The 72,089-nt window shown below is 43.7% G+C and overlaps 1 protein-coding gene across 1 annotated transcript; it reads right to left on the reverse strand.

Moving 5' to 3' along the window:
- Positions 1 to 23,111: 23,111 nt before the first annotated feature.
- LOC141191477 (basic phospholipase A2 PLA-B-like) lies at positions 23,112 to 48,157 on the reverse strand. Its single transcript, XM_073661378.1, has 4 exons — positions 48,021 to 48,157; positions 47,708 to 47,852; positions 26,034 to 26,134; positions 23,112 to 23,365 (listed from the first exon to the last, which is right to left on the reverse strand). Exons 1-4 carry the CDS (start codon positions 48,118 to 48,120, stop codon positions 23,181 to 23,183), a joined length of 531 nt encoding a protein of 176 aa, XP_073517479.1. The 5' UTR covers positions 48,121 to 48,157; the 3' UTR covers positions 23,112 to 23,180.
- Positions 48,158 to 72,089: the final 23,932 nt, after the last annotated feature.

The following is a 72,089-nucleotide window of genomic DNA, read 5'->3' on the forward strand; positions in this document are numbered from 1 at the left end:
TAACTCAGAATCAGTAATGTAATATATGTATACAGTGACTGCACCAGCAGAATAGTGAGTGCAGCTTTGGATTATAATACAGAATGTAACTCAGGATCAGTAATATAATGTATGTACACAGTGACTGCACCAGCAGAATAGTGAGTGCAGCTCTGGAGTATAATACAGGATGTAATTCAGGATCAGTAATGTAATGTATGTACACAGTGACTGCACCAGCAGAATAGTGAGTGCAGCTGTGGAGTATAATACAGGATGTAACTCAGGATCAGTAATGTAATGTATGTACACAGTGACTGCACCAGCAGAATAGTGAGTGCAGCTCTGGAGTATAATGCAGGATGTAACTCAGGATCAGTAATGTAATGTATGTACACAGTGACAGCACCAGCAGAATAGTGAGTGCAGCTCTGGAGGATAATACAGGATGTAACTCAGGATCAGTAATGTAATGTATGTACACAGTGACTGCACCAGCAGAATAGTGAGTGCAGCTCTGGAGTATAATGCAGGATGTAACTCAGGATCAGTAATGTAATGTATGTACACAGTGACAGCACCAGCAGAATAGTGAGTGCAGCTCTGGAGGATAATACCGGATGTAACTCAGGATCAATAATGTAATGTATGTACACAGTGACTGCACCAGCAGAATAGTGAGTGCAGCTCTGTAGTATAATACAGGATGAAACTCAGAATCAGTAATGTAATGTATGTATACAGTGACTGCACCAGCAGAATAGTGAGTGCAGCTCTGGAGTATAATACAGAATGTAACTCAGGATCAGTAATGTAATGTATGTACATTGTGACTGCACCAGCAGAATAGTGAGTGCAGCTCTGGAGTATAATACAGGATGTAACTCAGGATCAGTAATGTAATGTATGTACACAGTGACTGCACCAGCAGAATAGTGAGTGCAGCTCTGGAGTATAATACAGGATGAAACTCAGAATCAGTAATGTAATGTATGTATACAGTGACTGCACCAGCAGAATAGTGAGTGCAGCTCTGGAGTATAATACAGAATGTAACTCAGGATCGGTAATGTAATGTATGTACACAGTGACTGCACCAGCAGAATAGTGAGTGCAGCTCTGGAGTATAATACAGGATGTAACTCAGAATCAGTAATGTAATGTATGTACACAGTGACTGCACCAGCAGAATAGTGAGTGCAGCTCTGGAGTATAATACAGAATGTAACTCAGGATCAGTAATATAATGTATGCACACAGTGACTGCACCAGCAGAATAGTGAGTGCAGCTCTGGAGTATAATACAGGATGTAATTCAGGATCAGTAATGTAATGTATGTACACAGTGACTGCACCAGCAGAATAGTGAGTGCAGCTCTGGGGTATAATACAGAATGTAACTCAGGATCGGTAATGTAATGTATGTACACAGTGACTGCACCAGCAGAATAGTGAGTGCAGCTCTGGAGTATAATACAGGATGTAACTCATAATCAGTAATGTAATGTATGTATACAGTGACTGCACCAGCAGAATAGTGAGTGCAGCTCTGGAGTATAATACAGGATGTAACTCAGGATCAGTACAGGATCATTAATGTAATGTATGTACACAGTGACTGCACCAGCAGAATAGTGAGTGCAGCTCTGGAGTATAATACAGGATGTAATTCAGGATCAGTAATGTAATGTATGTACATTGTGACTGCACCAGCAGAATAGTGAGTGCAGCTCTGGAGTATAATACAGGATGTAACTCAGGATCAGTAATGTAATATATGTACACAGTGACTGCACCAGCAGAATAGTGAGTGCAGCTCTGGAGTATAATACAGGATGTAACTCAGGATCAGTACAGGATCAGTAATGTAATGTATGTACACAGTGACTGCACCAGCAGAATAGTGAGTGCAGCTCTGGACTATAATACAGGATGTAATTCAGGATCAGTAATGTAATGTATGTACACAGTGACTGCACCAGCAGAATAGTGAGTGCAGCTCTGGAGTATAATACAGGATGTAACTCATAATCAGTAATGTAATGTATGTATACAGTGACTGCACCAGCAGAATAGTGAGTGCAGCTCTGGAGTATAATACAGGATGTAACTCAGGATCAGTAATGTAATGTATGTACACAGTGACTGCACCAGCAGAATAGTGAGTGCAGCTCTGGAGTATAATACAGGATGTAACTCAGAATCAGTAATGTAATGTATGTATACAGTGACTGCACCAGCAGAATAGTGAGTGCAGCTCTGGAGTATAATACAGAATGTAACTCAGGATCGGTAATGTAATGTATGTACACAGTGACTGCACCAGCAGAATAGTGAGTGCAGCTCTGGAGTATAATACAGGATGTAACTCAGGATCAGTAATGTAATATATGTACACAGTGACTGCACCAGCAGAATAGTGAGTGCAGCTCTGGAGTATAATACAGGATGTAACTCAGAATCAGTAATGTAATGTATGTATACAGTAACTGCACCAGCAGAATAGTGAGTGCAGATCTGGAGTATAATACAGAATGTAACTCAGGATCAGTAATGTACTGTATGTACACAGTGACTGCACCAGCAGAATAGTGAGTGCAGCTCTGGAGTATAATACAGGATGTAACTCAGAATCAGTAATGTAATGTATGTATACAGTAACTGCACCAGCAGAATAGTGAGTGCAGCTCTGGAGTATAATACAGAATGTAACTCAGGATCAGTAATATAATGTATGTACACAGTGACTACACCAGCAGAATAGTGAGTGCAGCTCTGGAGTATAATGCAGGATGTAATTCAGGATCAGTAATGTAATGTATGTACATTGTGACTGCACCAGCAGAATAGTGAGTGCAGCTGTGGAGTATAATACAGGATGTAACTCAGGATCAGTAATGTAATGTATGTACACAGTGACTGCACCAGCAGAATAGTGAGTGCAGCTCTGGAGTATAATACAGGATGTAACTCAGGATCAGTAATGTAATGTATGTACACAGTGACTGCACCAGCTGAATAGTGAGTGCAGCTCTGGAGTATAATTCAGGATGTAACTCAGAATCAGTACAGGACCAGTAAGGTAATGTATGTACACAGTGACTGCACCAGCAGAATAGTGAGTGCAGCGCTGGAGTATAATACAGGATGTAACTCAGAATCAGTAATGTAATGTATGTACACAGTGACTGCACCAGCAGAATAGTGAGTGCAGCTCTGGAGTATAATACAGGTTGTAACTCAGGATCAGTAATGTAATATATGTACACAGTGACTGCACCAGCAGAATAATGAGTGCAGCTCTGGAGTATAATACAGGATGTAACTCACGATCAGTAATGTAATGTATATACACAGTGACTGCACCAGCAGGATAGTGAGTGCAGCTCTGGAGTATAATACAGGATGTAACTCAGAATCAGTAATGTAATGTATGTACACAGTGACTGCACCAGCAGAATAGTGAGTGCAGCTCTGGAGTATAATACAGGATGTAACTCAGGATCATTAATGTAATGTATGTACACAGTGACTGCACCAGCAGAATAGTGAGTGCAGCTCTGGAGTATAATACAGGATGTAACTCAGGATCAGTAATGTAATGTATGTACAGAGTGAATTCACCAGCAGAATAGTGAGTGCAGCTCTGGAGTATAATACAGGATGTAACTCAGAATCAGTAATGTAATGTATGTACACAGTGACTGCACCTGCAGAATAGTGAGTGCAGCTCTGGAGTATAATACAGGATGTAACTCAGAATCAGTAATGTAATGTATGTATACAGTGACTGCACCAGCAGAATAGTGAGTGCAGCTCTGGAGTATAATACAGGATGTAACTCAGGATCAGTAATGTAATGTATGTACACAGTGACTGCACCAACAGAATAGTGAGTGCAGCTCTGGAGTATAATACAGGATGTAACTCAGGATCAGTACAGGATCATTAATGTAATGTATGTACACAGTGACTGCACCAGCAGAATAGTGAGTGCAGCTCTGGAGTATAATACAGGGTGTAACTCAGAATCAGTAATGTAATGTATTTTTACAGTGACTGCACCAGCAGAATAGTGAGTGCAGCTCTGGAGTATAATACAGGATGTAACTGAGGATCAGTAATGTAATGTATGTACACAGTGACTGCACCAGCAGAATAGTGAGTGCAGCTCTGGAGTATAATACAGGATGTAACTCAGAATCAGTAATGTAATGTATGTATACAGTAACTGCACCAGCAGAATAGTGAGTGCAGATCTGGAGTATAATACAGAATGTAACTCAGGATCAGTAATGTACTGTATGTACACAGTGACTGCACCAGCAGAATAGTGAGTGCAGCTCTGGAGTATAATACAGGATGTAACTCAGGATCAGTAATGTAATGTATGTACACAGTGACTGCACCAGCAGAATAGTGAGTGCAGCTCTGGAGTATAATACAGGATGTAACTCAGAATCAGTAATGTAATGTATGTATACAGTAACTGCACCAGCAGAATAGTGAGTGCAGCTCTGGAGTATAATACAGAATGTAACTCAGGATCAGTAATATAATGTATGTACACAGTGACTACACCAGCAGAATAGTGAGTGCAGCTCTGGAGTATAATGCAGGATGTAATTCAGGATCAGTAATGTAATGTATGTACATTGTGACTGCACCAGCAGAATAGTGAGTGCAGCTGTGGAGTATAATACAGGATGTAACTCAGGATCAGTAATGTAATGTATGTACACAGTGACTGCACCAGCAGAATAGTGAGTGCAGCTCTGGAGTATAATACAGGATGTAACTCAGGATCAGTAATGTAATGTATGTACACAGTGACTGCACCAGCTGAATAGTGAGTGCAGCTCTGGAGTATAATACAGGATGTAACTCAGAATCAGTACAGGATCAGTAATGTAATATATGTACACAGTGACTGCACCAGCAGAATAATGAGTGCAGCTCTGGAGTATAATACAGGATGTAACTCACGATCAGTAATGTAATGTATATACACAGTGACTGCACCAGCAGGATAGTGAGTGCAGCTCTGGAGTATAATACAGGATGTAACTCAGAATCAGTAATGTAATGTATGTACACAGTGACTGCACCAGCAGAATAGTGAGTGCAGCTCTGGAGTATAATACAGGATGTAACTCAGGATCAGTACAGGATCAGTAATGTAATGTATGTACACAGTGACTGCACCAGCAGAATAGTGAGTGCAGCTCTGGAGTATAATACAGGAGGTATCTCAGGATCAGTAATGTAATGTATGTACACAGTGACTGCACCAGCAGAATAGTGAGTGCAGCGCTGGAGTATAATACAGGAGGTAACTCACGATCAGTAATGTAATGTATGTACACAGTGACTGCACCAGCAGAATAGTGAGTGCAGCTCTGGAGTATAATGCAGGATGTAACTCAGGATCAGTAATGTACTGTATATACACAGTGACTACACCAGCAGAATAGTGAGTGCAGCTCTGGAGTATAATACAGGATGTAACTCACGATCAGTAATGTAATGTATGTACACAGTGACTGCACCAGCAGAATAGTGAGTGCAGCTCTGGAGTATAATACAGGATGTAACTCAGGATCAGTAATATAATATATGTACACAGTGACTGCACCAGCAGAATAGTGAGTGCAGCTCTGGAGTATAATACAGGATGTAACTCAGGATCAGTACAGGATCAGTAATGTAATGTATGTACACAGTTACTGCACCAGCAGAATAGTGAGTGCAGATCTGGAGTATAATACAGGTTGTAACTCAGGATCAGTAATGTAATGTATGTACACAGTAACTGCACCAGCAGAATAGTGAGTGCAGCTCTGGAGTATAATACAGGATGTAACTCAGGATCAGTAATGTAATGTATGTACACAGTGACTGCACCAGCTGAATAGTGAGTGCAGCTCTGGAGTATAATACAGGGTGTAACTCAGAATCAGTAATGTAATGTATTTATACAGTGACTGCACCAGCAGAATAGTGAGTGCAGCTCTGGAGTATAATACAGATTGTAACTCAGGATCAGTAATGTAATGTATGTACACAGTGACTGCACCAGCAGAATAGTGAGTGCAGCTCTGGAGTATAATACAGGATGTAACTCAGGATCAGTAATGTAATGTATGTACACAGTGACTGCACCAGCAGAATAGTGAGTGCAGCTCTGGAGTATAATACAGGATGTAACTCAGGATCAGTAATGTAATGTATGTACATTGTGACTACACCAGCAGATTAGTGAGTGCAGCTCTGGAGTATAATACAGGATGTAACTCAGAATCAGTAATGTAATGTATGTATACAGTGACTGCACCAGCAGAATAGTGAGTGCAGCTCTGGAGTATAATACAGGATGTAACTCAGGATCAGTACAGGATCATTAATGTAATGTATGTACACAGTGACTGCACCAGCAGAATAGTGATTGCAGCTCTGGAGTATAATACAGGGTGTAACTCAGAATCAGTAATGTAATGTATTTATACAGTGACTGCACCAGCAGAATAGTGAGTGCAGCTCTGGAGTATAATACAGGTTGTAACTCAGGATCAGTAATGTAATGTATGTACACAGTGACTGCACCAGCAGAATAGTGAGTGCAGCTCTGGAGTATAATACAGGAGGTAACTCAGGATCAGTAATGTAATGTATGTACACAGTGACTGCACCAGCAGAATAGTGAGTGCAGCTCTGGAGTATAATACAGGATGTAACTCACGATCAGTAATGTAATGTATGTACATTGTGACTGCACCAGCAGAATAGTGAGTGCAGCTCTGGAATATAATACAGGATGTAACTCAGGATCAGTAATGTAATGTATGTACACAGTGACTGCACAAGCAGAATAGTGAGTGCAGCTCTGAAGTATAATACAGAATGTAACTCAGGATCTGTAATGTAATGTATGTACACAGTGACTGCACCAGCAGAATAGTGAGTGCAGCTCTGGAGTATAATACAGGATGTAACTCAGAATCAGTAATGTAATATATGTATACAGTGACTGCACCAGCAGAATAGTGAGTGCAGCTTTGGATTATAATACAGAATGTAACTCAGGATCAGTAATATAATGTATGTACACAGTGACTGCACCAGCAGAATAGTGAGTGCAGCTCTGGAGTATAATACAGGATGTAATTCAGGATCAGTAATGTAATGTATGTACACAGTGACTGCACCAGCAGAATAGTGAGTGCAGCTGTGGAGTATAATACAGGATGTAACTCAGGATCAGTAATGTAATGTATGTACACAGTGACTGCACCAGCAGAATAGTGAGTGCAGCTCTGGAGTATAATGCAGGATGTAACTCAGGATCAGTAATGTAATGTATGTACACAGTGACAGCACCAGCAGAATAGTGAGTGCAGCTCTGGAGGATAATACAGGATGTAACTCAGGATCAGTAATGTAATGTATGTACACAGTGACTGCACCAGCAGAATAGTGAGTGCAGCTCTGGAGTATAATGCAGGATGTAACTCAGGATCAGTAATGTAATGTATGTACACAGTGACAGCACCAGCAGAATAGTGAGTGCAGCTCTGGAGGATAATACCGGATGTAACTCAGGATCAATAATGTAATGTATGTACACAGTGACTGCACCAGCAGAATAGTGAGTGCAGCTCTGTAGTATAATACAGGATGAAACTCAGAATCAGTAATGTAATGTATGTATACAGTGACTGCACCAGCAGAATAGTGAGTGCAGCTCTGGAGTATAATACAGAATGTAACTCAGGATCAGTAATGTAATGTATGTACATTGTGACTGCACCAGCAGAATAGTGAGTGCAGCTCTGGAGTATAATACAGGATGTAACTCAGGATCAGTAATGTAATGTATGTACACAGTGACTGCACCAGCAGAATAGTGAGTGCAGCTCTGGAGTATAATACAGGATGAAACTCAGAATCAGTAATGTAATGTATGTATACAGTGACTGCACCAGCAGAATAGTGAGTGCAGCTCTGGAGTATAATACAGGATGTAACTCAGAATCAGTAATGTAATGTATATACACAGTGACTGCACCAGCAGAATAGTGAGTGCAGCTCTGGAGTATAATACAGGATGTAACTCAGAATCAGTAATGTAATGTATGTACACAGTGACTGCACCAGCAGAATAGTGAGTGCAGCTCTGGAGTATAATACAGAATGTAACTCAGGATCGGTAATGTAATGTATGTACACAGTGACTGCACCAGCAGAATAGTGAGTGCAGCTCTGGAGTATAATACAGGATGTAACTCAGAATCAGTAATGTAATGTATGTACACAGTGACTGCACCAGCAGAATAGTGAGTGCAGCTCTGGAGTATAATACAGAATGTAAATCAGGATCAGTAATATAATGTATGTACACAGTGACTGCACCAGCAGAATAGTGATTGCAGCTCTGGAGTATAATACAGGGTGTAACTCAGAATCAGTAATGTAATGTATTTATACAGTGACTGCACCAGCAGAATAGTGAGTGCAGCTCTGGAGTATAATACAGGTTGTAACTCAGGATCAGTAATGTAATGTATGTACACAGTGACTGCACCAGCAGAATAGTGAGTGCAGCTCTGGAGTATAATACAGGAGGTAACTCAGGATCAGTAATGTAATGTATGTACACAGTGACTGCACCAGCAGAATAGTGAGTGCAGCTCTGGAGTATAATACAGGATGTAACTCACGATCAGTAATGTAATGTATGTACATTGTGACTGCACCAGCAGAATAGTGAGTGCAGCTCTGGAGTATAATACAGGATGTAACTCAGGATCAGTAATGTAATGTATGTACACAGTGACTGCACAAGCAGAATAGTGAGTGCAGCTCTGGAGTATAATACAGAATGTAACTCAGGATCTGTAATGTAATGTATGTACACAGTGACTGCACCAGCAGAATAGTGAGTGCAGCTCTGGAGTATAATACAGGATGTAACTCAGAATCAGTAATGTAATATATGTATACAGTGACTGCACCAGCAGAATAGTGAGTGCAGCTGTGGAGTATAATACAGGATGTAATTCAGGATCAGTAATGTAATGTTTGTACACAGTGACTGCACCAGCAGAATAGTGAGTGCAGCTGTGGAGTATAATACAGGATGTAACTCAGGATCAGTAATGTAATGTATGTACACAGTGACTGCACCAGCAGAATAGTGAGTGCAGCTCTGGAGTATAATGCAGGATGTAACTCAGGATCAGTAATGTAATGTATGTACACAGTGACAGCACCAGCAGAATAGTGAGTGCAGCTCTGGAGGATAATACAGGATGTAACTCAGGATCAGTAATGTAATGTATGTACACAGTGACTGCACCAGCAGAATAGTGAGTGCAGCTCTGGAGTATAATGCAGGATGTAACTCAGGATCAGTAATGTAATGTATGTACACAGTGACAGCACCAGCAGAATAGTGAGTGCAGCTCTGGAGGATAATACCGGATGTAACTCAGGATCAATAATGTAATGTATGTACACAGTGACTGCACCAGCAGAATAGTGAGTGCAGCTCTGTAGTATAATACAGGATGAAACTCAGAATCAGTAATGTAATGTATGTATACAGTGACTGCACCAGCAGAATAGTGAGTGCAGCTCTGGAGTATAATACAGAATGTAACTCAGGATCAGTAATATAATGTATGTACACAGTGACTGCACCAGCAGAATAGTGAGTGCAGCTCTGGAGTATAATACAGGATGTAACTCAGGATCAGTAATGTAATGTATGTACATTGTGACTGCACCAGCAGAATAGTGAGTGCAGCTCTGGAGTATAATACAGGATGTAACTCAGGATCAGTAATGTAATGTATGTACACAGTGACTGCACCAGCAGAATAGTGAGTGCAGCTCTGGAGTATAATACAGAATGTAACTCAGGATCGGTAATGTAATGTATGTACACAGTGACTGCACCAGCAGAATAGTGAGTGCAGCTCTGGAGTATAATACAGGATGTAACTCAGAATCAGTAATGTAATGTATGTACACAGTGACTGCACCAGCAGAATAGTGAGTGCAGCTCTGGAGTATAATACAGAATGTAAATCAGGATCAGTAATATAATGTATGTACACAGTGACTGCACCAGCAGAATAGTGAGTGCAGCTCTGGAGTATAATACAGGATGTAATTCAGGATCAGTAATGTAATGTATGTACATTGTGACTGCACCAGCAGAATAGTGAGTGCAGCTCTGGAGTATAATACAGGATGTAACTCAGGATCAGTAATGTAATGCATGTACACAGTGACTGCACCAGCAGAATAGTGAGTGCAGCTCTGGAGTATAATACAGAATGTAACTCAGGATCGGTAATGTAATGTATGTCCACAGTGACTGCACCAGCAGAATAGTGAGTGCAGCTCTGGAGTATAATACAGGATGTAACTCAGGATCAGTACAGGATCAGTAATGTAATGTATGTACACAGTGACTGCACCAGCAGAATAGTGAGTGCAGCTCTGGAGTATAATACAGAATGTAACTCAGGATCGGTAATGTAATGTATGTCCACAGTGACTGCACCAGCAGAATAGTGAGTGCAGCTCTGGAGTATAATACAGGATGTAACTCAGGATCAGTACAGGATCATAATGTAATGTATGTACACAGTGACTGCACCAGCTGAATAGTGAGTGCAGCTCTGGAGTATAATACAGGATGTAACTCAGGATCAGTAATGTAATGTATGTACACAGTGACTGCACCAGCAGAATAGTGAGTGCAGCTCTGGAGTATAATACAGGATGTAACTCAGGATCAGTAATGTAATGTATGTACACAGTGACTGCACCAGCAGAATAGTGAGTGCAGCTCTGGAGTATAATACAGGATGTAACTCAGGATCAGTAATGTAATGTATGTACACAGTGACTGCACCAGCAGAATAGTGAGTGCAGCTCTGGAGTATAATACAGGATGTAACCCAGGATCAGTACAGGATCAGTAATGTAATGTATGTACACAGTGACTGCACCAGCAGAATAGTGAGTGCATCGCTGGAGTATAATACAGGATGTAACTCAGAATCAGTAATGTAATGTATGTACACAGTGACTGCACCAGCAGAATAGTGAGTGCAGCTCTGGAGTATAATACAGGATGTAACTCAGGATCAGTAATGTAATGTATGTACACAGTGACTGCACCAGCAGAATAGTGAGTGCAGCTCTGGAGTATAATACAGGATGTAACTCAGGATCAGTACAGGATCAGTAATGTAATGTATGTACACAGTGACTGCACCAGCAGAATAGTGAGTGCAGCTCTGGAGTATAATACAGGATGTAACTCAGGATCAGTAATGTAATGTATGTACACAGTGACTGCACCAGCAGAATAGTGAGTGCAGCTCTGGAGTATAATACAGGATGTAACTCAGGATCGGTACAGGATCAGTAATGTAATGTATGTACACAGTGACTGCACCAGCAGAATAGTGAGTGCAGCTCTGGAGTATAATACAGGAGGTAACTCAGGATCAGTAATGTAATGTATGTACACAGTGACTCCACCAGCAGAATAGTGAGTGCAGCTCTGGAGTATAATACAGGATGTAACTCAGGATCAGTAATGTAATGTATGTACACAGTGACTGCACCAGCAAAATAGTGAGTGCAGCTCTGGAGTATAATACAGGGTGTAACTCAGAATCAGTAATGTAATGTATTTATACAGTGACTGCACCAGCAGAATAGTGAGTGCAGCTCTGGAGTATAATACAGGTTGTAACTCAGGATCAGTAATGTAATGTATGTACACAGTGACTGCACCAGCAGAATAGTGAATGCAGCTCTGGAGTATAATACAGGATGTAATTCAGGATCAGTAATGTAATGTATGTACATTGTGACAGCACCTGCAGAATGGTGAGTGCAGCTCTGTAGTATAATACAGGATGTAACTCAGAATCAGTAATGTAATGTATGTATACAGTGACTGCAGTAGCAGAATAGTGAGTGCAGCTCTGGAGTATAATACAGAATGTAACTCAGGATCAGTAATATAATGTATGTACACAGTGACTGCACCAGCAGAATAGTGAGTGCAGCTCTGGAGTATAATACAGGATGTAACTCAGGATCAGTAATGTAATGTATGTACATTGTGACTGTGTGTCACCCTACCTGGATGCCACAAGTGTAATTAAAGCTGTGTCTGAGAGCAGGGGGGAGGTTCTCTAGTCAGGGGAACATTAGCATGCAATGCCTCCTGTCTCAGGCCAGTAGGGGGAGCAGGCTGCCACTATAAAAGCTGGTACTGGGGACAGGGTTAGGGAGAACTGGATTGCCTGTCTCAGCTTTGAGACGTGTCTCAGCAGAGCAGGGACAGACAGTTGCACTGCACCTAAGAGGAAGTGTGGCAGGAGGAGAGCCACAAGCCAGAGACAAGAGGCAAAGAGAGCCTGTCTTGGCAGAGAAAAGACTTCATTTTACCAGACTTTGGTGTCTGAGGCTGGAAGGATTCCACATCCCCCAGCAGAGAACCAGTCCGCAGGGGACTGTATATTCCTTGGCCTAAGAAGCCTGGAGGCTCTGCCACAACCGAAGGGACCAGTAAAGCCGTACAAGGCTGGGAGCAGAAAGGAACCCACGTCGCAGGCCATACAGGCGAGAAAGCACGGAAAGCTCGGAAACGTGGGCTGTTATCCTATCAGGAGGAGATAGTCAGAAGGAGCGCAGAAAGCACGGCAGGCCTACACCCTCACCCTGACCAGGGCCAATTTCCCCGTTGCTCTCAGACATCCAGGTCCCCTCCTAGCTGGGACTGCTTGTGGGTCAGTTTACCTGTTCAAGTAAAGACCCTGGACTGCAACCTGTTGTCTGTGTGCTCCTTGCTCCTCCAGCACTATCATCACTGGGACTCTCACTACCATCACTCCCACCATCCACTATACTGCCCTGGGGCCGCACTCTTCCCGTGGGGAGTCACACTACCATAGCTGCACATCTCATCAGCCCCAGCGGTCTGCATGCAGCGGCGGTTCCTAATAACCGCAAATCCATGGGTGGCGTAGTCGGACATTATCAGCAGAACATAGCAGACTACCATTGGCCTGACCACTCTGAGCCACGGAACCGGGCAGCCACTACTACCCCCATCGTCTCCCTATTGCCCGGATCCGAGTGCCCCACGGCCCAGGGGGCGAGTCAGCTTTGGCGTAGTCGGCAGGATTTCGTGCCCGCAACCACCGGGTACTGCGTGCCTGAAAAAGACTTTTATAACTTACCTGTGGCAAAGTTTCCCGCCGTCCGGAGTCGTTTCCCGCCATCCGGAGCCGATTCCCGCCATCAGACGCCATCTTGGACCTTTTCCCGCCGTCTTCTGCCGTCTTCCCGCCATCTGCAGCTGTTTCCCGCCATCGGACGCCATCTCCAGGACGCCGCGCGGGAAGAAGAGGGGCGTGGACGTCAAAACCGCGCGAGATCCGAAGCTCCGCCCCACGCACCGACGCTGCGCAAGGTCCTGGAAGGGAGAGAGAGCGACGCTGACGTCATCGGAGTGCGACGCCAGGTCCTCGTCCATAGCAGCAGCGGAGCCGCGGCCTACAGAAGAGGATCGTCGGAAGGTAGGCCACGCTTGACTAGGGGGGAGGAAGATGTCGGACACAGAGGCGCCCACTACCACCAACGCAGCTGCAGCAGCGGTGATGCCCTTTTCCTTGCCCTACATCCCTGGAGCGGCCTGGCTGCCCAAATACTCAGGGGAGCCCCATGCCCTAACTGACTTCAAGGAAAGACTGTATAGTTTGTTCCAAGTTTACCCTCTGACAGAGGAACAGAAGGTCAGTATATTGACAGGGCAGTTAACTGGCGCAGCCCAAAGGGAGGTAAAATCATGGCCCATTGAAGAGAAAGGGACTGTGAAGGGTATTCTGGCCCGGCTGCGGGGTACCTTTGATACACGTACCTCCGCTGAAATTAAAATGAGGTTCTATGGATGTAAGCAGCGGGCACAGGACAGCATCAGAGACTATGCCCTAAATCTGCAGGAAGCCTTGAGGGCTATTCAACAAACTGACCCTGGCAGTGTGCAGGAAACCGATAAGCTGCTAACAGAGCAATTCATAGAGGGTCTGCTGTCCAGCGCCCACAGGGCCCAGCTGCGCCTCATGTTCTTCCAGAACCCCGACCTGACCTTTGCCCAATTTAAGGACAGGGCCATAAGGGTGCTCCGTGAATCTGCAACCAGTGGCGCTATAAACCCCCGGCGCCCTGCTATCACCTACCACCAGGAGGCGGCGCCCTCCTCTATGGACTCCGTGGAGGCTGATGCACAGGCCCTGAACCAAGCCCCGTCGAAAGGCCTGCACCACCAAGTCCAGGAGCTGACCAGGAGCGTCGCGGCGTTGACCAGGACCGTCCAGGCGTTGCAAGTGGACCCGTCGAGACCCATCAAGCTGGCTTCAAGTCCGGAGGATGTCCCGTGGCGTCGACAGAGGAGGATCCCGTCGTTCCGAGGGAGGCCCACAGACCGCTACGCAGAGGATGGACAGCCCATTTGCCGTCGATGCAACCAGCCCGGACACATTTCCAGGTACTGTAATTTAAACGGGTCCAACCTGGGGCAGAGGGCCGACCCCCAGGCATAAGATCACCAGGCCCTTATAATTGGCGTGATAAGTACGTTGGGGGGCGCCCGGTTTTACCCGTGGTGCTGGACGGTATCCCCATGAGCGCCTTGCTGGATACTGGGTCGCAAGTAACCACAATCCCTTATGTACTTTTTAAGCAGTATTGGACTGATGCTGATATCACACGGTATCCAGACAGTAACTTGAGCATCATCGCCAGTAATGGCTTACCCGTGCCGCAGATGGGGTTCAAGGAGATGACCATTAAAATTGGTAAAGTTGAACTGCTGGCACAGGGAGTGATTATTGTGGACATTGACCGTCATGAAAGTCACCCTAAAATAACTGTGGGTACTAACATCATTGAAAATTGTCTTTCAGAAGTAATTGTAATTCTACAACAGGTGGCGGTGAATGCTAGTTCCAGCCAAAAGAGAGTCCTCAACAAGGAGATAAAAGCCCTGATGAGACGGCAGCAGGTAGAACTGTCTGGTGGTGAGATCGGTAGCGTAAGACTCAATGATCCATTCCCCATTTCCATGCCTCCCAAAAGTGAAATGATGATCTGGTGTCGGACTGCAATCGGGTTGAGAGGTAGAGACTACCAAGCCATGGTAGAACCCGTGTACTCAGACAGCAGGCCCACCATTTTGACAGCCCGGGGGGTGGTTGATGTCCGTCATGGGAGGGTGCCCGTCCGCATCCTCAACATTGGGGAGAGGGAAGTACACTTACCCAGGTACGCTACACTCGCCAAACTGTTTGTCGTCGAACACAAAGCTATCAGGGCCGTGGAACCCTTGCCTCCATCTCCTCAGGCGGAGGGTAATGGCTCCCAGAAACAAAAGGAGGACTGGTGCCAGAAACTCCACGTGGGTGCTGACTCCACTCCCCTGCACCAAAAACAAGGAGTCTACCGGGTGGTACGGGAGTACGAGAGAGTCTTTAGTAAGCACCCGCTAGACTTCGGCAGAGTAAAAGGGATAGAACACCACATCCCCACAGGGAGCCATCCACCAATAAAAGAGAGGCACAGACCTGTACCCCCTGCACATTATCAGAACGCCAAGGGTATGCTAAGGGAGATGAAAGAAGCTAGGGTCATTAGAGACAGCTGTAGCCCCTGGGCAGCCCCCTTGGTTCTGGTCAAAAAGAAAGACGGCACCATGAGAATGTGCGTGGACTACAGACAAATCAACCGTATCACTCACAAAGACGCATATCCGCTGCCTAGAATAGAAGAGTCTTTAGCCGCACTAAAATCTGCTAACTTCTTTTCTACTTTGGACCTTACTAGCGGGTACTGGCAGGTTCCTGTGGCAGAGGCTGACAAGGAGAAGACCGCCTTCACCACCCCGATGGGACTGAGCGAATTCAACTGTATGCCTTTCGGGCTCTGCAACGCACCAGGGACCTTCCAGCGGCTGATGGAATGCTGTCTAGGGCATCGAAACTTCGAGACGGTCCTCCTTTACCTGGACGACGTGATCGTCTATTCGAAGACCTACGAGGACCATCTCAAGCACCTGGCCGAGGTGTTCGAAGCCCTGGCAGGCTATGGCCTGAAGGTGAAACCATCGAAGTGCCACCTGCTGAAACCAAAGGTCCAGTACCTAGGGCACGTGGTAAGCGCGGAAGGAGTGGCCCCCGACCCTGACAAGGTCACGGCAATCAAGAGCTGGCCAAGCCCCTCGAACATCAAAGAGGTGAGACAGTTTCTCGGGTTGGTAGGCTACTACCGAAGGTTCATCCCCGGGTTCACCAAGATGGCAGCTCCTATGCAGGACCTCCTGATCGGACAGTCTAAGTCCAGGAGCCAAAAGCCGCCCTTCAAGTGGGATAAACCGGAAGAGGAGTCCTTCCGCCAGCTAAAGATGGCCCTCACTGGGGATGAGATCCTGGCCTACCCTGATTACGGCCAGCCTTTCATTCTCCACACAGATGCCAGTAATGTGGGACTGGGAGCCGTACTGTCCCAAAACCAACAGGGCAGAGAACGGGTGATCGCATACGCCAGCCGGAAGCTGAGGCCCACCGAGAGGAACCCGGAGAATTACAGCTCCTTCAAGCTAGAATTCTTGGCGGTGGTGTGGGCCGTGACTGAACGCTTCAAGCATTACCTGGCCTCCGCAAAGTTCACCGTGTACACGGACAACAACCCGTTGACACACCTGGACAATGCAAGACTGGGTGCCCTGGAACAGCGGTGGATGGCCCGTCTCTCCAATTATGACTTCGTGATCAAGTACCGGGCAGGCAAAACCAACGCCAACGCGGACGCCCTATCAAGAATGCCTCACTTACCTGAAGGTGACGAAAACCCAGAAGAGCTGGAAGAGGTAGAACTCCCCGCGTTTCACCGGTATGGAGCCGCTCAACACTCTCACCGCGTGAAGGAGGAGGATCTAACAACTGTGATGATGAATCCCCTACCTCACCACAGCTGGGCCGAGACCCAAGATAGTGACCCTGCAGTCCGCCTGGTGAAAGATCTGCTGACCCGGGAAGACGCCCGCCTAGATCCAGATGCCCCAGAGGAAGCCAAGCAGCTATGGAAGGAGAAGAGCAAGCTGTTCCTCTACGAAGGCAAGTTGTGCAGAAAGATTGTCAACCACCGGACGCACGAGCTGACCTGGCAAGTCGTGGTCCCAAGGCGAGATGCAGCTATGGTCCTGGGAGCTTACCATGACAGAGCGGGACACTTCGGTTGGAAGAAACTGGAGTTCCTACTAAGAGGAAGGTTCTTTTGGGTCGGCATGAGAGGAGCTGTGGAAAAATGGTGCAGAGACTGTGGCCTTTGTCACCTAAGGAGGAAGGACCGTACCAGCCAGAAGACACCCTTGAGGCCCATCGTCACCACGCAGCCTCTTGAGCTGGTAGCTCTGGACCATGTCAAATTGGCTCCCAGCCGGTCAGGATACATCTATGCCCTGACAATCGTGGACCACTATTCCCGTTTTCTAGTGGTGGTCCCGGTAAAGGACTTGACAGCCCAAACAGCGGCCAGAGCCTTCCAGCAATATTTCTGCCGTCCACACGGGTATCCGGAACAGGTCCTGACAGACCAGGGTCCAGCGTTCGAGGCTGAAATCTTCCAGGAGTTCTGTAACCTCTATGGCTGTAAGAAGATTCGGACAACGCCTTACCACCCCCAAACCAACGGGATGTGTGAGAAGATGAACAATATAGTCATTGATCTCCTGAAGACGTTGCCCCTGGAGGAACGCAGCCTGTGGCCAGAAAAACTGCCGGACCTGGTAGACATGTACAACAATATCCCGGTGAACGCTACAAACTGCACCCAGGCTTACCTGATGCGAGCTAGACCGGGTAAGCTGCCCGTAGACCTGGAGATGGGAGTCCTAATACCTGAGGACACCTCCCCGGATGCGGACTGGGATACGGAAAGGCAACTGCAGTACAAGAAGGTACAGGAGAGTGTGGAGAAGAGCCTGGCCCAGGTGAGAGAGAAGCAAGAAAGACTCTTCAATCAACACGCCCCTGCTAGTCCCCTAGAACCTGGTGAGCAAGTCCTAAAGCGGAAGAGAAGGCTACATAAGTTGGACGACCAGTGGGAAAGGGAACCCTACACCGTACTGCAGTCTGACCATGACAACCCAAAGGTGTGCGTAATCACCAAGGATGGAGGAGAAACCACTAGTGTCGTCTCCAGAGACCACCTCAAAAGGTGCCCCGAGCAACTCCGTAGTGCAGAAGAGGATCAGAGTGACCTTGAACCCGCAGAGGACAAGGAAGAAATGATCAGCACCGTTCTCGGAGAGTTCCCTCAGTCCTGGACTCGCATAAATGATGCCATAGTGGTACCTGTCCTGCATTTCCTGCAACCGGCACAGCAACAACCAACACCAGAGCCGGAAGGTGAAGAGGAGCAAGCGGTTCCAGAGGCAGAAGAGCCTGTTCCAGCAGCCCAGGAGAGTCAACCCTCTGCTGACAGTGAGCCTGCCATGCCTGCGGTAAGCCAAAGAACCCGCAGACAGCTGCCTGCCCTACCTGTACACCCAGCTGGTAGCTGTACCCCTAACGCTAGTGGGGAAAGCCAGGTTGGTCCACCACCAGACAGTGGGTTAAGGAGGTCAACCAGGAGCACAAAGGGGCAGATACCCGCTCGCTGGAGAATATAGTGTGCAATAAGATTGTAAATAACCCTGTTGCCAAATGTTAAATTGTTTGCCAAGTTACCTGCATGTTTATTGATAGTGTGTTTCAGTCTCTTGCAGCTACCGTAAGGACTCAAAGGTTATGGACTTTTTATAACCGGGACCTTGTATGGACTGCGTTCGGAGCCTAACCCAGGAATGAACTAAGACTGTAAAGGACTTGGGGTAGGACAGACCCCCACCTGGTTAAGGCTCCCGTTGTTTTTGGTGATATGGACACCCGGTCACAGGCCACACTGTGACCTTAAGAACTCAATTTGTGCGTCGTCTGTCTATTAATGTTTTATAGTTATGCATATTGTCTTTGTTTATTGTTTAGTCCCGGAGTACTAAATTTCACTAGGGGGGAATGTGTCACCCTACCTGGATGCCACAAGTGTAATTAAAGCTGTGTCTGAGAGCAGGGGGGAGGTTCTCTGGTCAGGGGAACATTAGCATGCAATGCCTCCTGTCTCAGGCCAGTAGGGGGAGCAGGCTGCCCCTATAAAAGCTGGTGCTGGGGGCAGGGTTAGAGAGAACCCAGATGACCTGTCTCAGGACTGAGACGTGTCTCAGCAGAGCAGGGACAGACAGTTGCACTGCACCTAAGAGGAAGTGTGGCAGGAGGAGAGCCACAAGCCAGAGACAAGAGGCAAAGAGAGTCTGTCTTGGCAGAGAAAAGACTTCATTTTACCAGACTTTGGTGTCTGAGGCTGGAAGGATTCCACATCCCCCAGCAGAGAACCAGTCCGCAAGGGACTGTATATTCCTTGGCCTAAGAAGCCTGGAGGCCCTGCCACAACCGAAGGGACCAGTAAAGCCGTACAAGGCTGGGAGCAGAAAGGAACCCACGTCGCAGGCCATACAGGCGAGAATACACGGAAAGCTCGGAAACGTGGGCTGTTACCCTATCAGGAGGAGATAGCCAGAAGGAGCGCAGAAAGCACGGTAGGCCTACACCCTCACCCTGACCAGGGCCAATTTCCCCGTTGCTCTCAGACATCCAGGTCCCCTCCTAGCTGGGACTGCTTGTGGGTCAGTTTACCTGTTCAAGTAAAGACCCTGGATTGCAACCTGTTGTCTGTTTGCTCCTTGCTCCTCCAGCACTATCATCACTGGGACTCTCACTACCATCACTCCCACCATCCACTATACTGCCCTGGGGCCGCACTCTTCCCGTGGGGAGTCACACTACCATAGCTGCACATCTCATCAGCCCCAGCGGTCTGCATGCAGCGGCGGTTCCTAATAACCGCAAATCCACGGGTGGCGTAGTCGGACATTATCAGCAGAACATAGCAGACTACCATTGGCCTGACCACCCTGAGCCACGGAACCGGGCAGCCACTACTACCCCCATCGTCTCCCTATTGCCCGGATCCGAGTGCCCCACGGCCCAGGGGGCGCGTCAACTGCACCAGCAGAATAGTGAGTGCAGCTCTGGAGTATAATACAGGATGTAACTCAGGATCAGTAATGTAATGTATGTACACAGTGACTGCACCAGCAGAATAGTGAGTGCAGCTCTGGAGTATAATACAGAATGTAACTCAGGATCGGTAATGTAATGTATGTACACAGTGACTGCACCAGCAGAATAGTGAGTGCAGCTCTGGAGTATAATACAGGATGTAACTCAGAATCAGTAATGTAATGTATGTACACAATGACTGCACCAGCAGAATAGTGAGTGCAGCTCTGGAGTATAATACAGTATGTAAATCAGGATCAGTAATATAATGTATGTACACAGTGACTGCACCAGCAGAATAGTGAGTGCAGCTCTGGAGTATAATACAGGATGTAATTCAGGATCAGTAATGTAATGTATGTACATTGTGACTGCACCAGCAGAATAGTGAGTGCAGCTCTGGAGTATAATACAGGATGTAACTCAGGATCAGTAATGTAATGTATGTACACAGTGACTGCACCAGCAGAATAGTGAGTGCAGCTCTGGAGTATAATACAGAATGTAACTCAGGATCGGTAATGTAATGTATGTCCACAGTGACTGCACCAGCAGAATAGTGAGTGCAGCTCTGGAGTATAATGCAGGATGTAACTCAGGATCAGTACAGGATCAGTAATGTAATGTATGTACACAGTGACTGCACCAGCTGAATAGTGAGTGCAGCTCTGGAGTATAATACAGGTTGTAACTCAGGATCAGTAATGTAATGTATGTACACAGTGACTGCACCAGCAGAATAGTGAGTGCAGCTCTGGAGTATAATACAGAATGTAAATCAGGATCAGTAATAAAATGTATGTACACAGTGACTGCACCAGCAGAATAGTGAGTGCAGCTCTGGAGTATAATACAGGATGTAATTCAGGATCAGTAATGTAATGTATGTACATTGTGACTGCACCAGCAGAATAGTGAGTGCAGCTCTGGAGTATAATACAGGATGTAACTCAGGATCAGTAATGTAATGTATGTACACAGTGACTGCACCAGCAGAATAGTGAGTGCAGCTCTGGAGTATAATACAGAATGTAACTCAGGATCGGTAATGTAATGTATGTCCACAGTGACTGCACCAGCAGAATAGTGAGTGCAGCTCTGGAGTATAATACAGGATGTAACTCAGGATCAGTACAGGATCAGTAATGTAATGTATGTACACAGTGACTGCACCAGCTGAATAGTGAGTGCAGCTCTGGAGTATAATACAGGGTGTAACTCAGAATCAGTAATGTAATGTATGTATACAGTGACTGCACCAGCAGAATAGTGAGTGCAGCTCTGGAGTATAATACAGGATGTAACTCAGGATCAGTAATGTAATGTATGTACACAGTGACTGCACCAGCAGAATAGTGAGTGCAGCTCTGGAGTATAATACAGGATGTAACTCAGGATCAGTACAGGATCAGTAATGTAATGTATGTACACAGTGACTGCACCAGCAGAATAGTGAGTGCAGCGCTGGAGTATAATACAGGATGTAACTCAGAATCAGTAATGTAATGTATGTACACAGTGACTGCACCAGCAGAATAGTGAGTGCAGCTCCGGAGTATAATACAGGATGTAACTCAGGATCAGTAATGTAATGTATGTACACAGTGACTGCACCAGCAGAATAGTGAGTGCAGCTCTGGAGTATAATACAGGAGGTAACTCAGGATCAGTAATGTAATGTATGTACACAGTGACTCCACCAGCAGAATAGTGAGTGCAGCTCTGGAGTATAATACAGGATGTAACTCAGGATCAGTAATGTAATGTATGTACACAGTGACTGCACCAGCAGAATAGTGAGTGCAGCTCTGGAGTATAATACAGGGTGTAACTCAGAATCAGTAATGTAATGTATTTATACAGTGACTGCACCAGCAGAATATTGAGTGCAGCTCTGGAGTATAATACAGGTTGTAACTCAGGATCAGTAATGTAATGTATGTACACAGTGACTGCACCAGCAGAATAGTGAATGCAGCTCTGGAGTATAATACAGGATGTAATTCAGGATCAGTAGTGTAATGTATGTACATTGTGACTGCACCAGCAGAATAGTGAGTGCAGCTCTGGAGTATAATACAGGATGTATCTCAGGATCAGTAATGTAATGTATGTACACAGTGACTGCACCAGCAGAATAGTGAGTGCAGCTCTGGAGTATAATACAGGATGTAACTCAGGATCAGTAATGTAATGTATGTACACAGTGACTGCACCAGCAGAATAGTGAGTGCAGCTCTGGAGTATAATACAGGATGTAACTCAGGATCAGTAATGTAATGTATGTACACAGTGACTGCACCAGCAGAATAGTGAGTGCAGCTCTGGAGTATAATGCAGGATGTAACTCAGGATCAGTAATGTAATGTATGTACACAGTGACTGCACCAGCAGAATAGTGAGTGCAGCTCTGGAGTATAATGCAGGATGTAACTCAGGATCAGTAATGTAATGTATGTACACAGTGACTGCACCAGCAGAATAGTGAGTGCAGCTCTGGGGTATAATACAGGATGTAACTCAGGATCAGTAATGTAATGTATGTACACAGTGACTGCACCAGCAGAATAGTGAGTGCAGCTCTGGGGTATAATACAGGATGTAACTCAGGATTAGTAATGTAATGTATGTACACAGTGACTGCACCAGCAGAATAGTGAGTGCAGCTCTGGAGTATAATACATGATGTAGCTCCGGATTAGTAATGTAATGTATGTACATTGTGACTGTACCAGCAGAATAGTGAGTGCAGCTCTGGAGTATAATACAGGATGTAACTCAGGATCAGTAATGTAATGTATGTTCACAGTGACGCCACCAGCAGAACATAGATGTTGAATATCCCCCCATCTCGATGATATCACTGCAGCCTTGTTAGTTGTGTCCTCGGTTTTTAATAACAATTAATTGGTGGAATACAGTGTAAAGTTCTTATGAGAACTGATACAATAAATATTAATTTATTCCGAACAACAACTTAATCAACTCTGGTAGATCCGTGCAGCGTTTAATTTTATCATAACACTTTTCTTCATATTTTTTGTTCTCTTCTGAATTCTCGGGGTCCATTAGACATATCGCGGCTTTCCGGTCGCACTCACACATTCGTGAGGCACATACTCCTATGTACCTATTCCAATCTGCGGGAGTAACAGAAACATTTATCATTGTGGACGATCCGTGGCTGAGACATGAGACAAAGGATCTGTAATCTGATTTAATAGTGAATGGAGCTGACAACAAATTTCCAGTTTATGTGAAAAGAATGAAAGAAGTTTCATAAAATACCTCAGCCGTGATAAAGCGACTTCTCGTTGACTTAATAAAGTTTAATGGCTGCCGATTCTGAATCCAATACTTCTATATCTTTCTAATAGGCTTTCAACCGATTAGTCAAACCGTTTGCACTATGAATGTGGCGTAAAACTGATATTTTGTAACTTCTGCCACTTTTTTGCCAGTTTTAATAACTTTTGATAAGTGGGTGGAGCTTAGTGGAGGGTGTGGTCGAGCACGACCTGACAAATTCATCTATAATATAACGGCGGATGCGTCCCTCAGTCTGAAGCCTTGATAGACTGCGCATGCGTGACGCGCAGTCTGGCTCCACAGAGAAGCAGGCATCCAGCCGTTACAGGTAAGAGGAGTGTATGGCGCCGGAGATCACAGTATGCGTAGACACTGAACACATACCACGATCTCCGGCGCCATACTTACATACTTACTTGACCAGGTGGAGCTTTGCCACGGCGCCTCTCTTCTGGCCGGAGACCGGGGGCGGAGTGAGGCATTGGATCGGCGCATGCGCATAGCACTATCCGGTCCCATTTTACTGAAGACACATTTACAGTGTGTCTTCAACAAAATGGCGCGGACAGCGCGGTGCTACGGCATCACATTCCTCCCCCGGCCTCCGGCAGAACAGGACGCTGCAGCGCTGGAACACAGAGAAGAAAGGTGAGTATAACTGTTTATTTTTTTTTGTATGTGTGTACAGTGTGAAAGGGATGAGGGGGCCACACATACCAGGATTATGGGTTGAGGGGACCATGCATATACCAGGATTGTGGGGTGAGGGGTACCACACATACCGGAATTGGGGTGATGAGGGGTACCACACATACCAGGATAGGAAGGATGAGGGGTACCACGCATACCAGGATTGGTGGGTGAGGGGTACCACGTATACCCGGATTGGGGGGATGAGGGGTATCACACATACCAGGATTGGGGGGTGAGAGGTACCACACATACCAGGATTGGGGTGTGAGGGGAGCCACGCATACCAGGATTGGGGATGAGGAGTGCCACGCATACCGGGATTGGGGATGAGGAGTGCCACGCATACCAGGATTGGGGATGAGGGGTGCCAGGCATACCAGGATTGGGGATGAGTGGTGCCACACATATCGGGATTGAGGATGAGGGGAGCCACGCATACCAGGATTGGGAGATGAGGGGAGCCACGCATACCGGGAATGGGGATGAAGGGAGCCACGCATACCGGGAATGGGGATGAGGGGAGCCACGCATACCGGGAATGGGGATGAGGGGTGCTACTCATACCGGATTGGGGATGAGGGGTGCCATGCATACCGGGATTGGGGATGAGGGGTGCCATGCATACCGGGATTGGGGATGAGGGGTGCCAGACATATCAGGATTGGGGATGAGGGGAGCCACGCATACTGGGATTGGGGGTGAGGGGAGCCACGCATACCAGGATTGGGAGATGAGGGGAGCCACGCATACCGGGAATGGGGATGAAGGGAGCCACGCATACCGGGAATGGGGATGAGGGGAGCCACGCATATCGGGAATGGGGATGAGGGGTGCTACTCATACCGGATTGGGGATGAGGGGTGCCATGCATACCGGGATTGGGGATGAGGGGTGCCATGCATACCGGGATTGGGGATGAGGGGTGCCAGACATACCAGGATTGGGGATGAGGGGAGCCACGCATACTGGGATTGGGGGTGAGGGGTGCCACGCATACTGGGATTGGGGATGAGGGGTGCCACACATACCGGGATTGGGGATGAGGGGAGCCATGCATACCAGGATTGGGGATGAGGGGTGCCACGCATACCAGGATTGGGGATGAGGGGAGCCACGCATACTGGGATTGGGGGTGAGGGGTGCCACGCATACTGGGATTGGGGATGAGGGGTGCCACACATACCGGGATTGGGGATGAGGGGTGCCACGCATATCGGGATTGGGGATGAGGGTTGCCACGCATACCGGGATTGGGGATGAGGGGTGCCACGCATACCAGGATAGGATCGTGGGGACAGGATGGGGGCAGCACAAATACCAGGAGGGGGGCAGCACATACCAGCATGGGAGACCATATACCAATAAAAATGCTCGCCACCCGGGCGTAGAACGGCTTCAATAGCTAGTTATAATGTATAGCAGGAAAATGGCATAATGTAATATAGAAATAAACTCTGATCCGTGACTACAGCACAGTTCTGTCCCTGGTGCCCAGCAGCTGAACGATGCACCAGATTCACTATGACCTCTACGCTTCTATGGAGCGTCTTACTCCAGCGCACCCGGGATCATAACTGGAAATGAAAACATCAGTTTTGATGAATTAGGGCCGTTATACCTAAAACTCCTATACAAGTTTAATGTCTCTGAATTTAGTGAATGAACTAGAACATTTCTTTAATTCTATCAAGGACTCAAAACTTCTATCTCCATCTAAAAAAATTGTAATCACAGCTGAGGGTTTGTTACATTCGTATCTTATAATGTCACCTTGTGTCCTGACCCCAAAGAGAACGGAGCACTTACCACAAGTGATGGTCCCGTTACTGTAAGTGTAAGTGTATTTCTGATATCCAGTGAAACAGAAAATAATATCGTTATAGCAGCATTGTCGTATATCGCAGCACCTGAGGGAGCAAGAGAGTAATGTCACCGGGGCGAAACTATGATATGTTCATCTCCACCTGGACCCTGGAGCAGTCCTATGTAACAGCACAGATAATGTAGTAGATGTCACCTGCAGTCCTATGTAACACCACAGATAACACAGTGATAACTCTCCGAGTACAGATAATGTAGTAGATGTCACCTGCAGTCCTATGTAACACCACAGATAACAGTGATAACTCTCTGAGTACAGATAATGTAGTAGATGTCACCTACAGTCCTATGTAACATCACAGATAACACAGTGATAACTCTCTGAGTACAGATAATGTAGTAGATGTCACCTGCAGTCCTATGTAACACCACAGATAACACAGTGATAACTCTCCGAGTACAGATAATGTAGTAGATGTCACCTGCAGTCCTATGTAACACCACAGATAACACAGTGATAGCTCTCTGAGTACAGATAATGTAGTAGATGTCACCTGCAGTCCTATGTAACACCACAGATAACACAGTGATAGCTCTCTGAGTACAGATAATGTAGTAGATGTCACCTGCAGTCCTATGTAACACCACAGATAACACAGTGATAGCTCTCTGAGTACAGATAATGTAGTAGATGTCACCTGCAGTCCTATGTAACACCACATATAACACAGTGATAACTCCCTGAGTACAGATAATGTAGTAGATGTCACATGCAGTCCTATGTAACACCACAGATAACACAGTGATAACTCTCTGAGTACAGATAATGTAGTAGATGTCACCTGCAGTCCTATGTAACACCACAGATAACACAGTGATAACTCTCTGAGTACAGATAATGTAGTAGATGTCACATGCAGTCCTATGTAACACCACAGATAACACAGTGATAGCTCTCTGAGTACAGATAACGTAGTAGATGTCACCTGCAGTCCTATGTAACACCACAGATAACACAGTGATAACTCTCTGAGTGCAGATAATGTAGTAGATGTCACATGAAGTCCTATGTAACACCACAAATAACACAGTGATAACTCTCTGAGTACAGATAATGTAGTAGATGTCACCTGCAGTCCTATGTAACACCGCAGATAACACAGTGATAACTCTCTGAGTACAGATAATGTAGTAGATGTCACCTGCAGTCCTATGTAACACCACAGATAACACAGTGATAACTCTCTGAGTACAGATAATGTAGTAGATGTCACCTGCAGTCCTATGTAACACCACAGATAACACAGTGATAACTCTCTGAGTACAGATAATGTAGTAGATGTCACCTGCAGTCCTATGTAACACCACAGATAACACAGTGATAGCTCTCTGAGTACAGATAATGTAGTAGATGTCACCTGCAGTCCTATGTAACACCACAGATAACACAGTGATAACTCTCTGAGTACAGATAATGTAGTAGATGTTACATGCAGTCCTATGTAACACCACAGATAACACAGTGATAACTCACTGAGTACAGATAATGTAGTAGATGTCACCTGCAGTCCTATGTAACACCACAGTTAATACAGTGATAACTCTCTGAGTACAGATAATGTAGTAGATGTCACCTGCAGTCCTATGTAACACCACAGATAACACAGTGATAGCTCTCTGAGTACAGATAATGTAGTAGATGTCACCTGCAGTCCTATGTAACACCACAGATAACACAGTGATAGCTCTCTGAGTACAGATAATGTAGTAGATGTCACCTGCAGTCCTATGTAACACCACAGATAACACAGTGATAACTCTCTGAGTACAGATAATGTAGTAGATGTCACCTGCAGTCCTATGTAACACCACAGATAACACAGTGATAGCTCTCTGAGTACAGATAACATAGTAGATGTCACCTGCAGTCCTATGTAACACCACAGATAACACAGTGATAACTCTCTGAGTGCAGATAATGTAGTAGATGTCACATGAAGTCCTATGTAACACCACAGATAACACAGTGATAACTCTCTGAGTACAGATAATGTAGTAGATGTCACATGCAGTCCTATGTAACACCACAGATAACACAGTGATAACTCTCTGAGTACAGATAATGTAGTAGATGTCACCTGCAGTCCTATGTAACACCACAGATAACACAGTGATAACTCTGAGTACAGATAATGTAGTAGATGTCACCTGCAGTCCTATGTAACACCACAGATAACACAGTGATAGCTCTCTGAGTACAGATAATGTAGTAGATGTCACCTGCAGTCCTATGTAACACCACAGATAACACAGTGATAACTCTCTGAGTACAGATAATGTAGTAGATGTCACCTGCAGTCCTATGTAACACCACAGATAACACAGTGATAGCTCTCTGAGTACAGATAACATAGTAGATGTCACCTGCAGTCCTATGTAACACCACAGATAACACAGTGATAACTCTCTGAGTGCAGATAATGTAGTAGATGTCACATGAAGTCCTATGTAACACCACAGATAACACAGTGATAACTCTCTGAGTACAGATAATGTAGTAGATGTCACATGCAGTCCTATGTAACACCACAGATAACACAGTGATAACTCTCTGAGTACAGATAATGTAGTAGATGTCACCTGCAGTCCTATGTAACACCACAGATAACACAGTGATAACTCTCTGAGTACAGATAACATAGTAGATGTCACCTGCAGTCCTATGTAACACCACAGATAACACAGTGATAACTCTCTGAGTGCAGATAATGTAGTAGATGTCACATGAAGTCCTATGTAACACCACAGATAACACAGTGATAACTCTCTGAGTACAGATAATGTAGTAGATGTCACCTGCAGTCCTATGTAACACCACAGATAACACAGTGATAACTCTCTGAGTACAGATAATGTAGTAGATGTCACCTGCAGTCCTATGTAACACCACAGATAACACAGTGATAACTCTCTGAGTACAGATAATGTAGTAGATGTCACCTGCAGTCCTATGTAACACCACAGATAACACAGTGATAACTCTCTGAGTACAGATAATGTAGTAGATGTCACCTGCAGTCCTATGTAACACCACAGATAACACAGTGATAACTCACTGAGTACAGATAATGTAGTAGATGTCACCTGCAGTCCTATGCAACACCACAGTTAACACAGTGATAACTCTCTGAGTACAGATAATGTGGTAGATGTCACCTGCAGTCCTATGTAACACCACAGATAACACAGTGATAACTCTCTGAGTACAGATAATGTAGTAGATGTCACCTGCAGTCCTATGTAACACCACAGATAACACAGTGATAACTCTCTGAGTACAGATAATGTAGTAGATGTCACCTGCAGTCCTATGTAACACCACAGATAACACAGTGATAACTCTCTGAGTACAGATAATGTAGTAGATGTCACCCGCAGTCCTATGTAACACCACAGATAACACAGTGATAACTCTCTGAGTACATATAATGTAGTAGATGTCACCTGCAGTCCTATGTAACACCACAGATAACACAGTGATAACTCTCTGAGTACAGATAATGTAGTAGATGTCACCTGCAGTCCTATGTAACACCACAGATAACACAGTGATATCTCTCTGAGTGCAGATAATGTAGTAGATGTCACCAGCAGTCCTATGTAACACCAAAGATAACACAGTGATATGTCTCTGAGTACAGATAATGTAGTAGATGTCACCTGCAGTCCTATGTAACACCACAGATAACATATTGATAACTCTCTGAGTACAGATAATGTAGTAGATGTCACCTGCAGTCCTATGTAACACCACAGATAACACAGTGATAGCTCTCTGAGTACAGATAATGTAGTAGATGTCACCTACAGTCCTATGTAACACCACAGATAACACAGTGATAACTCTCTGAGTACAGATAATGTAGTAGATGTCACCTGCAGTCCTATGTAACACCACAGATAACACAGTGATAACTCTCTGAGTACAGATAATGTAGTAGATGTCACCTGCAGTCCTATGTAACACCACAGATAACACAGTGATAACTCTCTGAGTACAGATAATGTAGTAGATGTCACCTGCAGTCCTATGTAACACCACAGATAACACAGTGATAACTCTCTGAGTACAGATAATGTAGTAGATGTCACCTGCAGTCCTATGTAACACCACAGATAACACAGTGATAACTCTCTGAGTACAGATAATGTAGTAGATGTCACCTGCAGTCCTATGTAACACCACAGATAACACAGTGATAACTCTCTGAGTACAGATAATGTAGTAGATGTCACCTGCAGTCCTATGTAACACCACAGATAACACAGTGATAACTCACTGAGTACAGATAATGTAGTAGATGTCACCTGCAGTCCTATGTAACACCACAGATAACACAGTGATAACTCTCTGAGTACAGATAATGTAGTAGATGTCACCTGCAGTCCTATGTAACACCACAGATAACACAGTGATAACTCACTGAGTACAGATAATGTAGTAGATGTCACCTGCAGTCCTATGCAACACCACAGTTAACACAGTGATAACTCTCTGAGTACAGATAATGTGGTAGATGTCACCTGCAGTCCTATGTAACACCACAGATAACACAGTGATAACTCTCTGAGTACAGATAATGTAGTAGATGTCACCTGCAGTCCTATGTAACACCACAGATAACACAGTGATAACTCTCTGAGTACAGATAATGTAGTAGATGTCACCTGCAGTCCTATGTAACACCACAGATAACACAGTGATAACTCTCTGAGTACAGATAATGTAGTAGATGTCACCTGCAGTCCTATGTAACACCACAGATAACACAGTGATAACTCTCTGAGTACATATAATGTAGTAGATGTCACCTGCAGTCCTATGTAACACCACAGATAACACAGTGATAACTCTCTGAGAACAGATAATGTAGTAGATGTCACCTGCAGTCCTATGTAACACCACAGATAACACAGTGATATCTCTCTGAGTGCAGATAATGTAGTAGATGTCACCAGCAGTCCTATGTAACACCAAAGATAACACAGTGATATGTCTCTGAGTACAGATAATGTAGTAGATGTCACCTGCAGTCCTATGTAACACCACAGATAACATATTGATAACTCTCTGAGTACAGATAATGTAGTAGATGTCACCTGCAGTCCTATGTAACACCACAGATAACACAGTGGTAACTCTCTGAGTACAGAAAATGTAGTAGATGTCACCTGCAGTCCTATGTAACACCACAGATAACACAGTGATAACTCTCTGAGTACAGATAATGTAAAGATGTCACCTTCAGTCCTATGTAACACCACAGATAACACAGTGATAACTCTCTGAGTACAGATAATGTAGTACATGTCACCTGCAGTCCTATGTAACACCACAGATAACACAGTGATAGCTCTCTGAGTACAGATAATGTAGTAGATGTCACCTGCAGTCCTATGTAACACCACAGATAACACAGTGATAACTCTCTGAGTACAGATAATGTAGTAGATGTCACCTGCAGTCCTATGTAACATCACAGATAACATATTGATAACTCTCTGAGTACAGATAATGTAGTAGATGTCACCTGCAGTCCTATGTAACACCACAGATAACACAGTGGTAACTCTCTGAGTACAGAAAATGTAGTAGATGTCACCTGCAGTCCTATGTAACACCACAGATAACACAGTGATAACTCTCTGAGTACAGATAATGTAAATATGTCACCTTCAGTCCTATGTAACACCACAGATAACACAGTGATAACTCTCTGAGTACAGATAATGTAGTACATGTCACCTGCAGTCCTATGTAACACCACAGATAACACAGTGATAGCTCTCTGAGTACAGATAATGTAGTAGATGTCACCTGCAGTCCTATGTAACACCACAGATAACACAGTGATAGCTCTCTGAGTACAGATAATGTAGTAGATGTCACCTGCAGTCCTATGTAACACCACAGATAACACAGTGATAGCTCTCTGAGTACAGATAATGTAGTAGATGTCACCTGCAGTCCTATGTAACACCACAGATAACACAGTGATAACTCTCTGAGTACAGATAATGTAGTAGATGTTACATGCAGTCCTATGTAACACCACAGATAACACAGTGATAACTCTCTGAGTACAGATAATGTAGTAGATGTCACCTGCAGTCCTATGTAACACCACAGTTAATACAGTGATAACTCTCTGAGTACAGATAATGTAGTAGATGTCACCTGCAGTCCTATGTAACACCACAGATAACACAGTGATAACTCTCTGAGTACAGATAATGTAGTAGATGTCACCTGCAGTCCTATGTAACACCAAAGATAACACAGTGATATTTCTCTGAGTACAGATAATGTAGTAGATGTCACCTGCAGTCCTATGTAACACCACAGATAACACAGTGATAGCTCTCTGAGTACAGATAATGTAGTAGATGTCACCTGCAGTCCTATGTAACACCACATATAACACAGTGATAACACTCTGAGTACAGATAATGTAGTAGATGTCACATGCAGTCCTATGTAACACCACAGATAACACAGTGATAGCTCTCTGAGTACAGATAACATAGTAGATGTCACCTGCAGTCCTATGTAACACCACAGATAACACAGTGATAACTCTCTGAGTGCAGATAATGTAGTAGATGTCACATGAAGTCCTATGTAACACCACAGATAACACAGTGATAACTCTCTGAGTACAGATAATGTAGTAGATGTCACCTGCAGTCCTATGTAACACCACAGATAACACAGTGATAGCTCTCTGAGTACAGATAATGTAGTAGATGTCACCTACAGTCCTATGTAACACCACAGATAACACAGTGATAACTCTCTGAGTACAGATAATGTAGTAGATGTCACCTGCAGTCCTATGTAACACCACAGATAACACAGTGATAACTCTCTGAGTACAGATAATGTAGTAGATGTCACCTGCAGTCCTATGTAACACCACAGATAACACAGTGATAACTCTCTGAGTACAGATAATGTAGTAGATGTCACCTGCAGTCCTATGTAACACCACAGATAACACAGTGATAACTCACTGAGTACAGATAATGTAGTAGATGTCACCTGCAGTCCTATGCAACACCACAGTTAACACAGTGATAACTCTCTGAGTACAGATAATGTGGTAGATGTCACCTGCAGTCCTATGTAACACCACAGATAACACAGTGATAACTCTCTGAGTACAGATAATGTAGTAGATGTCACCTGCAGTCCTATGTAACACCACAGATAACACAGTGATAACTCTCTGAGTACAGATAATGTAGTAGATGTCACCTGCAGTCCTATGTAACACCACAGATAACACAGTGATAACTCTCTGAGTACAGATAATGTAGTAGATGTCACCTGCAGTCCTATGTAACACCACAGATAACACAGTGATAACTCTCTGAGTACATATAATGTAGTAGATGTCACCTGCAGTCCTATGTAACACCACAGATAACACAGTGATATCTCTCTGAGTGCAGATAATGTAGTAGATGTCACCAGCAGTCCTATGTAACACCAAAGATAACACAGTGATATGTCTCTGAGTACAGATAATGTAGTGGATGTCACCTGCAGTCCTATGTAACTGCACAGATAACACAGTGGTAACTCTCTGAGTACAGATAATGTAGTAGATGTCACCTGCAGTCCTATGTAACACCACAGATAACATATTGATAACTCTCTGAGTACAGATAATGTAGTAGATGTCACCTGCAGTCCTATGTAACACCACAGATAACACAGTGGTAACTCTCTGAGTACAGAAAATGTAGTAGATGTCACCTGCAGTCCTATGTAACACCACAGATAACACAGTGATAACTCTCTGAGTACAGATAATGTAAAGATGTCACCTTCAGTCCTATGTAACACCACAGATAACACAGTGATAACTCTCTGAGTACAGATAATGTAGTACATGTCACCTGCAGTCCTATGTAACACCACAGATAACACAGTGATAGCTCTCTGAGTACAGATAATGTAGTAGATGTCACCTGCAGTCCTATGTAACACCACAGATAACACAGTGATAACTCTCTGAGTACAGATAATGTAGTAGATGTCACCTGCAGTCCTATGTAGCATCACAGATAACATATTGATAACTCTCTGAGTACAGATAATGTAGTAGATGTCACCTGCAGTCCTATGTAACACCACAGATAACACAGTGGTAACTCTCTGAGTACAGAAAATGTAGTAGATGTCACCTGCAGTCCTATGTAACACCACAGATAACACAGTGATAACTCTCTGAGTACAGATAATGTAAAGATGTCACCTTCAGTCCTATGTAACACCACAGATAACACAGTGATAACTCTCTGAGTACAGATAATGTAGTACATGTCACCTGCAGTCCTATGTAACACCACAGATAACACAGTGATAGCTCTCTGAGTACAGATAATGTAGTAGATGTCACCTGCAGTCCTATGTAACACCACAGATAACACAGTGATAGCTCTCTGAGTACAGATAATGTAGTAGATGTCACCTGCAGTCCTATGTAACACCACAGATAACACAGTGATAACTCTCTGAGTACAGATAATGTAGTAGATGTCACATGCAGTCCTATGTAACACCACAGATAACACAGTGATAACTCACTGAGTACAGATAATGTAGTAGATGTCACCTGCAGTCCTATGTAACACCACAGTTAATACAGTGATAACTCTCTGAGTACAGATAATGTAGTAGATGTCACCTGCAGTCCTATGTAACACCACAGATAACACAGTGATAACTCTCTGAGTACAGATAATGTAGTAGATGTCACCTGCAGTCCTATGTAACACCAAAGATAACACAGTGATATTTCTCTGAGTACAGATAATGTAGTAGATGTCACCTGCAGTCCTATGTAACATCACAGATAACATATTGATAACTCTCTGAGTACAGATAATGTAGTAGATGTCACCTGCAGTCCTATGTAACACCACAGATAACACAGTGGTAACTCTCTGAGTACAGAAAATGTAGTAGATGTCACCTGCAGTCCTATGTAACACCACAGATAACACAGTGATAACTCTCTGAGTACAGATAATGTAAAGATGTCACCTTCAGTCCTATGTAACACCACAGATAACACAGTGATAACTCTCTGAGTACAGATAATGTAGTACATGTCACCTGCAGTCCTATGTAACACCACAGATAACACAGTGATAACTCTCTGAGTACAGATAATGTAGTAGATGTCACCTGCAGTCCTATGTAACATCACAGATAACATATTGATAACTCTCTGAGTACAGATAATGTAGTAGATGTCACCTGCAGTCCTATGTAACACCACAGATAACACAGTGGTAACTCTCTGAGTACAGAAAATGTAGTAGATGTCACCTGCAGTCCTATGTAACACCACAGATAACACAGTGATAACTCTCTGAGTACAGATAATGTAAATATGTCACCTTCAGTCCTATGTAACACCACAGATAACACAGTGATAACTCTCTGAGTACAGATAATGTAGTACATGTCACCTGCAGTCCTATGTAACACCACAGATAACACAGTGATAGCTCTCTGAGTACAGATAATGTAGTAGATGTCACCTGCAGTCCTATGTAACACCACAGATAACACAGTGATAGCTCTCTGAGTACAGATAATGTAGTAGATGTCACCTGCAGTCCTATGTAACACCACAGATAACACAGTGATAGCTCTCTGAGTACAGATAATGTAGTAGATGTCACCTGCAGTCCTATGTAACACCACAGATAACACAGTGATAACTCTCTGAGTACAGATAATGTAGTAGATGTTACATGCAGTCCTATGTAACACCACAGATAACACAGTGATAACTCTCTGAGTACAGATAATGTAGTAGATGTCACCTGCAGTCCTATGTAACACCACAGTTAATACAGTGATAACTCTCTGAGTACAGATAATGTAGTAGATGTCACCTGCAGTCCTATGTAACACCACAGATAACACAGTGATAACTCTCTGAGTACAGATAATGTAGTAGATGTCACCTGCAGTCCTATGTAACACCAAAGATAACACAGTGATATTTCTCTGAGTACAGATAATGTAGTAGATGTCACCTGCAGTCCTATGTAACACCACAGATAACACAGTGATAGCTCTCTGAGTACAGATAATGTAGTAGATGTCACCTGCAGTCCTATGTAACACCACATATAACACAGTGATAACACTCTGAGTACAGATAATGTAGTAGATGTCACATGCAGTCCTATGTAACACCACAGATAACACAGTGATAGCTCTCTGAGTACAGATAACATAGTAGATGTCACCTGCAGTCCTATGTAACACCACAGATAACACAGTGATAACTCTCTGAGTGCAGATAATGTAGTAGATGTCACATGAAGTCCTATGTAACACCACAGATAACACAGTGATAACTCTCTGAGTACAGATAATGTAGTAGATGTCACCTGCAGTCCTATGTAACACCACAGATAACACAGTGATAGCTCTCTGAGTACAGATAATGTAGTAGATGTCACCTACAGTCCTATGTAACACCACAGATAACACAGTGATAACTCTCTGAGTACAGATAATGTAGTAGATGTCACCTGCAGTCCTATGTAACACCACAGATAACACAGTGATAACTCTCTGAGTACAGATAATGTAGTAGATGTCACCTGCAGTCCTATGTAACACCACAGATAACACAGTGATAACTCTCTGAGTACAGATAATGTAGTAGATGTCACCTGCAGTCCTATGTAACACCACAGATAACACAGTGATAACTCACTGAGTACAGATAATGTAGTAGATGTCACCTGCAGTCCTATGCAACACCACAGTTAACACAGTGATAACTCTCTGAGTACAGATAATGTGGTAGATGTCACCTGCAGTCCTATGTAACACCACAGATAACACAGTGATAACTCTCTGAGTACAGATAATGTAGTAGATGTCACCTGCAGTCCTATGTAACACCACAGATAACACAGTGATAACTCTCTGAGTACAGATAATGTAGTAGATGTCACCTGCAGTCCTATGTAACACCACAGATAACACAGTGATAACTCTCTGAGTACAGATAATGTAGTAGATGTCACCTGCAGTCCTATGTAACACCACAGATAACACAGTGATAACTCTCTGAGTACATATAATGTAGTAGATGTCACCTGCAGTCCTATGTAACACCACAGATAACACAGTGATATCTCTCTGAGTGCAGATAATGTAGTAGATGTCACCAGCAGTCCTATGTAACACCAAAGATAACACAGTGATATGTCTCTGAGTACAGATAATGTAGTGGATGTCACCTGCAGTCCTATGTAACTGCACAGATAACACAGTGGTAACTCTCTGAGTACAGATAATGTAGTAGATGTCACCTGCAGTCCTATGTAACACCACAGATAACATATTGATAACTCTCTGAGTACAGATAATGTAGTAGATGTCACCTGCAGTCCTATGTAACACCACAGATAACACAGTGGTAACTCTCTGAGTACAGAAAATGTAGTAGATGTCACCTGCAGTCCTATGTAACACCACAGATAACACAGTGATAACTCTCTGAGTACAGATAATGTAAAGATGTCACCTTCAGTCCTATGTAACACCACAGATAACACAGTGATAACTCTCTGAGTACAGATAATGTAGTACATGTCACCTGCAGTCCTATGTAACACCACAGATAACACAGTGATAGCTCTCTGAGTACAGATAATGTAGTAGATGTCACCTGCAGTCCTATGTAACACCACAGATAACACAGTGATAACTCTCTGAGTACAGATAATGTAGTAGATGTCACCTGCAGTCCTATGTAGCATCACAGATAACATATTGATAACTCTCTGAGTACAGATAATGTAGTAGATGTCACCTGCAGTCCTATGTAACACCACAGATAACACAGTGGTAACTCTCTGAGTACAGAAAATGTAGTAGATGTCACCTGCAGTCCTATGTAACACCACAGATAACACAGTGATAACTCTCTGAGTACAGATAATGTAAAGATGTCACCTTCAGTCCTATGTAACACCACAGATAACACAGTGATAACTCTCTGAGTACAGATAATGTAGTACATGTCACCTGCAGTCCTATGTAACACCACAGATAACACAGTGATAGCTCTCTGAGTACAGATAATGTAGTAGATGTCACCTGCAGTCCTATGTAACACCACAGATAACACAGTGATAGCTCTCTGAGTACAGATAATGTAGTAGATGTCACCTGCAGTCCTATGTAACACCACAGATAACACAGTGATAACTCTCTGAGTACAGATAATGTAGTAGATGTCACATGCAGTCCTATGTAACACCACAGATAACACAGTGATAACTCACTGAGTACAGATAATGTAGTAGATGTCACCTGCAGTCCTATGTAACACCACAGTTAATACAGTGATAACTCTCTGAGTACAGATAATGTAGTAGATGTCACCTGCAGTCCTATGTAACACCACAGATAACACAGTGATAACTCTCTGAGTACAGATAATGTAGTAGATGTCACCTGCAGTCCTATGTAACACCAAAGATAACACAGTGATATTTCTCTGAGTACAGATAATGTAGTAGATGTCACCTGCAGTCCTATGTAACATCACAGATAACATATTGATAACTCTCTGAGTACAGATAATGTAGTAGATGTCACCTGCAGTCCTATGTAACACCACAGATAACACAGTGGTAACTCTCTGAGTACAGAAAATGTAGTAGATGTCACCTGCAGTCCTATGTAACACCACAGATAACACAGTGATAACTCTCTGAGTACAGATAATGTAAAGATGTCACCTTCAGTCCTATGTAACACCACAGATAACACAGTGATAACTCTCTGAGTACAGATAATGTAGTACATGTCACCTGCAGTCCTATGTAACACCACAGATAACACAGTGATAGCTCTCTGAGTACAGATAATGTAGTAGATGTCACCTGCAGTCCTATGTAACACCACAGATAACACAGTGATAGCTCTCTGAGTACAGATAATGTAGTAGATGTCACCTGCAGTCCTATGTAACACCACAGATAACACAGTGATAACTCTCTGAGTACAGATAATGTAGTAGATGTCACATGCAGTCCTATGTAACACCACAGATAACACAGTGATAACTCACTGAGTACAGATAATGTAGTAGATGTCACCTGCAGTCCTATGTAACACCACAGTTAATACAGTGATAACTCTCTGAGTACAGATAATGTAGTAGATGTCACCTGCAGTCCTATGTAACACCACAGATAACACAGTGATAACTCTCTGAGTACAGATAATGTATTAGATGTCACCTGCAGTCCTATGTAACACCAAAGATAACACAGTGATATTTCTCTGAGTACAGATAATGTAGTAGATGTCACCTGCAGTCCTATGTAACACCACAGATAACACAATGATAACTCCCTGAGTACAGATAATGTAGTAGATGTCACCTGCAGTCCTATGTAACACCACAGATAACACAGTGGTAACTCTCTGAGTACAGATAATGTAGTAGATGTCACCTGCAGTCCTATGTAATACCACAGATAACACAGTGATAACTCCCTGAGTACAGATAATGTAGTAGATGTCACCTGCAGTCCTATGTAACACCACAGATAACACAGTGGTAACTCCCTGAGTACAGATAATGTAGTAGATGTCACCTGCAGTCCTATGTAACACCACATATAACACAGTGGTAACTCTCTGAGTACAGATAATGTAGTAGATGTCACCTGCAGTCCTATGTAACACCACAGATAACACAGTGATAACTCCCTGAGTACAGATAATGTAGTAGATGTCACCTGCAGTCCTATGTAACACCACAGATAACACAGTGGTAACTCTCTGAGTACAGATAATGTAGTAGATGTCACCTGCAGTCCTATGTAATACCACAGATAACACAGTGATAACTCTCTGAGCACAGATAATGTAGTAGATGTCACCTGCAGTCCTATGTAACACCAAAGATAACAGTGACATCTCTCTGAGTACAGATAATGTAGTAGATGTCACCTGCAGTCCTATGTAACTGCACAGATAACACAGTGGTAACTCTCTGAGTACAGATAATGTAGTAGATGTCACCTGCAGTCCTATGTAACACCACAGATAACACAGTGGTAACTCTCTGAGTACAGATAATGTAGTAGATGTCACCTGCAGTCCTATGTAACACCACAGATAACACAGTGATAACTCTCTGAGTACAGATAATGTAAAGATGTCACCTGCAGTCCTATGTAACACCACAGATAACACAGTGATAACTCTCTGAGTACAGATAATGTAGTAGATGTCACCTGCAGTCCTATGTAACACCACAGATAACACAGTGATAGCTCTCTGAGTACAGATAATGTAGTAGATATCACCTGCAGTCCTATGTAACACCACAGATAACACAGTGATAACTCTCTGAGTACAGATAATGTAGTAGATGTCACCTGCAGTCCTATGTAACACCACAGATAACACAGTGATAACTCACTGAGTACAGATAATGTAGTAGATGTCACCTGCAGTCCTATGTAACACCACAGTTAATACAGTGATAACTCTCTGAGTACAGATAATGTAGTAGATGTCACCTGCAGTCCTATGTAACACCACAGATAACACCGTGATAACTCTCTGAGTACAGATAATGTAGTAGATGTCACCTGCAGTCCTATGTAACACCACAGATAACACAGTGATAACTCTCTGAGTACAGATAATGTAGTTGATGTCACCTGCAGTCCTATGTAACACCACAGATAACACAGTGATAACTCTCTGAGTACAGATAATGTAGTAGATGTCACCTGCAGTCCTATGTAACACCACAGATAACACAGTGATAACTCTCTGTGTACAGGTAATGTAGTAGATGTCACCTGCAGTCCTATGTAACACCACAGATAACACAGTGATAGCTCTCTGAGTACAGATAATGTAGTAGATGTCACCTGCAGTCCTATGTAACACCAAAGATAACACAGTGATATCTCTCTGAGTACAGATAATGTAGTAGATGTCACATGCAGTCCTATGTAACTGCACAGATAACACAGTGGTAACTCTCTGAGTACAGATAATGTAGTGGATGTCACCTGCAGTCGTATGTAACACCACAGTTAACACAGTGATAACTCTCTGAGTACAGATAATGTAGTAGATGTCACCTGCAGTCCTATGTAACACCACAGATAACACAGTGATAACTCTCTGAGTACAGATAATGTAGTAGATGTCACCTGCAGTCCTATGTAACACCACAGATAACAGTGATAACTCTCTGAGTACATATAATGTAGTATATGTCACCTGCAGTCCTATGTAACACCACAGATAACACAGTGATAACTCTCTGAGTACAGATAATGTAGTAGATGTCACCTGCAGTCCTATGTAACACCACAGAAAACACAGTGATATCTCTCTGAGTGCAGATAATGGAGTAGATGTCACCAGCAGTCCTATGTAACACCAAAGATAACACAGTGATATCTCTCTGAGTACAGATAATGTAGTAGATGTCACCTGCAGTCCTATGTAACTGCACAGATAACAAAGTGGTAACTCTCTGAGTACAGATAATGTAGTAGATGTCACCTGCAGTCCTATGTAACACCACAGATAACATAGTGATAACTCTCTGAGTACAGATAATGTAGTAGATGTCACCTGCAGTCCTATGTAACACCACAGATAACATATTGACAACTCTCTGAGTACAGATAATGTAGTAGATGTCACCTGCAGTCCTATGTAACACCACAGATAACACAGTGGTAACTCTCTGAGTACAGATAATGTAGTAGTTGTCACCTGCAGTCCTATGTAACACCACAGATAACACAGTGATAGCTCTCTGAGTACAGATAATGTAGTAGATGTCACCTGCAGTCCTATGTAACACCACAGATAACACAGTGATAACTCTCTGAGTACAGATAATGTAGTAGATGTCACCTGCAGTCCTATGTAACACCACAGATAACACAGTGATAACTCCCTGAGTACAGATAATGTAGTAGATGTCACCTGCAGTCCTATGTAATACCACAGATAACACAGTGGTAACTATCTGAGTACAGATAATGTAGTAGATGTCACCTGCAGTCCTATGTAACACCACAGATAACACAGTGATAACTCCCTGAGTACAAATAATGTAGTAGATGTCACCTGCAGTCCTATGTAACACCACAGATAACACAGTGGTAACTCTCTGAGTACAGATAATGTAGTAGATGTCACCTGCAGTCCTATGTAACACCACAGATAACATATTGATAACTCTCTGAGTACAGATAATGTAGTAGATGTCACCTGCAGTCCTATGTAACACCACAGATAACACAGTGGTAACTCTCTGAGTACAGATAATGTAGTAGATGTCACCTGCAGTCCTATGTAACACCACAGATAACACAGTGATAGCTCTCTGAGTACAGATAATGTAGTAGATGTCACCTGCAGTCCTATGTAACACCACAGATAACACAGTGATAACTCTCTGAGTACAGATAATGTAGTAGATGTCACCTGCAGTCCTATGTAACACCACAGATAACACAGTGATAACTCACTGAGTACAGATAATGTAGTAGATGTCACCTGCAGTCCTATGTAACACCACAGTTAATACAGTGATAACTCTCTGAGTACAGATAATGTAGTAGATGTCACCTGCAGTCCTATGTAACACCACAGATAACACAGTGATAACTCTGAGTACAGATAATGTAGTAGATGTCACCTGCAGTCCTATGTAACACCAAAGATAACACAGTGATATCTCTCTGAGTACAGATAATGTAGTAGATGTCACCTGCAGTCCTATGTAACACCACAGATAACACAGTGATAACTCCCTGAGTACAGATAATGTAGTAGATGTCACCTGCAGTCCTATGTAATACCACAGATAACACAGTGGTAACTATCTGAGTACAGATAATGTAGTAGATGTCACCTGCAGTCCTATGTAACACCACAGATAACACAGTGATAACTCTCTGAGTGCAGATAATGTAGTAGATGTCACCTGCAGTCCTATGTAACACCACAGATAACACAGTGGTAACTCTCTGAGTACAGATAATGTAGTAGATGTCACCTGCAGTCCTATGTAATACCACAGATAACACAGTGATATCTCTCTGAGTACAGATAATGTAGTAGATGTCACCTGCAGTCCTATGTAACACCACAGATAACACAGTGATAACTCCCTGAGTACAGATAATGTAGTAGATGTCACCTGCAGTCCTATGTAATAAAACAGATAACACAGTGGTAACTATCTGAGTACAGATAATGTAGTAGATGTTACCTGCAGTCCTATGTAACACCACAGATAACACAGTGATAACTCTCTGAGTGCAGATAATGTAGTAGATGTCACCTGCAGTCCTATGTAACACCACAGATAACACAGTGATAACTCCCTGAGTACAAATAATGTAGTAGATGTCACCTGCAGTCCTATGTAACACCACAGATAACACAGTGGTAACTCTCTGAGTACAGATAATGTAGTAGATGTCACCTGCAGTCCTATGTAATACCACAGATAACACAGTGGTAACTATCTGAGTACAGATAATGTAGTAGATGTCACCTGCAGTCCTATGTAACACCACAGATAACACAGTGATAACTCCCTGAGTACAAATAATGTAGTAGATGTCACCTGCAGTCCTATGTAACACCACAGATAACACAGTGGTAACTCTCTGAGTACAGATAATGTAGTAGATGTCACCTGCAGTCCTATGTAATACCACAGATAACACAGTGATAACTCTCTGAGTACAGATAATGTAGTAGATGTCACCTGCAGTCCTATGTAACACCAAAGATAACAGTGATATCTCTCTGAGTACAGATAATGTAGTAGATGTCACCTGCAGTCCTATGTAACTGCACAGATAACACAGTGGTAACTCTCTGAGTACAGATAATGTAGTAGATGTCACCTGCAGTCCTATGTAACACCACAGATAACACAGTGGTAACTCTCTGAGTACAGATAATGTAGTAGATGTCACCTGCAGTCCTATGTAACACCACAGATAACACAGTGATAACTCTCTGAGTACAGATAATGTAAAGATGTCACCTGCAGTCCTATGTAACACCACAGATAACACAGTGATAACTCTCTGAGTACAGATAATGTAGTAGATGTCACCTGCAGTCCTATGTAACACCACAGATAACACAGTGATAGCTCTCTGAGTACAGATAATGTAGTAGATATCACCTGCAGTCCTATGTAACACCACAGATAACACAGTGATAACTCTCTGAGTACAGATAATGTAGTAGATGTCACCTGCAGTCCTATGTAACACCACAGATAACACAGTGATAACTCCCTGAGTACAGATAATGTAGTAGATGTCACCTGCAGTCCTATGTAACACCACAGTTAATACAGTGATAACTCTCTGAGTACAGATAATGTAGTAGATGTCACCTGCAGTCCTATGTAACACCACAGATAACACCGTGACAACTCTCTGAGTACAAATAATGTAGTAGATGTCACCTGCAGTCCTATGTAACACCAAAGATAACACAGTGATATCTCTCTGAGTACAGATAATGTAGTAGATGTCACCTACAGTCCTATGTAACACCACAGATAACACAGTGATAACTCTCTGAGTACAGATAATGTAGTAGATGTTACCTGCAGTCCTATGTAACACCACAGATAACACAGTGATAACTCTCTGAGTACAGATAATGTAGTATATGTCACCTGCAGTCCTATGTAACACCACAGATAACACAGTGATAACTCTCTGAGTACAGATAATGTAGTAGATGTTACCTGCAGTCCTATGTAACACCACAGATAACACAGTGATAACTCTCTGAGTACATATAATGTAGTAGATGTCACCTGCAGTCCTATGTAACACCACAGATAACACCGTGATAACTCTCTGAGTACAGATAATGTAGTAGATGTCACCTGCAGTCCTATGTAACACCACAGATAACACAGTGATAACTCTCTGAGTACAGATAATGTAGTAGATGTCACCTGCAGTCCTATGTAACACCAAAGATAACACAGTGATATCTCTCTGAGTACAGATAATGTAGTAGATGTCACCTGCAGTCATATGTAACACCACAGATAACACAGTGATAACTCCCTGAGTACAGATAATGTAGTAGATGTCACCTGCAGTCCTATGTAACACCACAGATAACACAGTGGTAACTCTCAGTACAGATAATGTAGTAGATGTGACCTGCAGTCCTATGTAACAGCATAGATAACACAGTGATAACTCTCTGAGTACAGATAATGTAGTAGATGTCACCTGCAGTCCTATGTAACACCACAGATAACACAGTGATAACTCTCTGAGTACAGATAATGTAGTAGATGTCACCTGCAGTCCTATGTAACACCACAGATAACACAGTGATAACTCCCTGAGTACAGATAATGTATTAGATGTCACCTGCAGTCCTATGTCACACCACAGATAACACAGTGGTAACTCTCTGAGTACAGATAATGTAGTAGATGTCACCTGCAGTCCTATGTAATACCACAGATAACACAGTGGTAACTCTCTGAGTACAGATAATGTAGTAGATGTCACCTGCAGTCCTATGTAACACCACAGATAACACAGTGATAACTCTCTGAGTACAGATAATGAAGTAGATGTCACCTGCAGTCCTATGTAACACCACAGATAACACAGTGATAACTCTCTGAGTACAGATAATGTAGTAGATGTCATCTGCAGTCCTATGTAACCCCACAGATAACACAGTGATATCTCTCTGAGTACAGATAATGTAGTAGATGTCACCTGCAGTCCTATGTAACACCACAGATAACACAGTGATAACTCTCTGAGTACATATAATGTAGTAGATGTCACCTGCAGTCCTATGTAACACCACAGATAACACAGTGATAACTCTCTGAGTCCAGATAATGTATTAGACGTCACCTGCAGTCCTATGTAACACCACAGATAACACAGTGATAAGTCTCTGAGTACAGATAATGTAGTAGATGTCACCTGCAGTCCTATGTAACACCACAGATAACACAGTGATAACTCTCTGAGTACAGATAATGTAGTAGATGTTACCTGCAGTCCTATGTAACACCACAGATAACACAGTGATAACTCTCTGAGTACATATAATGTAGTAGATGTCACCTGCAGTCCTATGTAACACCACAGATAACACCGTGATAACTCTCTGAGTACAGATAATGTAGTAGATGTCACCTGCAGTCCTATGTAACACCACAGATAACACAGTGATAACTCTCTGAGTACAGATAATGTAGTAGATGTCACCTGCAGTCCTATGTAACACCAAAGATAACACAGTGATATCTCTCTGAGTACAGATAATGTAGTAGATGTCACCTGCAGTCCTATGTAACACCACAGATAACACAGTGATAACTCCCTGAGTACAGATAATGTAGTAGATGTCACCTGCAGTCCTATGTAACACCACAGATAACACAGTGGTAACTCTCAGTACAGATAATGTAGTAGATGTGACCTGCAGTCCTATGTAACAGCATAGATAACACAGTGATAACTCTCTGAGTACAGATAATGTAGTAGATGTCACCTGCAGTCCTATGTAACACCACAGATAACACAGTGATAACTCTCTGAGTACAGATAATGTAGTAGATGTCACCTGCAGTCCTATGTAACACCACAGATAACACAGTGATAACTCCCTGAGTACAGATAATGTAGTAGATGTCACCTGCAGTCCTATGTAACACCACAGATAACACAGTGGTAACTCTCTGAGTACAGATAATGTAGTAGATGTCACCTGTAGTCCTATGTAATACCACAGATAACACAGTGGTAACTCTCTGAGTACAGATAATGTAGTAGATGGCACCTGCAGTCCTATGTAACACCACAGATAACACAGTGATAACTCTCTGAGTACAGATAATGAAGTAGATGTCACCTGCAGTCCTATGTAACACCACAGATAACACAGTGATAACTCTCTGAGTACAGATAATGTAGTAGATGTCATCTGCAGTCCTATGTAACCCCACAGATAACACAGTGATATCTCTCTGAGTACAGATAATGTAGTAGATGTCACCTGCAGTCCTATGTAACACCACAGATAACACAGTGATAACTCTCTGAGTACATATAATGTAGTAGATGTCACCTGCAGTCCTATGTAACACCACAGATAACACAGTGATAACTCTCTGAGTACAGATAATGTAGTATTTGTCACCTGCAGTCCTATGTAACACCACAGATAACACAGTGATAACTCTCTGAGTACAGATAATGTAGTAGATGTCATCTGCAGTCCTATGTAACCCCACAGATAACACAGTGATAACTCTCTGAGTACAGATAATGTAGTAGATGTAATCTGCAGTCCTATGTAACACCACAGATAACACAGTGATAACTCTCTGAGTACAGATAATGTAGTATATGTCACCTGCAGTCCTATGTAACACCACAGATAACACAGTGATAACGCTCTGTGTTTTATCTGTGGTGTTACATAGGACTGCATGTCACGTCTTGTATAGATTTTCACTTACCTTCGAATGCGATCCAATAATTGATCACTTGTTGTTTTCGCACATATGCAGTCATTAGGAAGAGCATCTGATATCTCTTTGGTCGTTGTTTCCTTCACCATATCTCTGAAATCTTTGAGATGGATTATGATGCCGTCCACCGACCCTAGAAGATAAAAGCCGCCATCACTTGTTGTGTGACACTGATCGGAGCAGTCACCAGGAGTGACGGATGTTACAGGGAATATTCCTCTTCTGGATCAGGAGCTGCCTGGAGATCAGTCCCTACTATATTCCCATTACTTGAGGGGCTCCAGATAATATCAGGACTTACCGAGACTAAGGAGGAGCAGCAGACAGGTTATCATTGTGCCCAGGAGACACAGGGGAATATCCAGGAGAAGACGATCTGTAAGAACAGGAGATACCACCATGCTTTATATCCTCCTGATATCTGCACTACATATTCCTACCACTAGGTGGGGCTGCAGAGCGCTATCTGCTATTGGCTGCCTGGGGGCTTATTACCTAATAACAGCATTATATGATCCGGTGATCGTGTACGGAAACATTAACCCTTACCTGTTCAGTACGTGTGAGTTTGGGGAAATAAAATTGTTCCCACGGAATCAATAGATGGGGGAATGTGTGTGATAATGACCACGGAGTGAAAATGTAACACAAAATATTGGCAGAACTGTACGTTTTGGGGAGAGTAGGCATTTTCACCAAAGTAAGAATTACTAGATTATATTCTGATATATATGGACTTAAATTCCCGGAAATTTTAAGTTGTTTTTTTTTTTTTTTTCGTTTTTGTCTTTTCCTCCCCTTCTTCCTAGAGCCATAACTTTTTTTATTTTAGCCTGGCCCATGGTTGTACAAGGACCAGTTTTTTTACAGGATGAGTTATATTTTTTCATGACATCATTTATTTTATCATTTTATGCATCAGAAAGCGAGAAAAAAATTCCAAGTGAGTTAAAATTTCTAAAAAAAAAAATGCAATTCCACAATTGTTTTGTATTTTTTGTTTTGTTTTCATTTCCCATCTTCTCTTCTCTATATTATTTCCCATCTTTTCTTCTCTATATTATTTCCCATCTTCTCTTCTCTATATTATTTCCCATCTTCTCTTCTCTATATTATTTCCCATCTTTTCTTCTCTATATTATTTCCCATCTTCTCTTCTCTATATTATTTCCCATCTTTTCTTCTCTATATTATTTCCCATCTTCTCTTCTCTATATTATTTCCCATCTTCTCTTCTCTATATTATTTCCCATCTTTACTTCTCTATATTATTTCCCATCTTCACTTCCCTATATTATTTCTCATCTTCACTTCTCTATATTATATACCATCCTCTCTTCTCTATATTATTTCCCATCTTCTCTTCTCTATATTATTTCCCATCTTCTCTTCTCTATATTATTTCCCATCTTCACTTCTCCATATTATTTCCCATCTTCTCTTCTCTATATTATTTCCCATCTTCTCTTCTCTATATTATTTCCCATCTTCACTTCTCTATATTATTTCCCATCTTCACTTCTCTATATTATTTCCCATCTTCACTTCTTTATATTATTTCTCATCTTCACTTCTTTATATTATTTCCCATCTTCTCTTCTCTATATTATTTCCCATCTTCTCTTCTCTATATTATTTCTCATCTTCACTTCTCTATATTATATACCATCCTCTCTTCTCTATATTATTTCCCATCTTCTCTTCTCTATATTATTTCCCATCTTTTCTTCTCTATATTATTTCCCATCTTCTCTTCTCTATATTATTTCCCATCTTCTCTTCTCTATATTATTTCCCATCTTCTCTTCTCTATATTATTTCCCATCTTCTCTTCTCAATATAGAGAAGAGAAGATGGGAAATAATATAGAGAAGAGAAGATGGGAAATAATATAATTTCCCATCTTCACTTCTCTATATCATTTCCCATCTTCACTACTCTATATTATTTCTCATCTTCTCTTCTCTATATTATTTCCCATCTTCACTACTCTATATTATTTCCCATCTTCTCTTCTCTATATTATTTCCCATCTTCACTTCTCTATATTATTTCCCATCTTCTCTTCTCTATATTATTTCACATCTTCTCTTCTCTATATTATTTCCAACTTCTCTTCTCTATATTATTTCACATCTTCTCTTCTCTATATTATTTCCCATCTACACTTCTCTATATTATTTCCCATCTTCTCTATATTATTTCTCATCTTCTCTTCTCTATATTATTTCCCATCTTTGTGAGGCAAAATGTATTTTAGTCCTAGTTTTAAAAATTGAGAGATGTCTTAAATCTCCACCCCCCTGCTCATTTGGAAGAAGCTACTTAGTACTCACTCGTACTTCCCCCAAAACCACAAATTTTTATGAGCGCCATAAAGCCTCAGCCCAGAGCAAGCCTTCTGGTAAACTGGAAATTCCCTCCCAAAAATCCTACTGTCTATCTGTATAAACTTTTAATGTCGATTTTAATAATGCACATGACGGTCACAAACACAGGGACCACATTTTTGAGATGTTCACCTTTTTTCAATTGTGATGGTGTGGTTTTCGTGACTGGGAGACCACCGGAAGTCCGGAAAACGGGTTCTGAGCTTCTGAGTGACATAGAGATATCATATTTGATATCCATCTTCATGAATATTGTTGACGGCAAACATGATGTCTCCATCTTGGATGTGGGACCCCCCCACACCAAGATATGAAATCTGAAGGATTTCTATGTCTTATGCAGCTGGGTGGGTTCACAAAACCGAGCCCCCGTGTGAGGTAAATAACATGGGTGTCTCCCAATGTTTTGGCCCTTTACTAAAAACCAGAGCGGCCATTTTAAGTCATTCTTGCCAGGGACGTCAGATGCATGCACACCTCGCTGCGTGGAAGAATCACATCTAATTTCCGGGGAGCCGTCCCCACCCCCCACAGAATCTGAGACCATCACCTCATGGCGCAGGTTTTGCTATTATTTATCCCTTTTATTTTAATAACTGTTTATGCATATATGTACATTGTCTCTTTTATAATATCTTGTATATCTTTTGTAAACACTGCCCACTTTCGGCAGTAAATCATTATTATTTACCAGCTTCGTTCTTCTTGTCCCATGTCGAGCAAACCCGTTCCTCAACCGCTAATTCACGTTACCTAACGGGTACCCGATCCACCTGTTAAGCGATCAGTGGTGGCAGTATACCAGTATTTATGTGATATTGTGGTTTGAGGGTGGCTGGTCGGAGGTATATATACGTTCCTGGAAGGAACTGGTGGTATATATACGTACTGTCACATTACGTGCCACAATAGTCTACATAAATTAGAGCAGCTGCGCCTGTGCTTATCCTCGGTCAATACCGTGTTTGACCAGCAGGATAAGGGGGCGCCAGAGGGCTGCAAGGTCTGACCAAGTGTTTTCCCTGACAAATTGGTGGCAGCGGTGGGATCATAGGACATTAGTGATCTGGTTTGAGCAATCATTCCTCTCACTAAAAACTTGCACGGTTCTTACCTGGACCCTGCACAAAAGTTTTGAAGATCGAACTCAGTGTTTATGAGATCTGAGACAATACTGTATGTATAGCAGTTACCCCTACCCTTCTTCGTTTTTTCTTTTCTATTTTTATTTTGGTGATCATGGTCGTAGTTGGGGAGTCCTGGTACAGCCAGCAGAAAAAGGACACTCTTATTGGAATATGTATAACCAAAGGCATTGACCCCCTCGGCAAAAACATAGAACAAATGGCTGCTGCACTGGCACAACTGGAGACCGAGCAAGCCCTTCTCCAGACCTCAGCAGGGCCAGGGGTCAGCCAAGATATGGACTGTACTGCTGCAGGGGTCCCACCTGTAGACGCACGTCGCGTCAGCGACCAGGGCAGCGTGGACCCCTATCTGCAGATGGCTCTACAGCAACTTCCTGCAGATGATCATGAAGGACGGCTGAAAGTAATTCAGCAGCACCAGGAGGCTGAGAGAGCCCAGCGAGAGGTCGAGAGAGCCGAGAGAGCCGAACGAGCCCAGCGAGAGGCCGAGAGCCCAGCGAGAGGCCGAGCGAGAGGGCCAAGCCCAGAGGCCCTATGAACTGCAGATGGCCCAACTCGGGATCCCCGCTTCCACCTCACGGAGCAGTGAGACCAACAATGCGACCCTGTTTAAGCCCCGTCCAGAGCATTTTCCTGTAATGGAAAAGGACGGCGACCTCGACACCTTTCTGAGGGGTTTTGAAAAGACTTGCAGACAGTACCAGCTGCCTGAGGAACAGTGGGCGCGATACTTAACTGCAGGGCTGCGAGGCAAAGCTCTGGATGTGTTTGTGGCTCTTCCTCCGAGCCTCGATGGGAACTATGATGCCATTAAGCAGGCCCTAATCCAGAGGTTCCAACTGACTCCTGAGGTGTACCGTAAAAAGTTCCGGAACCTCCAACGTGGACCGCACGACAGTTACAGCGATGTGGTGCATGGGCTCCGGACCAACTTTGAGCAGTGGATCCAAGGACTGTCAGCGACCACCTTTGAGCAGCTAAAGGATCTGATGGTGAAAGACCAGTTCCTGCATCTGTGTCCGACTGAGGTACGGCAGTTCGTAATGGATCGGGAGCCACCAGATGCCAATAAAGCAGCGCAGATCGCAGACATCTACGAGGCCAACCGGAGACCGAAGGTGCGGAAGCCGGTCGTCACCAGCTGGAAAGGGGGTAAGCCATCAACCACCATCCCTGCCCCTGCCAGCCAACCTTCTGGAGGCCTTTTTCCCATTACCAATGCTCGGCCTGCATCTGATGCCCGCAGGTGTTATTTCTGCAACCAGACTGGTCATCTCAGCGCCACTTGCCCAGAGAAGCAGAGGAAGAACCCCCCATCCAAGGCCCCAGGGCCTAATGCATCAGTTCTTTTGGTGGGTGGGCCGGTTGGGAGGGCCTGTGAAAACTTGCAGTCTGTCAGGGTGGGGGACACTGTCACTGTAGGCCTCAAGGATACTGGGGCCGAACGAACCCTCATCCGACCAGAACTGGTGTCCGCTGAAGCGCTTATTCTGGGAAAGACCCTGACTGTCACAGGGATTGGGGGCGTCCGATGCCCCTTGCCCATGGCCCGGGTTTTTATTGATTCGGGTGTGGGGAGTGGGGTGAAGGAAGTGGGAGTATCTTAAAATCTACCTGCAAATGTTTTGTTGGGAACTGATTTGGGGAGGATGTTTGCTTATTATGCCCCTGACCCCCCTCCTCAATCTGATACGGTTGGTAAGGTTAATGCTGATACTGTGAATGTCAATGCTTTACCTGCTGATAATAATAATGATGATGATGATGATGATCATGATCATGATGATGATGTATTGGAAGGTACAGGAGAACTCAGCCATGTCACGCTGCGGGCTGATCATAGAATCATAGAATCATAGAATCATAGAATGGTAGAGTTGGAAGGGACCTCCTGGGTCATCTGGTCCAACCCCCTGCTCAAAGCAGGATTCACTAGATCATCTCAGACAGATGTCTGTCCAGCCTCTGTTTGAAGACGTCCATTGAAGGGGAACTCACCACCTCTCGTGGCAGCCTGTTCCACTCATTAATCACCCTAACTGTCAAAAAGTTTTTTCTAATATCTAATCTGTGTCTCCTCCCATTTAGTTTCATCCCATTGCTTCTAGTCTTTCCTTGTGCAAATGAGAATAAAGATGATCCTTCTACAATGTGACAGCCCTTGACATATTTGTAGACAGCTATTAAGTCTCCTCTCAGTCTTCTTTTTTGCAAGCTAAACATTCCCAAATCCTGCAACCGTTCCTCATAGGACATGGTTTGCAGACCAGTCACCATTCTGGTCGCTCTTCTCTGAACTTGCTCCAGTTTGTCTATGTCTTTTTTAAAATGTGGTGCCCAAAACTGTACACAGTATTCCAGATGAGGTCTGACCAAAGAGGAGTAAAGACCGATAATGACTTCACGTGATCTAGACTGTATGCTTCTGTTAATACATCCCAGAATTGTATTTGCCTTTTTTGCTGCTGCATCACACTGTTGACTCATGTTCAGTCTATGATCTATTAGTATACCTAAGTCTTTTTCACATGTACTGTTGCTTAGCTCTATTCCTCCCATTCTGTATATGCTTTTTTCATTTTTATTGCCCAGATGTAGTACTTTGCATTTTTCCCTGTTAAAAACCATTCTGTTGGTTGCTGCCCACTGCTCCAGTTTATTTAGGTCTTTTTGAATCCTCTCTCTCTCTTCTCTAGTATTAGCTATCCCTCCTAGCTTTGTGTCATCAGCAAATTTAATCAGTTTACCCTCAATTCCTTCATCTAAATCATTGATAAAGATGTTGAACAATACAGGTCCCAGGACGGAGCCCTGTGGTACCCCACTTGAGACATTCATCCAGCTGGATGTGAAGCCATTTACAACCACCCTTTGAGTCCGATCACTAAGCCAGTTATGAATCCACCTAACAGTTGCCTGGTCCATTACATACTTGGTCATTTTTTCAATAAGGATGGTGTGATATTGCTGAGGATCCCCTAGCAGGAACAAGTGTCAGTTCTAAGGGTAATGGGGAGAGGCACAGGGACCATGAAGCAGGTGGTGCTGTGCCAGCGACCAGTGTCACAACAGATGGTGACCTGGCTGATGGTAGCTGCCCCATACGTAGCACTGTGCCTGAGGATGGGGAAGTAGTGCTCATAGCCGCACAGGCTGATGGGATGGTGTTATTCCCCGGGGAGACGGCCTATATAGCCGCTGTTACCCGTAGTCAGAGTGCCCAGAACGCAAGTAACGCCCTGTCTTCTGGACCCTCCTCGGACAGAGGAATAACAGAATCAGGTATGGACCCAGAGGGTCCCAGTGAGGACGTGGCCTTAACCTCACTTCTGGCTTCCTCCAGCCAGGAGTTTCAGGCAGCTCTGCACTCAGATGCTAGCCTAGGGACGTTAAGGAGCCTCGCTGAGAAGCCCACCTCCGAGTCTGATAAGGAGAGGGTATTCTGGGACCAAGGGAGGTTGTACCGGGAGACAGTTCCCTGTACACCCCAACAGGAGTGGCTGAGGGAAAGACAGCTGGTCGTCACCTACCAATTCAGGGATGAGTTGTTGCGGATCGCCCATGAAATTCCACTCGCTGGACACTTGGGGATCAGCAAAACCAAGGCCCGGCTGTCTCACCACTTTTATTGGCCCAAAATGAGGACGGATGTGGTGAACTATTGTCGCTCCTGTACCACATGTCAAAGAGTGGGAAAGTCAGGGCCAGTTCCCAAAGCCCCCCGATCTCTTTGCCAGTGATAGAGGAGCCTTGCCAGAGGATTGCTGTGGACATTGTGGGACCACTGGCCATACCCAGCAGCTCTGGAAAACGTTTCATCCTTACCGTGGTACACTATGCTACCCGGTATCCGGAAGCAGTAGCCCTGTCCTCAATTAGGGCGGATAAGGTGGCAGACGCCCTCTTGGCCATCTTTTCGCGAGTAGGCTTTCCCAGGGAGATGCTTACCAACCAGGGGGCCCAGTTCATGTCACGCTTAATGGAGGCCCTATGTAAGAAAATGCAAGTGCAGCATCTGGTATCGAGCGTGTATCATCCCCAAACCAATGGTTTGTGTGAGCGATTCAATGGTACCCTCAAACAGATGTTAAAAATGCTGGTTGAGACCAAGGGATGCGACTGGGAGCGTTACCTCCAACACCTGCTATTTGCTTACAGAGAGGTTCCACAGGCCTCGACGGGGTTCTCCCCGTTTGAGCTCCTGTATGGCAGGCGTGTCCGAGGACCCCTTGGGTTGATAAGGGAATTCTGGGAAGAAGAGCCGAGCTCCCCAGGAGTGTCCCTCGTGGAGTATGTCATGCGCTTCCGTGACAAGATGCAGACCTTGACGCAGTTGGTGCATGACAACATGGCGCAAGCCCAGGCTGACCAGAAGCATTGGTACGACCATAACGCCCGAGAGCGGACCTACCAGGTGGGTCAGAAGGTGTGGGTGCTGGTCCCCGTACCAAAGGACAAGCTTCAGGCGGCCTGGGAAGGCCCGTACGTCATTCACCAACAGCTCAACCCGGTCACCTACGTGATCACTCTTGACCACGCGCGGGGTAGGGGGAAGGCTTTCCACGTTAATATGATGAAGGCTCATCAAGAATGTGGAGCCTACGTCCTACCGGTCTGCAGCCTGCCCAAGGATGGGGAGGACTACCCCCTCTTGGACATGCTGGCCCAAGCGAAGGCCAGCGGGTCCCTAGAGGATGTAGAGATAAGCGCCTTGCTATCCGCAGACCAGAGGTCTCAGATGCGAGCAGTGCTGAAACCCTTCCAAGCAGTGTTCACCAACCTGCCTGGCAGGACTGAAGTGGCGGTCCATGAAGTGGACACCGGGAATCATGCACCACTCCGGCGGACAGCCTATCGAATCTCCGACGAGGTGCAGCATGTCATGCGCCAGGAGGTCGAGGAGATGCTGAAGTTGGGGGTGATTAAGCAGTCCAAGAGCACGTGGGCCTCACCTGTAGTCCTGGTGCCAAAGAAGGACCGGACCACCCGGTTCTGTGTGGACTACAGGGGGCTCAACACTATCACAGCCTCTGACGCCCAACCAATGCCACGCATTGAGGAGCTGCTGGAGCGGTTAGCTAGCGCGAGCTATCTCTCCATTATGGATCTGAGTCGGGGATATTGGCAGATTCCCTTGATCCCCCAAGGCCCAGGAGAAGTCCGCCTTTATCACCCCCTTCGGATTGTATGAATCCACGGGCATGCCTTTTGGCATGAAAAATGCCCCTGCCACGTCCCAGCGAATGGTCAACCACCTGCTCCAGGGACTGGAGAGGTACGCAGTGGCGTACCTGGATGATGTTGCCGTCTTCAGTCCCACCTGGGAGGATCTCCTCGAGCATCTGCAGCAGGTGCTCGGGCGCATTCACAAGGCGGGCTTGACCATTAAGCCAGAAAAGTGCCAGATGGGCATGAACGAGGTCCACTACCTGGGGCACCGGGTAGGTGGGGGTACTCTGAAGCCAGAGCCTGGGAAGGTGGATGCTATCGTGTCCTGGCCCACCCCCAGGACCAAGAAGCAGGTGCAGTCCTTCTTGGGCACCGCAGGGTACTATAGACGCTTTGTGCAAGACTATAGTAGCCTTGCGAAGCCCTTGACAGACCTCACCAGGAGGAGCCTACCCCATTCAGTCAAATGGACAGATGAATGCGAGGTGGCCTTTTGGGCTTTGAAGACTGCCCTGAGCAGATCTCCTGTGCTAAAGGCGGTCAACAGCACACGGCCACTCTTCATACAGACCGACGCCAGTGAGTTTGGCCTCGGTGCTGTACTCAGCCAGGTCGACTCGGGGAACCAAGAACACCCCGTGTTGTACCTAAGCCGGAAACTGCTGCCGAGGGAAGTGGCCTATTCCACCATAGAGAAGGAGTGCCTGGCCATTGTATGGGCCCTGCACCGCTTACAGCCTTACTTGGCTGCACACCATGTCCGGTGCCAACGGAAGGTTGTTACGCTGGAGCCTCACCCTCCAGCATTACAACTTTACTGTTCAACACCGCAAAGGCAGAGAGCATGGCAATGCCGATGGGTTGTCCCAGCGAGGGGAACCTCCAGAGATACGCCTGGAGGAGTACCAGAAGGTCCTACCTCCATAGCGCAGTCTAAAAAGGGGGAGGTGTCAGGCAAAATGTATTTTTGTCCTAGTTTTAAAAAATGAGAGATGTTTTAAATCTCCACCCCCCTGCTCATTTGGAAGAAGCTACATAGTACTCACTCGTACTTCTCCCAAAACCAGGAATTTTTATGAGCGCCATAAAGCCTCAGCCCAGAGCAAGCCTTCTGGTAAACTGGAAATTCCCTCCCAAAAATCCTATTGTCTATCTGTACAAACTTTTAATGTCGATTTTAATAATGCACATGACGGTCACAAACACAGGGACCACATTTTTGAGATGTTCACCTTTTTCCAATTGTGATGGTGTGGTTTTCGTGGCTGGGAGACCACCGGAAGCCTGGGAAATGGGTTCTGAGCTTCTGAGCAACATAGAGATATCATATTTGATATCCATCTTCATGAATATTGATGACGGCAAACATGATGTCTTCATCTTGGATGTGGGACCCCCGCACACCAAGATATGAAATCTGAAGGATTTCTATGTCTTATGCAGCTGGCTGGGTTCACAAAACCGAGCCCCTGTGTGAGGTAAATAACATGGATGTCTCCCAATGTTTTGGCCCCTAAAAACCAGAGCGGCCATTTTAAGTCATTCTTGCCAGGGACGTCAGACGCATGCACACCTCGATGCATGGAAGAATCACATCTAATTTCCGGGGAGCTGTCCCCCCCACAGAATCTGAGACCATCACCTCATGGCGCAGGTTTTGCTATTATTTATCCCTTTTATTTTAATAACTGTTTATGCATATATTGTCTCTTTTATAATATCTTGTATATCTTTTGTAAACACTGCCCACTTTCGGGAGTAAATCATTATTATTTACCAGCTTCATTCTTCTTGTCCTATGTCGAGCAAACCCGTTCCTTACCCGCTAATTCACGTTACCTAACGGGTACCCGATCCACCTGTTAAGCGATCAGTGGTGGCAGTATACCAGTATTTGTGATATTGTGGTTTGAGGGTGGCTGTTCGGAGGTATATATACGTTCCTGAAAGGAACTGGTGGTATATATACGTCCTGTCACATCACGTGTCACAATAGTCGACATAAATTAGAGCAGCTGCGCCCGTGCTTATCCTCGGTCAATACCGTGTTTGACCAGCAGGATAAGGGGGTGCTAGAGGGCTGCAAGGTCTGACCAAGTGTCTTCCCTGGCAATCTTCACTTCTCTATATTATTTCCCATCTCCTCTTCTCTATATTATTTCCCATCTCCACTTCTCTATATTATTTCCCATCTTCTCTTCTCTATATTATTTCCCATCTTCACTTCTCTATATTATTCCCCTTCTTCTCTTCTCTATATTATTTCCTATCTTCTCTTCTCTATATTATTTCCCATCTTCAGTTCTCTATATTATTTCCCATCTTCTCTTCTCTATATTATTTCCCATCTTCACTTCTCTATATTATTTCCCATCTTCTCTTCTCTATATTATTTCCCATCTTCACTTCTCTATATTACTTCCCATCTTCACTTCTCTATATTATTCCCCTTCTTCTCTTCTCTATATTATTTCCCATCTTCACTTCTTTATATTATTTCCCATCTTCTCTTCTCTATATTATTTCCCATCTTCTCTTCTCTATATTATTTCCCATCTTCAGTTCTCTATATTATTTCCCATCTTCAGTTCTCTATATTATTTCCCATCTTCTCTTCTCTATATTATTTCCCATCTTCACTTCTCTATATTATTTCCCATCTTCTCTTCTCTATATTATTTCCCATCTTCACTTCTCTATATTATTTCCCATCTTCTCTTCTCTATATTATTTCCCATCTTCTCTTCTCTATATTATTTCCCATCTTCTCTTCTCTATATTATTTCCCATCTTCTCTTCTCTATATTATTTCCCATCTTTTCTTCTCTATATTATTTCCCATCTTTTCTTCTCTATCTTATTTCCCATCTTTTCTTCTCTATATTATTTCCCATCTTCTCTTCTCCATATTATTTCCCATTTTTACCTCTCTATATTATTTCCCATCTACTCTTCTCTATATTATTTCCCATCTTCACTTCTCTATATTATTTCCCATCTTCACTGACAATTACACAGACGTAATGTAATCATCTGTAGGTTCTTTTTTTTTTCATTTAAGGGATGAAAAAAATTTCAAAATTTGTAAGAAAAAACAAATATTGCTTTTGTTGCCAATTTCCAAGACCTGAGGGCTATGAGACTGGGTGAGGACTTATTTTTTGCACCCCGAGCTGACGCTTTTACTTCTACCATTTTGGGAAAGATACAATGTTTTGATCATCTCTTATTGCATTTTATTGCAATTAATGTAATTCTGGCTTTTTGATTTCTTTCTGTTACACCGTTTGCAGATTGGATTCATTTATTTTATATTTTGATAAGTCAGACTTTTATGAACGCAGCAATATCAAACATGTTTTTTTTGTTTTATTTTTAATGGGACAAAAGGGGGATGATTTGAACTTTTTTTCACTTTTTATTGTATTTAATAGTCTCCCTTAGGGGACTTGAACCTGCGGTCACCCAATCGGTTGTGCAATATGTATAGCTAAAATCATTTTCTTCTAAGAACGCCGGCCAGGGGCTGATGTTTACAAGTGGATCGTAATGGCAGGCATGGGGGTCATCAGCAGTCCCCCGGCTTTCATGACAACCTATCAACGCTTCGCGATCACGTCGCGGGAACTCAGATAGGAACGTGAAATGACGAACGTCCCTGTTGACACGTGTTAAATGCTTCTGTCAGAGATTGACTGACGCATTTAACCAGTTAACAATCATTCGCGGAGCTCCACTCCGCCCACGAAAGTAAGATTAAACCAGCCATCATGTTTGGGGAAAAATGCCGGCTCAGGGTGCAAGCCCGCATCAAAGGCAGGGACACGACTTTTTTGTGTCAAAAGTAGTAAAGGGGTTAAATATTAAGAAACTATTGTCAAATATAATTGCAGGGACACTGAGGGACTGTGGGGGGTGGGGTGTCACCCAGATCCCCCCAATACCACTAGTTGTCAAAAGTAATTGCAGGGTACCCCGGGGGGTCACACAGATTTGACACCAATTTGTCAGGGGTAACAGCAAGTGGAGTCGTGCAGATCCCACCGCTGCCACCAGTTTGTCAGGGAGATGCAACTCCGCTGCCTCCGATCATCAAGACAATTACGTGGCTGCTTCCACTACTAGGCCGGTCATTGGGAACTCACAGTGAGTGTATGGTATATACACCTCAGATTCCAATGCATGGAATATATATTTATACACCCTGATATGATCACTGTCAAATCCAAAATAATAGAAGAACTACTACCTGCCACCAGCAATCGTTTATACCGGATGATTGGACATCCATTACAGGTAGCGAATGCCTTCAAGGATGCAGTTTACAGAGCAAGAGGAACAAATCTATTGAATTTTATATATTTAATCCAGAAACGTAGACAGTGTTTATAAAAAATATACAAAGATGATACAAAATGGGAACAAAACAATAGGATGTATACAGTTACATGGAATAACAACAACAAATCTAAACCTGATGTTGCAGGAATAGCTCTTATCTTTATGGGGGGAAGCACTGCGATTGGGAGCACTCTCACAATGAACTTGTGTGTTCCAGAATGAACAAAGACAGTGACCCAAATTTTCATTTTTATTTGCTCAAGATATGCCCACATGCCTTCCCTCAATGAGCTCAGATGGGGCTGGTTGTGGGTTGTGCTAGGTCCTTCCGAATTTTATGTGATCCCAATCTTGCAGGATATCTTTGAGGTCCCAGGTGGTAGATATTGTCGTCATCTTTCTTATCGCGATTTTATCTAATGGTGTTGTGCACTGCTTGTATTGTGCTCTATGAACGGGTATCCCTTCAATCTATTTTTTCACTTGCTAATGTGATACATCAAGCCAGCAAGCTTTTTTCTTTTCATTTGCTAATGTGATAGGGCAAGCTGTAGTAACCCATTTTGTATTTTTTTGTGGGTGAAATTGGATTACCATTGCGGGAAAAACCACAGCAAGGCCATTGTTCGGGTGTTTCCGGTGCAAATTCGTGGCCATTAACTTGCATTGAATCACATCAAAACCGCAGGTATAATAAATATACTTGCAGATTTGCTGCATTTCAATTAAAGCCAATAGGTGCAAATTCGCGCCGGAAACGTGGCGCGGGTGGTATACGGGTTGGGAGAAGAGGACTATTACTCCCCTCGTCCGACCACGCTTCCAGTGATAACAGAGAGATCGGCACTGCTGGGGGGAGCACCTGTCCGGCACCCTCCAGTATCATCCTGGTCCCCGACGGCGATGCGATGCTCCCGGCGGCCGGCGGTACACTGCAGGTCCTGGGAGCAGCAGTGTACTGTGCTGCCAGAACCTGCGGTGATGTCAGCAATCAGTTGTCGGTCACGTGACCAATCAGCTGATGCTCACTTGACCTCCCCATGGGAACATTCACAAGAATACTCCCATGGTTTTAAGTTCACTGGGGTTCATCAGCTGATCTTCAGCTGATGAACCCCAGTGACCTCCTGCAGCAGCATGTACACTGATGGGAATGATATTACACTCCTGTCAGTATACATTGCTGCCTTCTATAGCAGTAACATCAGTGATCGCTGATGTCACTGCGGTAGAAGTGACACAGATCATCAAAAGACAATTGTTGGTGGTGCGCGTACTATGTCATTGACGGCGGAAAGGTGAGGGATATGTTTATTTGTTATTTGACCTTTTTTTCAGAAGATCGAAGGCTTTAGATACTGAGAGGGTACTAAAGTTTTTTTTAGAGTCATGTGTCTTTTATTTAATTAAAATACTTTATTCTGGCTGTGTATTTATTGAAAAGGCGGCGACCACTTTACTACACGGTTAGTAATGGGGGTGTCTTATAAGATGCCCTCCATTACTATCCTGGGCTTCAGTCAGCCGCCAGTACAAGGCTAACGTGAACCCCAACCCCTTTACCCCACTCGACATCGCTACAGGGCAGTGGGAAGAGCGGAGGCTAAGCGCCAGATTTGGTGCATCTTATGGATGCACCATTTCTGGGACTGCTGAGGGGTGATATTATTAGCCGCAGAGGGGGCTAATATCCATGGTCCCTTCCCTTGCTATTAATATCAGTCCACAGCTGCCTGTTTAGCCTTTTCTGGTTAGATTTTATAGGGGAACCCTACGTCAATTTTTTCTGGGGTCCCCCTGCAATCTAGCCAGTAAAGGCTAAACAAACAGCTGTGGGCTGATATTAATTGCCAGGAAACATTTTTGGCTAATGGACTCTTCCCCGTCTACTAATATCAGCCCTCAGCGGTTGGCTTTCCCTTTGCTGGTTATAAAAATGATGCGCTTTGGACACACATTTTTTGCTGTGTCCAAAACGCTGCGTTCTATTGAACACAGGTAAGTCCACAAGTGTTCACTGACCCATGTGGATTTATCGCATTCTATACTTTCTCATGGTCAAATTTCAGTTGCGAAGACTAGCGACTCTGCAAGAGAATTTTAAATGCTGCTGTCCTGAAAGACACATTGCATGTCCGTGTCCAAGGGTGATTCGCAGCCTCTGATGCACGCAGAGCGGACATGGGATTTCTAGAGATCACATTCACTATGCTGTAACATCTGAATGCTGCGGGTTTGACGCTGCATAAGTATGCAGAGTAAAACCTGCAGCAGTTCCTGATCGTGGCCACGTACCCAAATTCACCCGCATGTCAATTTCTGTAGCGGACACGCTAGTCTCTGCTGCAGATTTTGAAAGAATTTTGAAATGTCATTATATGCAGTAGATTCACATTTACTGACAACAAAAGTGCGGCATTAGAACGTCGCGTTTTGGATGCAAAAAAATATGCTGCATCCAAAGTGCTGTTTCTAGCTGCTCGTGGGGATGTAGCTGCTAACGAAACAGCTGAGAGCTGTTATTATTAGGGAACATGTTTGACACCTAACTCTTTTTTTTTGGTGATGACAAAGTGTGAATCATCACCAAAGTAAAGTAAAGGGTTAAATAAACACACAGACACAGAGTAAACACTTTATTTTTAAATACAACAGACACATTCTTTAATCATTTAAATTAACCAATATACTCGCCCCAGTTCTGTAATCCAAAAAACAAGGTCCCATCAAATAGCATAATTTTAGCTCCAAAAAGCATCATTGATGTACAAAAAAAATCGCATGAAAAATGCATCAAAAACATGTCAAAACTGCACAGTTTTTCCGCATCAATTTTCCTGCCAAGGAGATACAGAAACAGTCAGGAAAATTCTGCTTCAAATCCTGACTGTGCGCACATAGCCCAAAACTGAGTTGGTGCTACTTCTATATAGATAGTCCGAAGTGCCTAAGCAAGAAACAATACGAATATACGGCCAAAAAATTATCATAAAAAAATATCTTTATTGAAAAAATATATATATAGATAAATAATCACAGTATCAATACAGGTAATGGTGGCACAACATATGTCAGAAAACATTACAGAGACATAAATAAAACATACTTAAAACCAACCACCAGGTGTCGCCACAGAGTACAGATATCGCATGCCTCATATAGCATTGTGGACTATAGCCATATCAATGAGGGTAATCATATATGAATGATGATGAATGGCTAACAAAATTATCAACAGCACAACCACCTAAAGATGTACACCTTCATTATATATATATGGTTCATAAGAAAATACCAAGAGAAGGAAATGACACATCAGACATATGATTCACCTTAATATTGGGATCGAGACTGCACGCTGTGTGGCTCCCCGACGCGCGTTTCGGCGCTCCTGCCTTTTTCAAGGGGATAGCTATAACCGGAGCCGTTCCCCCTATAACTACCCCCACATAGGGGTGGGACCTGCCGCTAGTGCCGGAACTAGATGGTCATGTGACCGTTGTCATAGTGGCACATAACGCTATCAACTGTGGATACAAACACAGTGGGATGGGCCATGCCGCTAATACCGGAACCAGACGGTCATGTGACCGTAGTCATAGTAGCACATGACGCTACCCATCATGCACTGAGATCCGGAAGTTACCTGACCATGTGATCATTGCCATAGCAGCGCATAGCGATACACACTATGCCCCGCAACCCGGAAGCCACATAGGCATGTGACCGTTACTATGGTAGCGTGGGACGCTAGCCACTGCATCTTACAGCCAAGCAAAACAAATAGGTCGTCATCATAGGGGTATAGGGGTATAGGGGCATATGTATGTGACTGGTGGCAGCACAAAAAACTGCCTACCCTACAAATGACCCAAGAAAAAGATGCAGAATGCCTCGCTGTAAATAGACGACGGACTACATCAGCGTCGCAGCAGCAAGCCGCCCAGGACACCTATGGAGTCAGAAGCCACAGACAGGGAGGCATCTGCGTACGGAGTCATCAAGGTAAGAATGTATATATACAACTAATGTATAACACTGGGGGAAGGGAAGAGGGGAAAGGGGAGGGAAGGGGAAGGGGGAAGGAAAAGGGAAAGAGGGGGGGGGAAGGGGAAAGGGGGAAGGGAAGGAGGGGGAAGGAGGAAAGGAAAAAACATCACCCCAGTGATGACAATATACAGAGGGTTATAATACACCCCATACATAGCACAAGAAATATATATCCAACCCTAGCATGACTAATTACTGTGTATATAAATTACCTTTGATGCTGACATCCTGTCTATACATATAAATTGTGCACATACAACACGTCACATCACAGTGTATGGATGACGATATATATATTCATAGGGATACAACCCATATTTTAATACATATAACATGACTATGACATATGGCATATACACAACATATATACAGATCCAATAAAGAAAGAAATACATTGCATATTATCAGATGACAAAACGCGTAGTGTCTCATCAAGGAATTGTCCGGTACCCAAGTGTAAGACAACATAGTCCAGTATGGATACAAGGAGATAGAGCAGCAGGTCACGTAGAATGGTCCGATATGGGAGGGGGACAATTGTCCAATCAAAGCTCACAGATTCACAGCACCTGATAAAAAATCATAAAAATGTGCACAATTAAAAGAACGAAAGAACACAGCAAAATTCACTGTAAAATATCTAACACATATATAAGGTGAAGTAGCAGGACCGGATTCACAAATATGGGGCGAAGCTGTTATGTTCATTTAGACCATTTGGATTTATTGTATTAAGGGCCCAAATCCACCTTGTTTCCATACGTGCCAGTCTCTGCGAAACAGGACCTCCACGTATACCCACCTCCACTGAATCAATCCCTTTAAACCTTAACAACCCTGGATTACAATTGTGGTATCTTTTGAAGTGCTTTGGTATTGTTTTTAGCGTAGATATATCGTTTTGCTCTGATGCCGCTAATATCCCTAGAACGTGTTCCCTAATACGTGTTTTAAGACAGCGTGTGGTCATCCCCACGTAGATGAGGCTACAGGGACATGTAGCATGATATATAACATTCTGAGAGCTACATGTAATGCGTTTCTTAATATTATATACATATTTCCCCGTAGAGTCCATAAATGTGGTGCTCCTCACCACGTTGGGGCAGGCCACACACCGACCACATGGGGTACATCCCGGGCGGTTCCTAAAATTATCCAAAAAAGTACCAACCCTGCCCCCCTCATAATGGCTGCGAACAAGGTGATCACGGAGGTTTTTGCTACGACGAAATACCAAAGTGGGTTTAGTTGTAGTGTACTTAGCTAGCACCGGATCTGCTCTAAGTATCGGCCAGGCCTTTCTCAAGGCATTCCTTACAGCCGGTATTTGAGAATGAAAAGTTGTGATAAACCTAACAACATCGCTTTCCTTTTTAGTATTAGATTTATATAATAAATCATGGCGGGAAGAGTGTCTAGCTCGATTATATGCTTTCTTTACACACCTACGACTATATCCTCTTGCATAAAAACGTTCTCTCAATTCCTGAGATTGCAATTCAAAATCCCGGTCATTGGAGCAGATTCTGCGAAGGCGCAGAAACTGCCCCACCGGGACAGATTGAACAACATGTGGTGGGTGAGAGGAGGAAGCATGCAATAAAGTATTTGAAGCAGTAGGCTTTCTGTAAATATTTGTTTGAATGGCATTGTCAGAACCACGAGTCAAACATACATCCAAAAATTCAATTTTATCTGGATTACAGCAAAAAGTAAGCCGTATGTTCAGGGAGTTAATGTTGAGATCATGGATAAAGGATTCAAGATGTTCACGTGGTCCCTGCCAGATCAGGAAAATGTCATCGATGTACCGCGTCCAAGAAAGGACACGGCCCATCGAGGACTCCCGATCCGGCAGGGAGAGGTCCATCTCCCACAACCCCAGGAAAAGGTTAGCATATGAGGGGGCAAAAGCCGCCCCCATCGCAGTCCCCTGGAGCTGTAGGTAGAAGGACCCCTTAAAAACAAAAAAATATAAAAAAAATTATGCGTAAGTGTGAACTCTAACAGCTCCATCAATAGGGCTTGTATCTCAATTGATAAGGATGACCCTCTCAAAAAATATTGGGTGGCACGTAGACCATCATTATGTTTAATACTTGTATAAAGTGACTCAATATCAGCGGTCACCATTAGGGAGTCACTCTCAAGATACAGGCCATCCACCCTTCTCAGCAGGTCGCCTGTATCTCTCAAAAAGGAAGGAAGAGTTTCAACTAATGGATTGATTTTAGAGTCGATCCATCTATTGACAGGCTCCAAGTAGCTCCCTTTACCAGATATAATAGGACGTCCCGGAGGTCTTTGTAAGTTCTTATGCAGTTTAGGGAGGAGATAGAGTGTAGGGACTGTCGGTTCAGACACACACAACGTAGAGGACAATTCGCCAGAAATAATCCCTTTACTTACCGCCTTACCGATGATGTTTTTAAGTTGTTCCTGAAAGGAGTGCAATGGATTATATGTCAATTTTTTATAACAAGATGTATCACGTAACTGGCGAAGTGCCTCTGCTTCATACATCTGCTGCGGCCAGATCACAAGGTTACCACCTTTATCAGCAGGTTTAATTACGACGTCAGGTAGATTTTTTAGGATCTTAAGTCTTTGTCTCTCCTCCCTGTTCAAATTGTCACAAGAAATATGTCTAGGAATTTTTTGCAATTCATTAGAGACAATTTGAACGAACATTTCCACATTGGGGTGACTCGAAAGAGGAGGGAACCGCTTGGAGCCTTGTCTAATAGATGGAGGTATCTTTCCACTCTCAGTGGATATATGTTCACTAGCCAGTTCTTCCAGAGTTCTCAATGCTCTTTGCTCTTCCTCAGATGGAAATAAATGCCAAAGATATGGGTCATGAAAATGATGTTTAAAGATCAAGGATCTAGCAAAAATATGTAGATCCTTGATAAGAGTAAACTCATCAAATCCCATAGTTGGCGAGAAGGACAGGCCCCTGCTAAGAAGGGATAAATCAGATACAGAGAGAAGATGTTGGCTTAAATTAATTACCTTGTTATCGATATTCTTTTTCCCAGGTGGTCTAGAGTTTTGTCGTTTATAAGGGTGATAATTGAGGTCACGATGTTTCCGGGTCATGGAACTCGACCTAGTCACCCTTGTGTTGCCTGCCTCGTCACAGGATTCACTCAATGATGATCCTGATGAAACTGACGGTGTACGGAGTGAACGAGGTTGCTGAGTATGGACTTTGCGCCACCAATAGACTCTTTTTAATTGATAATCACGTATGTCTCTATTAATCTTTTTAACATGAACATCCTGAATTTTCTTGACAGTTCCGTCAATAGAATTTTCCAACTTAGAATCAAAGATCGATAGTTTATCAGAAGGGCAATTCAATCTAAATGCCGTCTGAGCCGTGTCAATGGATATGTCCAATGCCGCAATTTTGCCAGCATTGAGTTCACTTAGTTGTTGCATCAATTTAAATGAACATTCATCACATGTAGCTTCCCATTTAGATATAAATGTTGTATCCTCCACTGGGAAAGTAGGGGTGACTTTTACACGTAAGCCTCTTGGTATCATTTTTTTATTCAAATAAGTATCAAGGAACGTTCTATTCCACCAGAGGCGTGTCCTTTTTATACTCAAATCCTGTATTACTGTAAAGTCATCCTCCCATTTGTGTTCACCGTCCTGCCGTATAGTACCACCATCGACCCCAAACACCTGTTCCACTTGATTAAGCCAAGTTCTCTCTTTGGCTTTATAGTCCATATTTCTAATCACGGACGCTGTGCTGTACACAGTAAAAATTGTATTAGAGAAAAGATTAGAACCGAAAAATAAATTACCAAACAAATATATAAAGGAGATAACAAGTATCTCCATATTGGAAGCTATTCAGAGGACTATGTATATAGGGCCATTCGTATAAATAGCATATATCACGAAGTGCCTAAGCAAGAAACAATACGAATATACGGCCAAAAAATTATCATAAAAAAATATCTTTATTGAAAAAATATATATATAGATAAATAATCACAGTATCAATACAGGTAATGGTGGCACAACATATGTCAGAAAACATTACAGAGACATATATAAAACATACTTAAAACCAACTACCAGGTGTCGCCACAGAGTACAGATATCGCATGCCTCATATAGCATTGTGGACTATAGCCATATCAATGAGGGTAATCATATATGAATGATGATGAATGGCTAACAAAATTATCAACAGCACAACCACCTAAAGATGTACACCTTCATTATATATATATGGTTCATAAGAAAATACCAAGAGAAGGAAATGACACATCAGACATATGATTCACCTTAATATTGGGATCGAGACTGCACGCTGTGTGGCTCCCCGACGCGCGTTTCGGCGCTCCTGCCTTTTTCAAGGGGATAGCTATAACCGGAGCCGTTCCCCCTATAACTACCCCCACATAGGGGTGGGACCTGCCGCTAGTGCCGGAACTAGATGGTCATGTGACCGTTGTCATAGTGGCACATAACGCTATCAACTGTGGATACAAACACAGTGGGATGGGCCATGCCGCTAATACCGGAACCAGACGGTCATGTGACCGTAGTCATAGTAGCACATGACGCTACCCATCATGCACTGAGATCCGGAAGTTACCTGACCATGTGATCATTGCCATAGCAGCGCATAGCGATACACACTATGCCCCGCAACCCGGAAGCCACATAGGCATGTGACCGTTACTATGGTAGCGTGGGACGCTAGCCACTGCATCTTACAGCCAAGCAAAACAAATAGGTCGTCATCATAGGGGTATAGGGGTATAGGGGCATATGTATGTGACTGGTGGCAGCACAAAAAACTGCCTACCCTACAAATGACCCGAGAAAAAGACGCAGAATGCCTCGCTGTAAATAGACGACGGACTACATCAGCGTCGCAGCAGCAAGCCGCCCAGGACACCTATGGAGTCAGAAGCCACAGACAGGGAGGCATCTGCGTATGGAGTCATCAAGGTAAGAATGTATATATACAACTAATGTATAACACTGGGGGAAGGGAAGAGGGGAAAGGGGAGGGAAGGGGAAGGGGGAAGGAAAAGGGAAAGAGGGGGGGGGAAGGGGAAAGGGGGAAGGGAAGGAGGGGGAAGGAGGAAAGGAAAAAACATCACCCCAGTGATGACAATATACAGAGGGTTATAATACACCCCATACATAGCACAAGAAATATATATCCAACCCTAGCATGACTAATTACTGTGTATATAAATTACCTTTGATGCTGACATCCTGTCTATACATATAAATTGTGCACATACAACACGTCACATCACAGTGTATGGATGACGATATATATATTCATAGGGATACAACCCATATTTTAATACATATAACATGACTATGACATATGGCATATACACAACATATATACAGATCCAATAAAGAAAGAAATACATTGCATATTATCAGATGACAAAACGCGTAGTGTCTCATCAAGGAATTGTCCGGTACCCAAGTGTAAGACAACATAGTCCAGTATGGATACAAGGAGATAGAGCAGCAGGTCACGTAGAATGGTCCGATATGGGAGGGGGACAATTGTCCAATCAAAGCTCACAGATTCACAGCACCTGATAAAAAATCATAAAAATGTGCACAATTAAAAGAACGAAAGAACACAGCAAAATTCACTGTAAAATATCTAACACATATATAAGGTGAAATAGCAGGACCGGATTCACAAATATGGGGCGAAGCTGTTATGTTCATTTAGACCATTTGGATTTATTGTATTAAGGGCCCAAATCCACCTTGTTTCCATACGTGCCAGTCTCTGCGAAACAGGACCTCCACGTATACCCACCTCCACTGAATCAATCCCTTTAAACCTTAACAACCCTGGATTACAATTGTGGTATCTTTTGAAGTGCTTTGGTATTGTTTTTAGCGTAGATATATCGTTTTGCTCTGATGCCGCTAATATCCCTAGAACGTGTTCCCTAATACGTGTTTTAAGACAGCGTGTGGTCATCCCCACGTAGATGAGGCCACAGGGACATGTAGCATGATATATAACATTCTGAGAGCTACATGTAATGCGTTTCTTAATATTATATACATATTTCCCCGTAGAGTCCATAAATGTGGTGCTCCTCACCACGTTGGGGCAGGCCACACACCGACCACATGGGGTACATCCCGGGCGGTTCCTAAAATTATCCAAAAAAGTACCAACCCTGCCCCCCTCATAATGGCTGCGAACAAGGTGATCACGGAGGTTTTTGCTACGACGAAATACCAAAGTGGGTTTAGTTGTAGTGTACTTAGCTAGCACCGGATCTGCTCTAAGTATCGGCCAGGCCTTTCTCAAGGCATTCCTTACAGCCGGTATTTGAGAATGAAAAGTTGTGATAAACCTAACAACATCGCTTTCCTTTTTAGTATTAGATTTATATAATAAATCATGGCGGGAAGAGTGTCTAGCTCGATTATATGCTTTCTTTACACACCTACGACTATATCCTCTTGCATAAAAACGTTCTCTCAATTCCTGAGATTGCAATTCAAAATCCCGGTCATTGGAGCAGATTCTGCGAAGGCGCAGAAACTGCCCCACCGGGACAGATTGAATAACATGTGGTGGGTGAGAGGAGGAAGCATGCAATAAAGTATTTGAAGCAGTAGGCTTTCTGTAAATATTTGTTTGAATGGCATTGTCAGAACCACGAGTCAAACATACATCCAAAAATTCAATTTTATCTGGATTACAGCAAAAAGTAAGCCGTATGTTCAGGGAGTTAATGTTGAGATCATGGATAAAGGATTCAAGATGTTCACGTGGTCCCTGCCAGATCAGGAAAATGTCATCGATGTACCGCGTCCAAGAAAGGACACGGCCCATCGAGGACTCCCGATCCGGCAGGGAGAGGTCCATCTCCCACAACCCCAGGAAAAGGTTAGCATATGAGGGGGCAAAAGCCGCCCCCATCGCAGTCCCCTGGAGCTGTAGGTAGAAGGACCCCTTAAAAACAAAAAAATTATGCGTAAGTGTGAACTCTAACAGCTCCATCAATAGGGCTTGTATCTCAATTGATAAGGATGACCCTCTCAAAAAATATTGGGTGGCACGTAGACCATCATTATGTTTAATACTTGTATAAAGTGACTCAATATCAGCGGTCACCATTAGGGAGTCACTCTCAAAATACAGGCCATCCACCCTTCTCAGCAGGTCGCCTGTATCTCTCAAAAAGGAAGGAAGAGTTTCAACTAATGGATTGATTTTAGAGTCGATCCATC

The sequence above is a fragment of the Phyllobates terribilis genome, unplaced genomic scaffold (assembly GCF_046119375.1).
Source record: "Phyllobates terribilis strain yellow unplaced genomic scaffold, ASM4611937v1 Scaffold_46__1_contigs__length_10046794, whole genome shotgun sequence".
Classification (NCBI taxonomy): domain Eukaryota; kingdom Metazoa; phylum Chordata; class Amphibia; order Anura; family Dendrobatidae; genus Phyllobates; species Phyllobates terribilis.

Excerpts from the sequence above, each read along its gene's own strand:
- LOC141191477 (XM_073661378.1), bottom strand. The coding sequence starts at position 48,120 with ATGGTGGTATCTCCTGTTCTTACAGATCGTCTTCTCCTGGATATTCCC. Across the intron at positions 47,853-48,020 it reads GCTGCTCCTCCTTAGTCTCG|GGTCGGTGGACGGCATCATA; the intron begins GTAAGTCCTGAT and ends TTTATCTTCTAG. Across the intron at positions 23,366-26,033 it reads TAACGGGACCATCACTTGTG|ATTGGAATAGGTACATAGGA; the intron begins GTAAGTGCTCCG and ends TTACTCCCGCAG.